We start from the raw sequence: 69,663 nt of genomic DNA, 5'->3' as shown, positions 1-69,663 counted from the left end.
TCACAGATGAACACATCTCATGAAGAATTAGATGCAATCTGCAAGTCCTTCAGTACTAATTCATTGTGGCAAGAGGTTGGTGTCTTCTACGACAGCCCAAGCTTTGAATCAAAGGCACGACTGGTTTTACTCTGTTAGTTTTGTATTTGAGAGTTGTATTTTTGGTCATCTAAGCACACTTGGACAGGAACATTCTCTCAAATCTCAGCATGCCAGAACTTCAGGTGAGACCAAAAAGAAACACCTTCACCAGGAGGATGGCAGTTCTTTATCAAGTAGCTAGCAGTTGAGGAAAAACCATCTTCACCAGCAGGACCAGCAATCCCTTATCAAGTAGATATCACTGTGCACCTGCCCCGTTGAGAACTGCTGTTCCTCACAAGATTTCCACCTGCAGAGCTGTGTTCGATGATCTCAAGCTCCAAACAATACCAGTTGCACACACCCCTTGTGATAACGCCGCAGGCATTAATTGCTCACCAATGTTGTTTCAACTCCTATGTTCACTTACATAACCTCATACCATATAATCAACACATTTCTTAGCACGAAGAGATCAATCATTCTGATCCCCATCACAGAAATATACCTCTGCTCTCTAACATGTCATGAAAACAACATCAAAAAATTAGAATTTCCAACCTCCGCACCTGCCAACGCCCAGCACAGCTTGATGTTCCTGGAGATGATGGCTCATTTAAAACCTCTGAATGACACATGACCACCACTGGCAGCCAGCAGCAGCCAAAATTCAGCCATGTCCTACTGTTCCAGCACAGAGCAAAAAATGAGGAAAAGGGGGATGTCTGAGGGAAGCAAGGAGGCAAGGAGGGAAGGGGGAAGGAAGGTAGGTGATGGAAATACAGCCCTTTGTACTGTTTCCTCACCCCACCCTGACCTCTCTCCCCAAACAGCCCCCTCACTGGGTGTTCTTTTCCTGGGAACAGAGGCTCACAGCCTCCTCCAGAGGCAGCATTAACAGCAGGCTGTGGGCACTGATCCCATATACCCACATTCACTTCCCTGTTTGCTTTGCTCTTGCTCCATCTCTGAAAGAAGGGCCATAAACAGGTACTGACTGCCTGCACCTTCAAAGCAAGGACAGAGGTACTTGTGGGAAGGTAGCAGGAGCTGAGAGACCTGCAGGAACCATTGCTGCAGCTCCACAGCTCTGCAGGGGCTGTGGCTTGTGGCAAAAAAACAGCCACGACATCACGCTGCTGTCTCAGGCCTGTGCTGACCCTGCTCTAAAAGCCACCTCCTGATGCTGCAATAAAAAGTGCTTGATCAGGGGCTCAGGAGCTTCTGAGGGCAGAGTGCTTTCAAGCAAGCACTTTAGTTTTGAGAAGTTTGGTTTCTAGGGGAGGATGTGGTTCTGTTAGCCACACATTCACTTCTCCATGGAGATGATCCCCTACAGAGAAGCAAAATCCCTCACCTACCTTTCCATCCAGAGAGCACTGTGGGGACAGAAGGTGCCTTTTTTTTTCCTAAGGGGGAAAAAAGAAGGGTCCCACTTTTGTCCCAGCACGGCTTGCTCCAAGCACTGTGAGGTGCTTGGCACATGCAAAAATACAGGGCAATAAAATCACTAGAATGAGAGACCTATCCCTGCCTATCCTTTGGGAGTTTTGGGCGAGCCTTCTCTTCCTTCCACCCCGCTATAAAGGCTCTCCCCATCTGCAAAACTGAAAAGTGAAGAAAAGAAGGCTGCTTCTCCAGCCAGTCTTTCCCAGCCCACCACAACCCCAGCCCCTCCAACCTTCTGACTCCACAATCACATAAGGAGCGCACTGCGTGCCTTTCAAAACACCCAGAAGCAGACAGGAATGTTGTTGAACCCCCAAGTGCTGCTGTGAGACCCCCTCCTCGTGTGACAGCTGCCAGCCTGGGCACACACACACCACAGCCCATTGGGACCCCATGGTTTCTCCTCTGGGAGGAGGAAGTACCACAAGCAGGTCACAGCTCAGCATCCTCAAGACTCTGGTACCCTCTGGTGGCCCCGAATGGTTCTTTCGCTACTGAAACCTCTCCTGGGGTTTTTGAGCCTGAAAGCAGACACAGCCATCAGCCTCTGCACTGCCTGCAGCAGCCTTGCTCACCCAACACTGCTGTCTTCAAGGCTCCCACTGGTGCTCCCACAGCCCAGTGGCCCCAAGCTGCCGAGGGCACGGACCTACCTGCACTGTACCTCTTTGTGAGAACATCTAAGAGGACCAGTACTACTTTGCTAGAAATAATGAAAACTTGCCCAGCAAATGCAGACGGGTGAGCAGCTGCACAAGGGCATCGTGGGGCAGTGTCCAGGAGTGGCTCCTGGTGTGGACAGTCATTGTGGCCATTGGCACAGATGAAGGAGGGGGCAGGGACTACGTGGATGACAACACAAAGCTCACTGGGATTATCCTGCATCCACATCCTCACTGGAGCAAGCAGGGAGTTCTGCCCATGCCCACAGCAAGGCTTTCACAGAGTCCTTTAACACTGCAGGATAAAGGGTATCCCTGCTGCAGCCCTGGGACAGGGCAAATTGGGATAAAGAGAGCAGTTCATTCTTTTACTGCCCCTGACAGAGGGGGGAAAAAGCAGACTGCACACAGGGACTGGGTAAAGTTCCCCCTGCACTGCTGAGCACAATGTGAGAGCCCATGCCAACAGGATTTATGCCTTAATAGATGAATCCTGAATGAGAGATGAGTTTCTGGTTCCAGGGCTGCTGGTACTGCCCCTGAGGCTGCAGCCTGACTGAGGGTGAGTACATAAYAGAGGGCTGGCAGGCGGGACACCTTTCCAAAATCCTGCACCACCTCCAAGGCAGGAAGGGGATCCATGCCCTCTGCCCCTCAGAGATCCCAAGCTACCAGTATCAGTTTTTATTTTAATACAAACTAAAAGCTTTTGGAGTTCAGAGAAACATGGACATGACACAGTGACAAAGCACACGTGGGAAACTGGCCACCTCCAGCCCTGGCTCAAGATGGAGACCTGGGGCTGTGTGGCTCCCCAAGGAAAGGCTTCTTTCAGGAGCAGGCTCCAATTCCTTGGGGCAGTCTGCCTGCACAGGGGCGGGTGTCAAGCAGCAGCAGTCCTCTCCTGCAGCCTGGACAGGGAGGTCACTTGATGCGGTAGAGGACTTTGCGCTGCATGCGGTGCTGGATCTCCCCCCTGCGCATCATCAGCTGCAGCACCTTGTAGATGGCATGTTCTGGGTATTTCTGCAAAAGGGAGAGCAGGGGAAGATGAGCCAGCACAGAACAGCTGACAGGAGCTCAGTAGGAAGCTGGAACCTCTGMTAAAGCCTGGCTATGCCTCTCCAGAGGGAGGGAGCCCAGTAGTCCAAGACGTTGATACTCCCTTCCCCTTTCACTATTTCAGGTCTGACTGCAGCCACTGTCACAAATCAAATGGTTCTGGTTTCAAGGGTAGGACCCCAAACCAGCCCCAGATCTCAGAGCTTTTGCAGAAACTCACCTCAGTCCCCTTCAACTCTGCAATCACATTGCACACCATTCCCTACTAACAACTTCAAAAGTGTGCCCAGTCAGCTCTTGAGGAAGGGGTTTCAGTCCCCAAGCATCAGCCTGGGGTCCCTGGTTTCACAGCCCAGCCCTCCCTGGGGTCCCTGACCCACCTGCCGCATGAAATCCTGGACGATGCTTTGCTCTGACACCTGGGAGCCGATGGCAAAGCGGGACTTGAGCTGCTTCTCAATGCGGGACAGCATCTCCTGGTCCTCCTGTGTCGTGAAGCCTTCTGCCCCTGCAGGGAGACACTGTGTGAGCTCTCTGTGCCACCCAGACGCTGCTCTCCAAGACAAAGTGCTCATCTCCTGTGTCTCCCACCACACCTGCACAGCTTAAAAGACTTTTGGAAGCCCAAGAACAACTCCATCATCAAAAGCTGTGGAGCTCCAACACACAGCTGAACGTGGACACAACTGCTAGAGCTTCCTTCAAACCCTGTGTTCCACGCTGCTGCCCAAGGAAACATTGTCTACCCCGCATAGGTGAAGGTGTTAGAGGATTAACAGACTGGGGAACTACCTCCAGCTCTAGACTCTGCCTTTGGCACTATGAGGGGCTAGACCAGYGCTCCCCTGACCATCACAGGAGACCCTCAGTGTCATTAGCTACTCTCCGTGAGGCACAGCCCCCAGCCATGATGGCCCCTTGCTGCCACAATCATTGCTTTGGCTTTGCTCAGCAAGGAGGTCCAGCCAGGCCCTAGGAGAGGTGCTCATCTCTCCTGCCCTGAGCAGCCAGGCCCAGCATCTCTCCTACCCCCTGCACAGCACATCTCCTCCTCACCTGACAGGCTGCCCGACATGGCTGCATCGAGCGTGGACACCTGGAAGAGCCGCAAGGCTTCCTCGACATCCGCCTCGGTGGCAAAGGGCTGAAGCCTCATCTTCGCCAAGGACTCGGCAATGCGCACGATGGCCTCCAGTTGCCTGCGGCCACAGAGACATTCCCTGCTTCCTACTGCAGCTCCCAGAGTGTCTTCTCTTTCCCCCTGACTCCTGCCCACCCACCCCACTCAGGCACCTCCCGCCTTCCCCCACAGTGCTTTAAGTGCTGTCCTGTTTGGGGGCATGCCACCACACTGCACCCCCTTCCTGGATCAGCCGAGTAATGCAGCCCCAGTTCCAGGTTTTGGGAAGGCACTGCTCACCGGACAGTGATGGGGATGCTGGAGCGGCGGTCGCTCTCCTGCTCGTGCTGCCGGGTGCCGCTGCGCATCAGGATGTAGCGGTTCTTGAGCTTCTCCGCCGCCCCCGCCGACAGCCGAGGGCCACACTTCCTGCAAGGCAGGACAGGAGCTGGAGGCAGCGCCACTAGGGAGGGTTCCCAAGCACCCCTCCCTCCCTTGGGCTGTGCTGAAGCACTGCTGCAAGCTCCTCTGGCATCTTTTTGTCAAGGCAGGAGTTAAGAGGTCACTGAGACAGAGCACTGGGTGCACTGCTGTCACTCACGTCCGACAGAAGGAGATGAGCTTCTTCAGCTTGTTCAGCTCGATCTCACCATCCACAGCCTGAGTCTGTGTCAAGGCACTCACGTGCAAGGCCATCACGTGCTTGGCCAGTGTCTAGGAAAGCAGAAGGCAGTCAGGCAGCAGGAACCCCCACCTCCTTCTCCTCCCCCCAAAAAAGGGGTACCATGAGTCCCAGCTGCACCTGCACAGCTCAACTCACCATGTCCCGCTCCTCGTTGTGCTCATCCTTAACGATGAAGATCATGTCGAATCGGGACAGGATGGTGGGCATGAAATCGATATTCTCCTCACCCTTGGTCTCATCCCAGCGCCCAAAGACAGAGTTGGCAGCTGCCAGCACGGAGCAGCGGGAGTTGAGTGTGGTTGTGATTCCTGCCTGTGGGGAMAGGCAAAGAAAGGGATAGTGTCAAGGCCACCTCCATGTCAAAGCAGGGCAAGAAGGCCATTACCTCAGTGAAAGGTCCAAAAGTTTTCAAGGACTCATCCTCAATCACTTCTATTTAAATGAAACCCCATAAGCAGCACCCAATTGGTCTGTAATGGTGGGGCTGGACCCACATGTTCTTCTGAAGGTGGGCTGGCTTCAGCTGAGACTTGAGCACTGAGTAATTTAATTCAAAATCTCCTTGTCAAAGGCAGAGACCCAGGACAGCTCAGCCCAAGCTTGAGATCTGAGACAGACACTGGGCAGTCAGCGCTGAGTCCTCCTGGGCAGCTCTGGCACAAAGCATCAGTTTGCAGGAGCAGCCTGACAGCAAGGACAAGCCATGAAGTTCAGGAAACCCAGGAAAAGACAGCCCAAAGCCTCCAGGCAGAGYTGATGGGTCTCTCAGATCAGAGAAACCAGCAACCATCAATAATCGCTGCCTGGACTCTAAAATGGGCAATTCTGGCCAAATATGTGTGACCACTGGTTGCTGGCTCTCAGGTTCCCAGCCCAGGGCAACATCCAGCAATCCACAGCTCACCTTGGCAATGGAGATGGTCTGCTGCTCCATTGCCTCATGGATGGCCACACGGTCATCCTCCCGCATCTTCTCATCCAAGGTGGGAGAAACCAGGCAAGAAGGAAGAAGTCACCATCAGTCACCTCTGCCACACTTCTACTGCAAACCCACTGAAATCACCCCCAAGATAAAGCTCTTTGAGGACCTCTGCCCAAGTGGGCAGGATGTAACTGAACTCCCTTTCAGCCCCATCCCCCTGACCTTCCCTGAAAGGAAGCAGGGCACTCTCAGAGTTGCCCTTGCTCCTGCAGCACTGGGCTCTCCTGGGACAGGCTGGCATGCCAAAGGCTCTCTTCCCCACTCCCACACAGGCAGACCCACAGGTACCTTGTCGAACTCATCGATGCACACCACTCCCCCATCTGCCAGCACCATGGCTCCTCCCTCCATGAAGAAATTCCTGGAGGAAGGGTCGCGGATCACCGAGGCTGTCAATCCGGCAGCACTGCTGCCTTTTCCCGAGGTGTACACCTAGTGGGACAAGGAAAGGGACAGCACATCAGCTGCTGCAGCACCCAGGAGCCCACTGCTCCAGCTGAGAGACAAAGCACCYCCGGCATTGCAAAATCTGGAGCTCCTGGGGGAAACCCCAGAACYTTCTGGAAAAGCCCTCAGTACATGTAAAAAGCAGATGTGCTATTGCCTCATCCCAAGCCAGACTATACAGCTGTGACACACCGGAGGGCATGCAGACCCACAAACACAGATATTAAGTACAAAATAGGGAGTGATTCATTGCTTGGTGGGCTGCTGCATTAGCTTTGTTTTCCCCCAGAGGGAACAATGCAGTCAGAGGCTGAGTTTAACAGAGAATACAAAAAACCACAGCTGAAAATATAATTCTATGCCTGGGCTCAGACTGGAGGACTCTGCCTGAGATGCAGTCAAACTTAATTTGTCCTGACTTGCCAGCCCCTCYGATGATAAATCTCAACAATAAACAGCAGCACTGGGCATGTCTCTGGACATCTGCAAACAGCCCAGCTCACAGCATAATGAAAGGCTTCTTCCCTCCCTCATCCCCCATCCCCTTCTATTTCCTAYTGGAAATGGCAGTTCACAGCTCTGCCAGCAGGTCTGTCTGTGGAAGAACAGGCAGACGCCTGCTGTGACCACTGTCTTGTCTCTGGTGCCAGACAAGGTGCAGAAYGGAAAAAAGGGGTGCACTACAATTGGGCACCTCAAGCCACATACCCCAACGGGTGAACACTTCTCAACAAACTTCAGCAGCTGGGATTTAGCTGTRCCAGGGTCCCCCAGCATCAGCAGGTTGATGTCCCCTCTGCGGGTCAGCCCATCTGGTAGCCTGGAGTAACAGGATGGGAAGGAGAGAGGGAGGAGAGACAGTGAGCCTTTATTTTGATAACACAGCACTGACTTTGATAACAAAGGCTGACTCCTCCCCACCTCTTGCGGGAGCCTCCAAACAAGAGGCAGGCGATGGCCTTCTTGATGTCAGTGCTGCCATAGATGGAGGGCGCGATGCTCTTGGCAATGGTCTCGTAGATGTTGGGCAGAGCAGCAAGGCGACGAAGCTCCTCCTCTTCTTGAGGGGTCACCGAGCCACTGATGCTGTGTCCTGTACAAGGGTGAGGAGAATGATACAACAATAAACAAATGGGTGCTTTAAAGTAAATCATACCACTCACCCTGCACCTGCTGCCACCAAAATCCCTTCCTGAAGATTATGCAAAGTGCCACCAGGTGGAAACAGTGGAAAGGGAAGGCATCTGCTAAAGCAGCAAKGCAGCCTGTGCCCTTAGAGGCTGGTAAGAAAAAGCAAGGATCTTGGGCAAAGCAGCTCTACAGGAACCAGTGGGAGAGCTACAGTCAGGACCACTCAGATCAGTWAGTGAAAATCACTTCAGTATCCTGGAGGACTCAGACTGAAACCTGCTCAGTATCACTGAGAAAAAGTCCTACAGGACAAATYAGAGACCAGGACAAGTCAGATTCCTGGAACGGCTTAAACCTTCTGTTATCTAAACAGCAGAGAAGGACCAAGGCTGGGATTTCATACAATCCTAGCTGAGGGATCACCTTGTTTGGGAACAGGGAGGAGTGTCTCCTAACACCAGGCTACCAACACAGACCAAATGCACACCCAAAGTAGCCCTCACCTGAGCCCTCCATGTCCACCTGGATGCCCACCACACGGATGTAAGCGCTCCGAATGCCCACCCCCACATTGTTACGGCTTTTGTTCTTGCTCTGTGCAGATTTCTTGATGGAATAGATTCCCATGATAGTGACTCTGTTCCCTGGGACAACTTTGTCACACAGGTACCTAAGAGKAGACAGGGAAAGCAGAGGATTGTAGTGGGAAAGGATGGCACCAGCAACAGCCAGCAGGGTCACGGTGGGAAGGCTGTGGCAGTACCTGTCACAGTACAGCTGCAAGTGCCGGGGCATCTCCCCGTGTGGCACGGCGTCTGGGGATTCCTGCAGCTTCAGGACCTGGAAATCCACACACTTACACTTATCTGGCACGATAAAATAGGGGTCCAGAGGGCACCTTGGGCGGCCAGCTTGTTCTCTGTACAGGGAGATCAATCAGAAAAGGCCGTTAGCAATCAGGAGCCGCCCCTTGGAGCGCACCTGTGGATGGGACAGTTGTGACAGCACAGAACAGCTGCCCCTTCCGAGCAGTGCCACATCAGCAGGTAAGGGCAGACACACAGTGCCAGACCAAAGGCCACCAAGCCCTGTCTTGTCTTCAACAGCTGCCAAATGTGTACGTGAGAACAAGCCAAAGGTGGGGTGACACTTGCCTGAGCACTCTCYCTGCCTCCCTCCCCTCCCCTGGTAGTTCTAAGCAGGGAGGAAGGTAATTCACTAATTACACAGAAAATAACAGTACAGGCAGGGTGTTCTTTTTCACAACCTCACGCACAAAGCAAAYGTTAAGTGGTTTCTGGTGAGAAAGCAATTGGCAATGTGACAGGGCTGACATCCACCTCCCAGTCTCTCAAGGCGTATCTGCCTTGCTAGATTACAAGCTCTCTGAGACAAAGAGCAGCTCCACGTCCTGCTGCCGGCTCAGAATGGCACGAATGGTGCCTGACTCCATGCAGGGCTTCAGGGGAGGGCAACACGAGWGTGCAGGTGCACTCATGAAGTCAGGGATCAGCAGCGAGGTGCTGTAGAGACCACAYGCAAAAACGATCCCTAGCCCAAACCCCTCTCAAGCTGCATTAGAGTTCAGGTGCAGAAAATAAATACTGGCAGGTATGAGCCCAAAGACACAGACCACAAGGACCTGCTGCCTTGAGAGCTGCAGCACAATGGCAGCCTAATGCTCACAGCTCTCACAGGCACCAAGAGATGAARAGCAGGATATAAAGGTCAGCAGAAAAGCATCCTTAAGGAAGGTAACATAAAATAGCCCCCTCAGGATGGCGGAATGTGGGAGTTTGTTTGAAAAAAAGCAGAGCAGCTTAACACTGCATTATGGGACAGCTGGAGGCAGGAATGAACCTTTAGATACAAYAGGCAAAACATTCTATGGATAAAAGGAACTCCCTGGACATGGTCACTCAACCCTGCATGCAGCACTGACCACACAGCGTCACAATCAGCATGACCACAGATGGACAGAGCTAGAACTTGCCAGCCACCGCTGCCCACTGGCACAGGGGCAGCACTAAAGGTGGAGGGAAAGCAGTGCAGATGCTGCTGCCTTGTGCAAGAGGCAGCAGCCCTTATCAGTCCTTACGTGTTGCACTTCCTGGGCAGAGCGTAGCCCTCCAGGCCCGGGCGCACCGCGATGTTGCTGATGGTGTTGCGGCAGCTGCGGCACTGGACGGTGATTCTGGTGGCTTTGGCCCTCACAGGGGTTGCTGCAATTACAATCCCAGGGATCTTCACAAGGTGGGACATCTGGTCAGACTGAAAGGGAAAAGGTGAAGGCGAAAAAACCATCAGTGGAGGACGGATGGGCAACTACAGAGCATGAGAGCAAAGGGCAGAGCACGTCACGCAGAACATCACTAACAGCAATGATGTCCCAGCAGCAGGAACCAGCAAAAACAGCACTTTGCAGTCAGATTTAAGCTGCAGAGTAGTGGGGCTCGTAAATTGGTGTGTGATCCATATCCTGAGCCATGTGAGCAGGTACCAGAAGCTCCCCTGCACTCACACCCCCAGGCGCTGCTCTGCCTGGCAGATGATTCACTTCACCTCACCTTCAGGCTGCGGATGTTGGCTGCATTGGCATCCGACCTCAGCATCACCTGGATGTCTTGGAGAGTCTCCTCCCCAGAGGGACGAGGACGAGTGACCTCATCTGCGACTTCTTTTGCCGCTTCTTCCAACTAGAGAGGGAACAACTGTGCTTTAATGAGTCTRTTACTGCAGACTGCAACAGTCAGGGCTGCTCTCATGATATGACAGTGCCTTAGGTTGCCAACCAAGTTGCCAACCTCCATCCTTACCAGCTGCAGGTGTTCTGCTGGTTGCTTGTACAAATAGTCTGCAATATCTTCATCAAAGCTGGCCAAGTCTTCCATCTCCACCTCCACCCAGTACTGCCCCAGGTTATAGTGCCGTTTGAGCTCATCCCTGGAAGGCAGCAAGAGGCAAAGGTTTGCAGGGCAGAAAGCACCAGTCACCCACAGTGGCCTTAGAACAAGCAGGGATCAAAAAAGGCAGGTTCTGCACAGAATCCTTGGTACGGAAAGCAAACCCTTTCCAAAAATTAGGTGAGTGCCAGGGGAAGTAGGGGGAAGCTCGGCAATCTCTCACCCAAGCCCACTTTGAAATGTGACATAAGACCAGAGACACCAGTGATTGCAGTGACCATGTAAACTAGAGTTACACTACCAGRTAGACCAGACAGACAGTGAGAAAACTTCCATGTAGGATAACAACTACTATATATGAGACACGATTTAAAACACAGGAAGTAACAGCAAAACAGACAACATTTTCCTTAAGAATGCAAGGAACCATGCAATTCAGAGGCAACAGGTGAAAGACTGTTGTAGCCCTTGATCATGACATATCTCCATGTTTTCTCACAGCTGCGTCTCCAAACTGCATAGGCAAAGGGATCGCCAGAGGAACTACATAGATCTGGAAGGCACACACGGAGAGGGCTGCACTGATTTAAATGGGTACAGACAACATTCCAGACCAGAAGACACTACAACTTAAAAGGCAGACCTTGAATTTCAGAACCAAGTGTAAGCCTGGCAATGTGGATCCCTCTATTGCTACCTTTGCCACTGGTTGGCTGCCTAAAAATTTGTGACAACACCAGACCTCCGCTTTTCTATCAGGTTAAATGTGAAAATCTCAATACTGAGTTTTTTATGGCCTACTAGAAGACACAAAGTGGCTACTGTGTATTTGGGGTGTGCACTGCAGGAGAGAGGTTAAGAGCAGACTGGATGTGCCAGTGGGGCTGGGAAAGGCTCAGAAAGAGAAAAGGGGCGACAGCAGCACCTGTATTTGAAAGTGAAGCCCGTCCGGTCCGTGCCCACTCGGTACTGCCGCAGGAACTCCTTGAACCTCTTCTGCAGCTGCGACTTCCGAACCTGTCCCTCGTCCACGGCCGCATCTCCCCCAAAACTGTCACTGTAGTAAATGCCAGGGTCATCGAAGCCGGACATCGCGGCTGCTGCTCCGCTGCGGGCGAGAGCGCTCGGTCAGCCCCCACCGCCTCCTTYCCCCGCCCCGCACCCAAGGGCCCGCGCCATAGCCCCACGCCGACTGCCCCACACCGCCCTCCACCCATGGCCGCGCTCTTTCCCCGCAATGCCCCAGGGACCCCCAGTCCCAATCCCGATCCTAATCCCGATCCTCTCCCGCCCCGCACGTCGCTCCCCACCGGAATCCGCCACCAACTTTTTCGCGGCAAAAGCGGCGCGCRGCGGAAACCAAGCCAGCCCAGAGCGCGCGCGCCGCCGCCGATTGGGCGAACCTTGTCTTCCGCTCCGCCCCCAGAGGGAGCGCGCGCCGCCGCCGCGGCTGCTGATTGGCTGCAGCGCTTCGCCCCCGCCCACCCCGAGCGGTTTGGCGCGAAATGTGGGAGCTACGGGCGGGGGAAGCGAAATGGCGGGCGGGCGGCACCATTGTGGCCGTGCGCGGAGGGGGGAGCGGGTGGTTCCATTGCGGGTGGGGGGAGCGGCCCCGGCGGTGCGAGAATAAAGTGAATTAAATACTTCTTTAGGCAGCTAGGGCCCGTCACTGCTGCAGGGCTTCAGGACCCATGTTCTCCCCGATGCCTTCTTCCGGGCTGGTAGCGAATTTGGGGGGAAGGCTGGCAGGTCGCTGGGTGTGCATTTTGGCCGTTCCAAAGCGCAGTGATGCGCGTACTAAATGAAGAGAAAGTTGGGAAGCRTGGTGTACGGAAAATGGACCACACTATGAAAAACCAGCGTGCATAAAGGAGACAGAGGAGTCCAGCAACTTTATCCCAATAAAGGTATAGAGTCCACTGGGGCACATGCCCACGGGGTTTTCTCCCGAGGTTTTTGGCGGGCGCAGCTACCTTTTATCCTGAACTCCCGGCCGAATGTTGCCCTCTTCCCTTCTCCATTGGCTCAAGTACTAGGAAGCTACAGCCTTTCAGAACGGCCTATCACATACCCCAACTTGAACTTGTCATTTTAGCCCAAAGTTCAGAAACTCAAGCTTGTGTGGACTCACTTGTCTGTTTCAGAAGTGAAAGTGTCTGGGCTCGGTAACAAATCTCCTGCTGGAAGTTGGTGGAGACACTGAGACCCATTTCAAAGACATTAACCCAAATACCTTCACCCATGACATTGTTGGTAATGACACTCACATCTTTGTAATTTGTAATTTGCACACATCTTCCCTTCCACACATCAAAGGCGAGGGAGGTTTCAGCTGCAGCCCGTGGGAAATGAAGACAGTGTCGCTGTAGCAGARAAACCAGATCTGTTCATAAAGATGAGCACAAGCAAAGCTTTAGTCTCCACCTCTGCAGACTTGAGGCTCAGTCTGCAGCCTTCAATGTGTCATAACAATGGCTGTGAGATACCCAGAGCACCATCTCTCTCCTGCCATGAGCAGGGAGGGTATGATGCCAGTCAAAACCCATATTTTCTGACTCTGAGGTTGCAGTCAGGCTCTCTGGGCAGTGGAGAGAGGCTGAGTCTGGGGCATGGTGATTCTGATCTCATGGGCATTTGTTTGGCTCTTTGGGATCTTAGTTACCTTAGCATGGTTGAATGAACATAATGATTTAGTTGGAGTGGTTTAGAGGGACTGATTCGGTACAACTTAATACAAATCTGAATGAACAAGTTCTTGTATTTGAATAGCTATCAAGCCTCATATCCCTGCTTTTCAAACATCTGACTACCTTTCTCAAGAATTAACTAATTTTTTTTTCTACCAGGGTTGGCAGGTGGATCCAAAGAGAGAATTATTAAAGGGGATTGGGGAAGGGATGTAGAGTAGATAAGAGCCTGAGAATGATGACAGTGCTGTTTTCCCACTGCTTGTTCTCAGCAGGACCTTCCTTTGGATTCCCATTCTTTGAGTAGGTTTAGTGCTGGTCATTAAAAGCGATCAGTAGGAACACGTGCCTTTGGGATTAAGGTCACAGCCAGAGCAGGCAGATCATGGAGACAGGCTGATCACAGAGGCTTTCTGGTAGAAAGAGAGGATCTGAGGTGATACACAGCAGTTTTGTCAGTACCTGCAATGCCATACCTGAACTGCAGCCTCTCCTGTGCTGGGAGAGCTTCCTGAGCAGGCAGGGCCTATGGCTGAACACAAAGCCAGCCCTCCAGACCTGCCTGAGCAAAAGGCAGGGAAAGCCAGCTGTGTGCGTGGCCTGCTCCAGCAGTGCTGTATGTTTGGAGAGCCTTTAGCAATGCCATGTGTGTGCCAAGTCCTGGGAGGGAGTGCGTTCCTCAGGTGAGGGTATGTGGTTGTGTGCTTTATGCCTCCCATTCAGCTGCCTCGACCAAGACCTAGGATACCTCTAATTTTTGGATGGTGAAAACGTACTTGCAATTCTGATTCACACTGAAGTTCCTGCAAAGGCAGCCTGGCAATGCAGCCCTTCTCTGGCACTTTGGGAAGAGTTGTCCTGATTTTGACCAGCTGAGGGTCCCATCACCCTTTGCTTGTCATACAAGAGCAAACAGCTCTCACGTACCACTTCTTCCAACCTTTAAAAATAGTGTGCATGCACACTGAATTTCATGCTGTTTTAGAAACAGAGAGCAGCGTGGAGGAGCTGAAGGAATCTGCCCCAGTTTATAACAGGTTATTGTTAGCACTGAGTAGGAGCAGAGTCTGGCTCTGATGATAGCTCCCACTTCTGTCTATTGTCAGGTCTGTGCAGACAGAAGCTCCAAAAGGCACAAAACCAGGAGGAAGAAAGACACCTCCTTTCTCCCTGGGTAGGGCTTTAATAATAGGAAACACCAGGCCTGAAAACTTTACATTGAAATTTATTATGTGTATAAATTACACAACTAGACAAGAATGACACTGTACCTTCAACAAATGTCCTTTGGTTATCAAAGACTAAAAATTATTGGAAAAAGAATTAACAAAGATCTACTAGTGTCATATAAAACCATCTGTAACCCATGGGAGCCATTTGGCTCTACAGAGAAAGCAATCACAGTATTATCTAGCAGTATAAAAAAACTGAGCCGAGCCCCGAGGAGCTCCATATTTCTGAGAAAAGACAGATGTCAAAGCTGTGTTTCTGATCCTGTAGAGCTTTTGTAGGCACTCTGTAAAGCAAAGACAATTCTTGGCCACTGTTTTCAGCCTTTTCTACCCTTGGTTTTGGGTAATAAAGTTAGTCTCTGAGAAGAGCTCACACCAAGCACAGGAGAGACTTTGCCTGAACCCCCTTACAGCACTCTGATTTCTGGGGAGAAAAGTCTCGTAGTATTAGTGACAGATCACAGTACCCAGTCAGGGGTAATTTCTCTCTCAAGGACTGGGAAAGGTGATTTTAGTTCAGGGAAGTCACAAGGAGAAGGTGAAGGTCCTGCTTTTTCACATGGCAAATAAGCCCACGGCAACTGTCATGGCGAGGAAGCTGAGCGCCACAATCCACCGCACCAGGGAAGTGGTGGGTGTTGTGTCTGTGTTTCTCATCTTTGTCCTCTCACTTTCTTTCCCAGCTGCTGGACCTAGATCAAAGAGGGATAAAAAAGAAAATAAAAACAAGTGAGAAGAGGTTGAGGAAAGAAGCTGCTAACGTGCCATGCTTGCTCTCCCCAGTGCCAGAGCAGATGCTGCTGGAGTTGTCCAGGGAAGGAGGAAAAAGCCCAGAGCCCAGCTGGGAGAAACAGTGGCAGCAGGTTCTGTTCTCCCAGTGAAGAAGAGAGCAGCAGACTTCACCCGGGAATCACAAATGCTCACAGCTTCTCTGCCTGCATGCATATATACCTGTGTGTATATATACCAGCCTCTTCCTTCATCTCCTTACAGGATACAAACCCCTGAAGTGTGCAAGACAAATACTTAAGCCAGAATTTTAAAAGGCATTTTGTTTCCCACTTATCATTGATTGAATTAGTTASGCATCTAATGACCTTGAACAGTCTTCAGCACTCCAAGCAATTTTCCCACTACAACTTCAGGCTGGAGTTCCTCATCCAATACAAAATTTTTCTGAAAATCTTACTTTTATGGGTGTATTGAGAAAGGAATGGCAAARTTTCACAGAGAACTGCCTTGAGCAGCTTTCACAGAAACTGCTTTAAGCTTCAGTGACTAGAGATGCTTAAGGCAAGGTTTGCTTTTTATTCTTTGCCATGCAAAAACTGTAGTTCAATGCAGTATGCACTGAAAAAAAAGATCCATTTTAGTTTAGAATGGGTAGGTCATAAAGGTTTTTTTTATTTGAATTACATGTCATCATGGAAACCACTTTTGTCTGTAAACATCTGAGCTTCTCACTCAGGTACAAGCCTGATTTACAAGCTGATTACATTCCACTGTCCAGAGCAGTGCTTACTATAAACTAGCACTCTCTGGAGTATTTTCAATAAATACTTCTGGAAGGCAGGAAAATTATCATAGGGAGACACAGTCCAAAATGACAGATGGCTGGACAGGACTGTGTGTCCAAAAGAACTTCCTCTCATATTACAGCACCACAGCTGATCTACAGTGCCCAAAATTGATGCCTTTGCTGCTTTGAAATCAGAGTCATTTTTCCCTGTAGTGAGTGAACCTTGCATTTGTTAAAGCCCTAGAGGTGGAGAGAGGAGTCTATTTTTGTAAAGCTTTCCCACTGACACTCTTTCTGAAGAGCCCACATGTGTTACCCTTGCTCTGTCATGTCTTGAAGAAGCTTTGCACTCAGCAGAGCTTCTCCTTGCACCACTTGCTGATGGCTGGAGAAGAGATGGGGCAAGCACCTCGTGCTCATTTCCCAATGGCTTTTACAAACAAGGACTGAGGAAGGGAGGAGGAGGAGGAAATGAAGGAGCAATGTGAAGCACCTGCCCTTAGAAGTGTCTTACCATGCTCGTTTGATTTGTTGGTGTTCCTTGTGCGAAGAGACTGTGCCTTTGGCTGCACGGGGTGACCATTTTCCCGGCCCTTGGACACCAGCTCCTGCAGTGCCTCAAACACCTGAGGAGAAGGAACACTGCCTTATTATGTGGCCTCCTCTTGTTCTTTCACTGTCCCCCTTGCCCCTTCCCCAGGCACTTTAGGAATTAGAGGAAGACTTTAGGTTTTGGTCTTAGTCTCTGGCACGTTTTGCACAGAACCAAAGTTTTCTGTGAGGTCAAGGGCATGTCTTTCACACTCTTTATTCACTTTACAGGTTCTCCCTGAAGCTTTCAGCTAAGGTAAAGGCTACTGCCCATCTTCTGGTGGAAAGGAAAGCGAACTACCTGTCACCCAGTCAGAGTCCACAGAGGACTGTGGAACTTGACCACAGAGGCAGGACAGAGAGTAGATGGTAATCCCCACTCCCAGTGTGGGCTGTCATTCATATTTCAATAGTAGCACATGGAAGAAAGTGGATTCAAACACTAAGGGAAAGGAGCTCTTCAGAGACTGCTGTTTTATTTGGCTCCCACACTGGATAAGCATGGCCATCCAGCTCTGACCATCTCACCCTAATCCACAACTTCTCATAAACTCCCCATGAGAAATACTGGCCTTGCTTTTCCCCGTGGCTATTTTGTTGTTTGAGAGTGTGGGCTGACAGGGCTGGCTAGTTGTTACTCACCCCTATATTTAACAGGAATGCTCTCTTGGCCTCCTCCATGACTCTTTTCTTAGTGGCAAGGTCCATCTCGAGAGCGTTCATGCGGGAGCGATAGAGCTGTTTGAACTTGGTGGCATTGGAGACCCCATCGAAGGTGAAGAAAGCCACCCCTTCCCCAGTGTTGGGCAGCTGCAGGGCCTTCTGGGCAATCTTCTTCAGCACCTGCCCCCCAGACAGGTCTCCCAAATAGCGAGTGTAGGCATGGGCCACCAGGAGCTCTGGCTCGTTCTGGCCCACGTAGTGGAGCCTCTCGACGTATTTCCGAGTAGCCTCGGGACATGGGATCTCTTCCCTCCAGTTTCTGCCATAGAAGTACTTGAGGTCTTCCTCCAGAGCAGCTTTGCGGTGCAGCTCCGCTGGGAAATACACGGGGGCATAAACAGGATTGTTCTTGTTGCGTTCGATCTCCTCCTCCAGAGCTGAGTAGATGAAGTACAGGGATGCTGTGACCAGCTGGAAGAGAAGAAAGTGGGTGAGCTACAGGCGCATCTCTTTTCTTGTTTCAAGACTGTGGGACAAATTGTACTAACAAAAAAGGTGCTTGTGGGCACACCCACTGTGAGTTGCAGATTTCCCATGTGGGAAACAGAGTGCAAGGTACAGGGAGACAGTGTTTAGCCTTTCCCCTTCCACTTGAGGCAGCAATCAGGTAAGCCCTTTCCAGCAGGTATTGGTCATACTTGCTCTTGAAGTCACTGCCTTGCCCTCAAGTTAAAGCCTTGCAGCTTGATGTGATGTAAATTGGAGCCCCGTTTAAGCATTCCTGGTCTATTCCCATTCCCTCAGTCAATAGAGAGGGTATTCCCAAAGGTATCCTTTCTGCTACATTGTTCAAATTTGAATGCTCCAAAATGTGGCTTCCCTCTGTGGGGCCTTGTGAGACGATGACACACCCTGGTTATTTTTCAACATATTTATCCTGTCAGCGTCCCASCATCCTGGGAACTGAGGCACCCCCACTCTGCTCACTCAGGCATGCAAGTGAGGTTGCCTCCTCGGTTGCCCCAGGGAGACAAGATAAAAGGGAGCTGGAAGCACAGCCTCCCTCTGAAAGATGCCTTTGTGAAGGAGTGCTGTGAGGCTGTGTTCTCCCCTCTATTTTGAAACCATTGTTGTTGTTTTTCCCAGCTTACGCCGATACTTTTTTCTATCTGCCAGCTTTTCCACGTGGTCTGAGACAATATAGCTGTGTTCTTTCCTTTCCCAGGCGTTCTGTTTTCAGTGGCTTTTACACCTCCACCACCCCTTCCTCACACTGGGCTCCCTTGTGAGCAGCAAAGTGTAAAAGGTGAAGGTATTGCAGTACAGGTGAGTCAGGTTTGGGTGAGGGGGGATTTTGCTGCTCGCAGGAGAGAAAGCAGTTTACTTTCTCACAAAGCAGTCAGTTCTGCAGTGAAAGAGTTGCCGTTTCAACCTTTCCCCACTGTGCCAGCAAGCAGGACTTTGATAAGCACACGAGCAGTGACTGGCTGTGGAAACAAACAGCCACCATCTGCAGAGTCACGTAGCAGGGCAGAAATATAGGTCTACCAAGAGAGTAAACAAAACCAGGGCTTTTTAAACAGTAACCTGTTACCCAGCTTACCAGAAAAGAAACAAAACATGGGAACATTGCCTTACAAATTGAGCAAAAATATAGCTCAACTTATTGTTTTCAGAGGTAGGTAGGGGTTTAATGAGAAACATGGCTTTTTTAAACTGTTGTTAATTTTTAAAATCCATGTCCCATTTCATTCCCCTAACAGCATGTGAAAGTCATCTAAGAAACAAAGCTGTATTCTTGGAGGTCTGACTTTCTGTACTCTTGCCCATCTCAAAGTTCACTGCCTAAGCGATGCCATATTTCTAACAGCAGGAAATCAGCACCTGAGATTGGATTTATGCTTGACTAAGTATTCTGAATGTCACCTGTCAGAAATAAGYAGTCTCTTTCCTACTTTTGTGGATTTATTTGCCAAGGAACAATTCAACAACAAAGTAATTAGGCCACAGGTTGAATTGGTAGCTGTTATTTGTGAGCCTATGTGTCACATCCTATAGCCTCTCTGGAATTTCTGGCCCAGGTGTTTGCTTTGGTTTTCCTCATTGCTTTGTTACGTGGCTCAGATCCCAGGAATTGTATCTAGTCAGGCTAGGGTAATATGTGGAAATGTTTCTCTTTTATCTTGAAAAATGCATCAAGTTCCTGCTTGTTAGCAGCAGACACTGATTGCTTAAACTCAGTCTGCTTTTGAGTTATTGTTCATGATCTCAGCTCTGGTATAACTCAAGTGACAATGCAAGGTTCAGTGCCAGCAATGATCCCACATCCTCACTTTCTCACCATCCCATCATTATTTCTAGCTGCAGCTGCCTAGAGTGTTGTAAATATAGTATTTCCCCTCTTTTGGGCATTTCAGCTGCTCAAGTATCTGACCACAGTTCTGTCTTCATTGACTATCACTGGCAATAATTAACATGCAGGCATTTATGAGGAAAGAGAAAAGCAATCACGTTAGTCCCATTAACCYTTTTGTCCATTTTCTCCTGTTTCAGCTTGGCTGCCCATCCTGATACGTGCAGTCATTCCCCACCTTCTGCAAGAGGAGCCAGTAAGACCTCGAGGTGCAGGAGTTTGATGAAAAGCGTAAGTTTTTCATAGGAGGGGCTGATACCAGCATCATGTCCCCATCCTCCTTACCTGTACTGGCCCCATCCTTCCCTCTTTAGTCCCCTTGCAGCCCATCTAATCTAACTGCTGAGGAAATCCCATCCCCAACCAAAGGCTGCTGTGAAGTACCTTAAACTCTTGGAGTGACACCTGCCCCTTCTGGAAATTCCTCATGAACGGCGTGTCCTCTGCCTGCTTGTGCACCTCCTTGGTGGCTTCCTTCAACAGTTCTGACAGGTCTGTGGACATCCTGGGGAAGAAYAGTCAAACAGCTGTTAATTCTGTCTCTCCTCTGGCAAAACAGATCTGAGCTCTCTAGGACTAAAGGGGGAATCTGGGATGGCAGAAAAAGGAGCAACGCATTCCCAAAAGCTATGGATGGGAACCAGAGAGCCCCAGCTTTCCAAACACTGTCCCGAGCAAGGAAGACTGTCAGACTCCATCCAGAGGTAAAAGCAGCAGCATGCCTCTCCCTGCAGAGCAGGAACAGCATGCCTGAAAGCAGGGGGAGAAACACAACATTCCTCTGGCAGAACGCTTTCCTCCCACTCCGTCCCACTCTCACCTTCCAGAGCTCTGTGACTGGGAAGTTTCCATGTTTCTCCAGGTCGTTTCACYCCTCTGCTTCCGTGCTGCTGTTGCTGGTGCTTTCCTCCTCCCCTTCTGCTCCCAGGACAGTGAAGCTCCGAGCTGGGCAGCCTGACTCCCACATCCAGCTTTATACTGCCAGGCCACGTGAGCAGCGAACCGCTGACCTCAGTGTGAGTACAAACTTCTTGCAACACAACAGCACTTCCCTTCCCAGCCTGGCTGTCACCCTCTCCTGGYCTGCAGCCCCAAGAAACCAGAAGGAAGTCACCTGATGCATCTTGATAACTAAGCACAAACAAGAGGATGTCCAGCAACTTCTCCTTCGGGGATGCCTGGTTCTGTAACCCTTTCAGTGCCTTGCCCGTGGCAGGCAGAGCCTGGGTACAGTGAGATGCCCGTTCATTGTCATGGGAACAGTGGGGTTGGATAAGGAGGGGGGATTTACAGGGTTGGTGCCTGGGGCAGGGAGGGCAGCCTCCTTGCCCTACACCCCAGTCTGTGTTCAGCACCCACCTTATTTATACCTGGCTCTAGCCCAGCTCAGTATAAATACTGGGCTTTAGCCCAGTATAAATATCTCATTTCACATGGCTGTGCACATCTTCAGGGAGTTTTTCAGGAACACAGTGCTTGTGGGCCATGGGATGAAGAGCTCAGCACTGCAGGTTGGTAGCACACAGCCCTCATGGCAGGGAGCACAGCAGGGATCCCAGGGATGTACCAGTCATGGGCACCTGGGCTAAGCTGGCTGCTGTGGCACATGCAGACACTGGCTCTGTCCTGCAGGTGCCAAAACTGCCCTTGTGCAGTTCCCTCTTGCCCCTGGCACTGGGCAGTGAACTCTGTCACAGGTGTGCCAGCACAGGTGTGCCAGCACTGATGCACAGTGAAATCCATTCTGTGCTCTCTTGCTCGTGGAAACAATGGCAGCTGATTTGTTTGACAGCTGGCTCCTGTTGTCAGCACAGCAGCATGCAGGGCAATTTAGGAAAATAGCACTCCATCTCCTAGATACCCAGAAGGCTGGGGTAGCTGAAAAGATATCATATAAGACTTGGGGGAAACTGAGGAAGYCTGCGGAGACTTTCAAAGGCAAGTAATTTCTCTGAATTGGGAAAAGCGTTGGACATGGTGCTTCTGCCAGTGGCTGTCGTTTTGCTGGGTTTTTCTTGATGAAGTGATTAGTGAAGCAGCCAACAGATGAAGCTGGGCTCTTCTTTCCTACCTGTAGCTATGCTGGAAGCTGGGCTAGCAGGGATGTGTGATTCATTGCTTTGGAAAAGCATACATTTGTGCTCAACCCACAAAAGCAGGGCACTTAGAGCCACCATTCCCCTGCTGCTGTGGGTGTGAGGAAGTCCCTGGTACAGCTGTGCAGGAGGTGATGGGGAGGCAGAGCCTGGGGTGGAAGGAGGACTGTGGCTTCTGCTGTCCCTCTGCAGCCTCTCCCCTCTGTGGATGCTGCCATCCAAGCACCTTGCCTGTCTCCCTGCCACTGCACCCACAGGGGCCCCAGCAGGGTTGGGGGCTGTAGGTTCTAGAAAAAAACCGCTTCCTTGCTTCTTTTTTTACTCCAGCAGACATCTGGCATGCAGCATTCAGGAAGGATTACTCAGCATTTCCATCCTGACTCAGCCAGACATTTCCTGTCTTGCTTTTGTCTTTTAAAGCAACAGTGCACTCTGGGAAAAGCTGACATGTTCCATTCTTGCCCCCGTGCCACTGCAGACAACTTGCTTGATTTTCTGTTAGGTAAAATAAATGTATCAGGATGTCTGAATCTAAGAAGCAAGTGTGACAAGGCCCCAAACATCGCCTGAGAGTGCAGAGCGAAGAGCGGCATGGCCAGTCCCTCCTGGAAACATTGATAGCAGTTTGCCACAGGGATGGCCCCAGAAATGAATGTTTCCCTCTGGCATAAGTCCCTAAAGCTCTTGTTTTCTGTCATTTTCAGTGAGTCCTCTTCTGACATGGGAAGCACAAATTGAGCCTGTAGTTCTAGTGAGGGAAGTAGGAAATACTTGAGAATTTTATGCAAATTAGAATYACATTATGAGAGCATATATTTAATTTTGTGAAATAATATCTTAAAAATCCAATCCTCCAGCCCTGCCCCTCCTTTCATGTATTGCTTTGGCAATGCACCCAGTTCTTCCTGAGGGCTTTCTGGGTGCTTTCAAGCCAATGATTTTGCACCCAGCCTGCCTGCCTACCTTCTTCCAAGAGGCTGCTTGCTTGGAGGCCTTATAAAGGATGTATCCAAAACTCATTTTTCCTTTCAYCCAGGATGTGGTAGGTGTGAATGAGACTGGGGGGAAGACAGAGAGGGTGTTGAGTCATGTCCCTACCATTTAATTTCTGTCTGGCTTGTAACCTCCCCAGGACACAGAGCAGTACCTTCTCTGGATCTTGGGGCTTTGCCTTCTCCTGGGCTGGTCACAAGAGATGAGGCACAAAATCCTCTGCCAGGAGATTTGCAAAGGTGCAGACAAGCATGCCATGCCCCGTAAGTGATTTGTGCTGTCTGATCTCTTGCTCTTTGAGTTTCTTGGGATGGAACAGTTGTGAGACTGAGTCTAGCTCTCTGGAAAGGCTCGAATGCCCTACAGCAAAATGGAAGCAGAACTGAAAGTGGGGTGTCATCATCTCTGCAGTTGCTGGCTTGGAGCATTTCTGGCCCCATGCAGTGTTCTGCAGCAAGGACTTGAATTGTTTCTGCTGTGCCCTTGCTTTATGGTGGGGGGAAGGTCAGTGACACCGAGTGGACTAATGTGCCAGCAGGGATTTGTGAGGAACCATCTRTTCCTCAAAGAGAACTTTGGAAGCTGACACTCGAGAGCGATGAACGGGGAGGGAGGTGTTTGCTTTCAATGGAAGGAGCAAACTGGCATGGTGGGCCGTGGGAAATCAGAGTGCAGCCTGTATCCAGATCGCTGGGAAATTCTGCTTGAATGTCCCTGAAGTGTCAGAGCTGTGGTCTCCACTATGCCTGCCAGAAGTCCTGTTTGTTTCTGCCCTTCCAGTGAGCTGTGGCATGGTGCTGTCAGAGCTGCTCACTGCGAGGGCACCAGCAAAACTGCCCAGGGCATTTCTAGCAAAGATGAACAAAGTAGCCTCAGACAAGATACTGTAAAAGTTCCTGATGGACTTAAAAGTGTCTGCACATCCCAGCCCTGAGAAAATGCTTAGTCATGAGATGGGAGATGAATGGTTGAAAACAACAGAAAGTGATTGTGGGGTCAGTGTTTCCATGTGGAATAGAGAAGTGGGGAATTTTCTCCTCTTCGTACATTAACAGTCTTTTTTTGCCAGCAGATTTATGGCCAGAAATGTCTAGTTCCACAGGCAGTCACAGGATGCAAAGTCAGCTCTCCTGGGTCCCTTGTGGGTAGCTCTGTTCCACACTGGGCTCTGGCAGGCAGCTCAGCTCAGCTCGGCTTGGCTTCCATGGGGAAAACCGGCCTTAGCCAGCTCAGAGAGTCTAATGGGCTCTCTCCAACCATGACACAGCAAAATGCAGCTGCCTGGTTCGCACTCAGAAAGCTGAGTCAGTAACCAGGATTTGCTGTGTAATGGTAGGGGAAAAAAGAGTTACGACAGCTGCTTAAAATGACTTGCTGGAGAAAGGAGTCAGTGCTGGAGTACACAAGGATATCCTGTGTATTAATTCATGTTTACCAAAGGGAGATTGCCTGTCCCAGCCCTGGCCTGGCAGAGCTGACTGTGCTCACTGCTCTCAGCTTCCAAAAGTCCCAGTCTAGATCAAAGATATAGGTGGAAAAAAAGGAGGTCAAGAATCCAATGCACTGGGAATGCCTACAGAGAGCTCAGGCACTGTGGCTGTCCATGGGGCTGGCACTGCTGGCACCTTTAGAGGGTTCTATAGATAGGCATGGCTGTGCCAGGCAAACCTCACACACAGGAACCCTGCAAACTGGGAGATACAGGAGCAAGCAGAGTTCTCAGGATAAATGAACCAGGATGGCAAAAATAAGAAATGCAGATTACAATACATATTTTTATAGATGTATAGGTATATGTGTGCTGCAGCACATTGGTGTCTCCAGCACATGGCTATGAGCAAGGAGAGAGCCTGGGCTGTCTGGAAAYAGAGCGGGGAGAGGGAGGGAAAACAGAGCAAGTGCCCTACAAGTCATTGCCTGACCAGGGTCAGGCAGTGACCTAAAGCACGCAGGAGGTCTCCAAGTTACGGGTACATTGGGCTGAATCCTTGGAGGAGGGTGCACAGAGCCCACCACGTTTCCTGGAGTCTTGGTGGTCATGGGAATCAGTCCTGTGTCCAGCTAGGAGCTGCTTTGGCAGCCAAAAGGAAGTGTGGACAGGAGCGAGGCAGTTAACAAGTAAAAATCCCACTTGTGTAAACGTTTCAGTCAGTGCTGCTGCCTTCTTTGTTTCAGTGCTACAACCGTGGAAAASTAAGTGTATCCTGAACTGTCATACAGAACAAACCGTGAAACTTTGGATTTGAAAAATCACACGTATGCAAGCAACAAGGAGGACCTTGTACCACACTGCTCACGCCCCTTTCTCAGGAGAGGGAGGAACAGGAGCTGAGAGCCAAGTTTTGCACAGCAAGTAAGACCCACACCTCCCCCACCCCTCCCGCAATGTTACCAAACCACCCCTGCGTGGTTCTCTGCTCCAGGGTCCGCAGGAAGCGGCTGTTTCTGGAGATTTCTCCRGTTCTCCGGAGCAGCGGGAGCGGAGCCAGGAGCAGCAGCTGCAATCTCAGCGCGGCACAGGGACCGCCCTGCCGTGAAGAGCCTCACGTGGAGCCCGCTCCGCCGTGACTCAGCAAAGAGACCCTCGCACAGCCTGTGCTCAGCAAGCGCCTGGCCCGGCCTGACCCTGACTCAGCAGGAACGCCCACGCTGGGAAAGGGTGACTCAGCACTGCGGGCATTGGGGCTCATGCGAGAGCGAGGTGCGCCGGTGGAGCGTGCGGCGTCTCTCGCAGCCACACAATGTTCCCCTTTCAGCTGCCCTTCCCGGAGCCGCACCGGGCAGGGCAGGAAGGGTCGGAAAAGCCGGTGTCCCAAGCTGGGAAAGCTGCCAACCTCCCTGAGTTGGGGACGTGGAGGATGCTGTGGCCATCTGCTCTGGGACTGGGAGAGTCCCTGCTCCGTACTGGGGGAATCAAGGCGTGGGAACACTGGGGTGTTGGATGGGCACCCAGCTTTCACCTGTGCGGGTGGAAAACAGCAAACCCAGGAGCAATGTGTGGGAATGAATCCATTTTAGAGACTGGCATTCAGGATAAGGCCACACAGGGTATCTGTGGCACTCATTGTCAAAGATCGCTCCAGGGCAGGCAGACAGGACAGTATTTACCCCACCGAGCTGCTGTCTGCTTTGAGAGGGTGACAGCTACATGCTGACGAGGAGAAATAAGCCAAAGAAGGSTTAGAAAGGTCAGATACTTCTTCAAAGTCCTTAGTTTAGGGCAGAGTGGGCTCAGCAGGAGAGCCCTGCACGATGGGATCTTTCAGACTACAGCCGCAACGGCAGAAGAGCCAGAACATCCCCCGTTTTAGGGGGATGCATCCCTTCATCCCAGGCACCGAGGAGTCAGGGATTTGGGCTCAGCCCTGCCCCTGAGCAGTGCTTGGCACAGCAGGACCTCGGGGCCATGGCGGCAGCTCTTGAGCTAAACAATCATTAACGAGGCGACGTGGGATTTGAATGGAGTGTTCAGCTGCTGGGTGTGGTGTGGTAGAGGCCGAGAGGGACCAAAGGTGCTGGGCAAGTGGTTCATGGTGTACATCCCAGCGCAAAATGTGTCCCTGCCCAGGGGCAGCGGGCACTGCTGGCAGATCACCTACATCCTGGCTTTTTATTTTCTTTTTTCCCCCACTTTTTGGGCAAAAGAGCTCAGAGAAATTGGAACTTCTCTTTCACTGAGACTGATCTGGTATCTTCACAGTAGCTTTTCTAAGTGCAGATTTTCCTGCCACTCAATGCTGAGGAAGGAGATGTTATAGACATATGTTATAGTGTTGGCTTTCACAAATATTAAGTTGAGTGCTATGCATATAATATTGCCTTTTTTTTTGCATAAGTAGCTTAGTTATGCAGACACAGTGGTAAAATCATCACTGATGGGTTTGCTTTTCTTTTGTAACTCAGATATAGTTATAGAATACTTGTGGTTAAACTGAAGTATTTTGACTTGTGACTTAAACATTTCCATAAAGGATATTTTTCATATTCTAGCMAAACTATAACAAAAGCTGCAAAGAAAGTGACCAAAAAAMCCCTGAATGAGAMCCTTCTTGTCCTTAAAGACAAGAAACAGCTCAGAGCTGGGGAAAAGGATGCAAACATTCACAAAGAGATCACGATGCTTAACACCTTCAGGGTGGGGAGGCCATCGCCCCAGGGCTATCAGCTGCCRGGTCAGCACAGACCCTGACAGYGAAAGGGTGGGGGTGGAAGGAACAGAGGTTTTGGGATGTGCAGTGAAAAGTCTCTGTCAGAGCTCGTGGAATGTTCATCCTCTGCTGTGCAGAGGAGCCTGGCTGGTGGGACCCCAACCTTTGGATGGGCTCATCTGCACRGACAGCCCAGGGGCCCCTGCAGTGGACACTTCCCCACCAACAACTGCCATCTACTGAAACCACTGAACAGGGGCTACACCGGAGGAGGTGCCAAGCTAAACAGCTCCTGGAAAAGTTTGAATATGCATAAATGCCTATGAATAGGCATTAAGCTGATGCAATACAAAATGTATTTAAAGATGTCTCCTGTCAATAGCAGGTGTGCCTCTGGCAGCTCGCCAAGCWCCCGATGTGGTATCCTTTTGCTTTTATGTATCCTATTGTCATTTATTAAAACCTTTTAAATTTTAACAGGAGAGTGAACCTCGTTTTTCACAGGAGATTCCCCTAAAGCTGCAGGAAAGCCATGTCCTTGCCTCACCTCGCTGTCAAATTTACTTCATGCCTGATCCACRCTTTTCTGCCGAGATGGGCCGGGAAAGCACAGTACCTAGATAAGGGCACATGTAGCTTTTCTGTGCTGTGAGGGAATTCCTGATCCCCCRGAGGAAATCCCTGCCACAGAGTCCCTCTCCCTGGGGGTGTCCTTGCCAGAGCTGAGCCCCCAGCCTCACTGTTGCATAGTAAAAAACACCTCTGCTCACCCTATTCAAGGACTCCTGGCCAGGACCAATGTCCAGCTCTGCAGGAAGCCTGCTGGAGACAGCCCTGCAGCAAACCTGTACTCATGGGGAGTGATCCTGTCAATGACCACCTCTATTCCCTTGCTTCTGAGGACTGGGCACCTATTTTCCTCTAATTTGTTTATACGTTTTCCTATCCTCCCTCCTATCTTATTTTTGTCTCTTTCATCTCTTTTTGTGCTTCCATTTGCTTGTGCTCCCTACACAAAAATAATAATAACTCATAAAATGGTTACCTACAGAAATGTTTTCCTTCTGCACAACCCACCTCTGCTGCCACTGGGTTCCCACCATACAGCCCTTCCCASCATCTTCATCCACCCTTAGCAGCACCTACAGTAACCTGAAGGAAAGGGGAAATGGCTTTGTTCTCATTTTGTGAAGAAAGGGGTATTGTGTTATCAAAATAAGCTTTGAGGAAGGTTTGACATGGTAAAGCAACATGAAAGTTCTGTGGAATGGATAACAGCCTTCCCAGTGTACTGGCTTGGAGCACTTCTGTGCTGACTTCTGAGACAGTGCTGTGGGAAATCAGGACACATTTTTGATACCACCCTTTAAAAAAAATCCTGTACTATTTGGAGGTTAGTGGTTGGTAAAAGAGAAACATGTAATTTTTTGCCTCTGTGATTGTGATGCTGGTATGCTAAATACCACACTACCTAAACATCATGGAAATTCTCATTAACTTTTAGCATATATTTAGCTTTTAGAGATGTGGAGCAACTCTGACCCAGTACAAGGAAGTTATTTCTTTCTTCATCTGGCATAGCAAYAGCTGTTCTGGGTCATGCAAAATTCTGTCCAGGCCAAGATCCTGTTCCCAGTGGGGTTATTAATGGATGCTTAGGCAGAGCACGAGCACCCCTTCCCATCCTCCTTGCAGTCACAACGTGTGAATGCGTGCTCTGGAGTGCTCGTTGTGCCAGTCGACACAGGGCTGATGGTTGCAGCATAATATAATAAGGAAAAACTTTGTTTTGTTTCTGTTCCCGGGGCGGCAGAGCCCGCTAAGCGCGTCGCTGCGAAGGGAGGGACTGTCCTCTGCCATCGGGAAGCCCGGCTGGGTGTGCGAGGGACCACAGCCATCTGGTGGTCAGAGCGAGCAGGCAGCGCTGCTCTTTTTACAACAACATTGGAAAACTTTTTTTAAAAGGAAAGGCATTTAAATTAATTCCTTACGCTGTTGTCATTTTATTTGTTTTGGAATCATGAAGCAGTTTTTGCCAATGCAAAAAGCCCTGCCTCTACTTAAAATTAACCCTTGCAGAGCTAGCAGGTGTTTTCCCCCCAAGTTCCTTCTCAAAAGAAACCTTGCACAATTATTCAAGCTATTACTGGTATACTCTACATCAAGTAAGACAATACTATTTTGGAATCTTTCCATGCCTTCATCCCCTTTCTGTATATTTTTAGTTACTTGAAAAAGAGATACATTGTCCCTGTTGGATATAACTCCGTGAAAAACATTGTGACCACAGCTGGCTGCATAGTGGGGAGGGGACAGGCTGACCCAGAGGGCCACAAGCAGCACTCTGAATTTTCACCTGTTGGCCATCGATCCAAAATGATCTCACTTGGCAGATACCAAAACCTCTTTCCACTTGTTTGCCCCTTGATGAAAATAGCAGCGACCCATTTCTCCTGCGTTCGCGTCTTCCTTGGGGACAGTTCCCTCTTGGCTTTGCCAAGTGCTGAGCTGGCTGTCCAGGGAGTTAAAAACGAGGGGAGGGTGAGGTCTTTATCCTGAGCTGGGCTCAGGGCATCCCGGAGGTAAGGAGGAGTTTTAACTTCCCATGCTCAGGATGTACATTCAGGGGTTTCTTGATTTCTCTTTTCAGGGAAGCTGTGGGCAGTGCTCTGAGGAAGCTGGAGATATTGAGAATTTCAAGTGCCAGCTGAGGCATGAACCAGTGTTAAAACAGGCTGGTACCATGCACAAACACTGACTGGGCACCAGCAGCCCTTCCTTCCCAGCTGAGCCAGGCAGCCCAAGGCGRGGCACAGGGCTTGTGCCTTGCTGCTCTGGAGACCCTTCTGGCCCCACAGTTACAGAACCCACCAGCCTGAGCTCCATCATACCCCTGCTCTTGCTTCCTCTCCTGCATGTGCTCCAGCAGGGGAAGCTCAGCCATTTGGCCCTTTTGCCTTTCTTCAGATGACATTTTCAAATCCMTTCAACCTCCTTTTAAGAGTCCTTCCCACAGCTCCCACTCAGCTGGACACTGGATTGTTGGTGTAGGGACAACTGAGGATGTCCTGTGGATACCAGAGGGCCCTTTAGTAGCAACTGGATTTCTTCCATGTCTTTATAAGTGACTTACGGGCTGCAAGGTGTGTTTTCAGATCTGGTCACAAGGCACAGAGGGAAAGGAGAGAAGGTAGCTTGTCCTCTTGCTATTTTGAGACAGGCTGTAGTCATCYCCCCATGAGACTGCAATAAAAAGCAGGGAGCACCTGCCTTGTCTCCCAGCTCCCTCAGCCCACATGCTGTTCTCCTCTCAGCACCAGCACCCTTGCCTTTTAATGGAGAGCAAACATGGCTGCGTGGTTTTATGCCTCTTCTCTCCACAGCGTTCTCCTGTCCCCATACCAGCACTGATAGGACATACCATATCTTCAAGGGAGGCTCAAGTCTTTGCTCCTTTAATGTGCAGTAAAAAAAAAGACAACTCTCCCACCCTCAACAAGAAATTCCACGAGCAGGAGCCCTGAGCTTGGCACCCTCCTCCCTGGCTTTCATGTACAACTGGGCAGACTGCGCGGATTGCTCTGAAAGGTTTTTCTCCCAGCATGCAGAGGAGCTCCTGGCTGCTGCAAGGCTGCTTTGCTGGCATGAGATGACTGATGTCTYGCTTCCCCTCTGTGCTCACCAGCTGAACAAGCTTCTGCAACAACAGCCATTCCCACTGGTGTAACAGTGCCAATGGAAGGGCCTCCTGCTTTTGAGGGATACAGGTCTGTGATCCTGGCACACACAGCCACCGTGAGGGAGTCTGCAGCATTGGCCTGGCTCGGACTCCCCACACCACGGCATGATGTGGTGGAAGGCATCAGTGGAAGTGAGTGAGGTAGGATCACATTGGGAGAAAAGTATGATAATGGAGAATTAAATTAACTGCAAATAGTTTGCTGAAGGCATATCCTACCCCATAGGAGACAGCCCCTTCAGCCTGGGGTACCACTTGCAGTGCCGTGTGCTGCCAAGGGCTTGGACGACTGACTGTCATGCAATGGAAACATCTGGGCTGTGGGTAGGATTCTGCATAAACTGATGAGGAAAGGGAGGCAAGGAAGAGGAAGAAAAGGGGTTGTGGGAAGGTGTTGCATAGCACAAGCACTTGTGCAAGAGATTAGAGCAACAGGGTCCCTCTACCACTAGTGTTCCTCCTTGGCCACCAGTAATGCTTCATATCCCTGTGCTTTCCAGGTTGACATCATTGGCAGGCAGAGGGCTGGAGACATATTCTAGTGGAGGGTGAGGAAAGAGGCAGGCAGGAATGATTTCAGCAGCAGACTGCAACCTCTCCTGTTTCTTGGGCAAGATTCTCTGACTATCTCACTGGAGACTAGGATGGGGGAGCTTCTTTGGGAGCTTCTCCTGCTTTGCCCACGCTGTACCAAAAAAAGAAAAGCCCATTGAACTCCCACATTCTCTAGCAGCTTTGAAACCCCCCTTCACAAGTCTATTGTATGATATCCCTAAATGCAACAAAGATTATCTGAAGTCTGAAAGCAGCTTAAAAATAAAAACAACTCAAAGGTAAAACAGGAAGAGAATGCAGGAAGGGGACAGAGTCCTTCCTCTGCTGGCCCGTGACTGGAGGCAAGCAATACAGCACACACAGCCTCTTGCTCCACAGCACACCAGTCCATAGCATTCACAAGGCAAACATAGCATCATCTTCCTTTGCTTGCTTCTGATGATGGCTGGCAGCAGGAGGGGCGACAGACATCCCTGCTGAGGAGCTGGACAAAGTGGGGAGGCTGTCTGCAACTTTCGCTCGTTCTTCTAGAAATTTGTCAAACTCTGAGGGCAAGAGAAGAGCAGAGCATTAGCAAAGTGGGAGGTTTGTGGAAGAGCCAAGGTTAAAGAAAAGGGTTGGCTGGCACATCTTACCTTCACTAGTGACACCTTTTGCATCCTCTGGTTCTCCCTAGAGAAGAAGGAGAAGGGTTAGAAGGAAGGTAGGTACAGGCATCTCACCGATGTGATTCTTTGCACATAGAGAGACAGGATAGTACTCCCCCCAGTTGCACAGTACAGACATGTTAGAGGGGCCCTGAGCCTCAGTTCATTAGCTATGCCTCCTGGAAGGCTAATTATACTGTTGTGGGATCCCAAAGTCTGTGTCCTTGGCTTTTCCTTCCCTGGTCCCTCCGAGCAGCCTGTGCCACACATTCAGCAATGCCAGCCCTGTTACACAGTGCCAGAAGTGCAGCCTTGCAGACAGCTCCAGCAGGATTGCTGGCACCAGGAAAGCAGCCCCTCACTTACCACATCAGTGGAGAGCCACTTTTCTATGTCTTCCATGAAATTGGCTTGAGGAACAGGTACCTGCGACAAAAAAAAGGGTGATGAGGCCAAGAAAATAGAGGATGTTCTAGTAAATCCACTATGCAAAAAGGAAGCCCAGCCCAGAAGGTCACCGTTTCATTCCACTATTCAGTCAGCTCAAGCCCATCCAAATCCAGCCAATGACACAACAAAGCTCTCCCAGCTACCAGTGCCATTGTTCACCTGCTTCCTCTGCCCCATCCATGCCCAGACACCCAGTTTCCAGGATACATGCCACTCAAAGCACCTGTGGTTTGGTGGCTGCCTTTGGGGTATTAAGACTGGACCAGACTTTGCTTTTTGGTGAGGACCCACTAGGTGGAAGATGGCTGCTTGTGTTAGGCAGCCAAAGAAGAAGAGATGTGCATTTCTCTACACCTCCTCCCTTCTACAAACCAGTGACAGTCTGATGTCGAAGTCTGCGATGCTGAAGATATCAGAAGTGCCACGTCTGGCATCACAATAAGATGGAAAGACACCCGCCAAGAAGTGATTCCCTGATAGGATATGGGAGCACAGCAGGATTTGACATCACACCAAACTACTGAAACTGACCCATCAATGAAAAAGTCATCTGCAATTAAAGTAAATTTTACTTCCAGTAGGAATGAGGCTAGCTCAGAACAAGTTACGTGACCTTGGTCAATTTAAACAGCAGAGAGACATATTCCAAGTGGACAGAGATAACCTTGAAACAAAGTCTGATTCAAAATCCCATATATTTTTTCCCAGTCATGAGTTCCTGAATAAAGCTGAGCGAGAAGCAGCCCTTGCTAGAGGCTCCCCAAGCAGAAGCGTGAGACAGTATTTGTGGGAAYTTATTTATTAGTATTCTAATATATATAGTTCCCTTGCCCTCAGGAAAACACCGAGACCAAGAAAAAGAGCAATACCCTCATACCAAAGATAGGCAGATTTCCCCAAACCAGGGAGCAAGTGTAGKTAGTTACCACAGATGGAGAAATGAGGATGGAAGAGGATGTGTGAGATTAGGGAAGTTTCGAAGCAAACTGGCTTTGCCTACCCAGAGAGGATCTCTTTGGGGTAGAAGTGCATTCAAGCCAACTGTACAGCATGTGGGGAAACTTCCTAGAGCAGATATCAGTCCAGGCACTGCCCATTACATGAAGACAGGCTAACAAGCTTCAGACCCAGAAGCTGTCAAAGCTCCTTCTCTCTGTGTGCCTGAGGGAATGTAATTGCAGGAATTCCTGCTGCCAAAAGACCAAATTCAGCTRCCTGAAAGCTTAATCACTAGCTACAGAAGGAGGCCTTCAACAGGGTGAAAGTCAGAATGTGTTTTCCTTCAAATGAGGCACCTCATGCTAAGGAGAGACTGCAAAGAGAATGAATGGCAGCAGCCACCCTTGTGATGCCACCAACTAGTGCCTCTGCCTCAGACACCCACCCCAAAACARGCCATCTTCTAGCTCAGAGTGGCAMGTGCTGTCTTGGCCTCAGAGCTCCTAGGATTTTTTTCTACCCAAATGCTTACTTGAGGAAGGACTGACATACTGCCTGCTTCCTTTCCAAACCTGGGCTCCACTACTGGCCCAGCCCAGGTTTGCTGTTTCAGTTAGCAGTATCTGCTGATGTCTGCTCTTCATCCTCATATGCTGTGCCACTGACACTTGTGTTTCAGCAGCCCCAGCCTCCTTCCTCCCTGTTGGTGCTCCACAACCTCAGATCTCACCATTCCTTGACGCATCATCCACTTTGTCAGCTGGGCTCCGTCATTAGAGGCACCAGACTCACCCTGGTGAGAGAGAATCTGTATTGCAGTGTGAGGGAGAGGGGAGGCAGTGGGTTTAGGGTGGGGGAAAGAATTCACAAATACTGGTGGCCTACTTCTCTGATTGCACAGAGAAGACAACTGGACTTGGTAATTTGCTGAAGAGGAATAAAARAACACATTTCCAGGTGGAAATTCCCCTGTACTTTTAGGGAGGACATTCTGTAACTGCCTGAGGCAGCCCCAGACTTTCCACAGCTCCTCACCTCAGGTGTTTAAAGAACAGGGTATATAGCTCAGGTAGGAAATGCAGGTTGATGGAGACTGGGAGTTATCATCACTTGACTTTTTCCAAAGTGACAGCACATTTACTGCCCTGGTGAGCCAGGATATTCCCATTCCTGGTGATGCACTAAACACTGTGGCCACTTACCGCTCCCGTGTTCTGCTGCCGGGCATCCAGGGCACCAGCGAGGCCTTTGGTGGCTTGGGGGTCTTCGTACTTTACCCTGGAAGCGTGGAGTGAGACAACACACAGGCTGATGAGACGCCTGAGAGTGAAGAGCAGGAACTCCTAAACATATAATTCAGTTCTTCTGACTGCACAGCTTTTCATTTCTTGTCATTCTGCTCCCAAGAGYTTTTAGAAAGGTATAAAAAGCCCATATTAAAGGTGTAGCCAACCACAGAGCAGACTAATCTACTCACTGCAACATCACTGTGGGATACAACAGGACAGCCCCAGCACAGTGACAGAAGGAGGACATGGACTGATGTGAAAACTAAGACACAGACTTAGAGAGCTAGGTGCATTAACCATGACACTTACCTTCCTTGGGGTGGAAAGAGAGAAAACTAACACAGACTAACTAAAATATTGCAGGTATTTTAGAAAGGATCTGAACAAAAAGCTCTGGCATACTTACCTGCCTTCACAGACAGAAACACAAACACAGCTCAAGACCATTTCTTTAACTGATACCACTCAAGAAGTGATGGTGGCAGAGACTCACTGGCCTATAGGTGAGACTGGATGATCAGAAGAACCTAGTGTTGCTTCCAGGTCTCCAAATGCACCATTACAGCAGCCTCTTTCCACACACAGACATGTCTCATCCATAATTTCTGTCATACCAATCCTGTGTCCCCTCTAGGCTGCCACCACACATGACAATGCCACACATCACCATTTGTTCCATGCTGAGCAGGGAAAATTGTCCATGCTAAGAGAATGAAGCCTTTCACAAAAACTCTGCACAAGTATCCTCTCCAGCTGCTCCCAGGCCCCATTCCACAGATCCAGCAGACCGTCAATTGGAGCTGTTTTTGTTGAGGGTCAGGGGCTTGGGCCACCGCTGCTCAAACTTCTCAAAGAAGTGCTCATCAGTGAAGGGGCCACTGTGGACAATAGCATCCAGGATGAAGTACAGCGCTGCTATCATGCCACAGATGAGGAAGAATGGCAGAAAAGGCTTGAAGTGCCTCAAGCACTGCCTCCCCGAGACGCACATGAAGAACAGGGGTCAGGAACAAACCCCAGAGGCTCTGCCAGCATGTCCTGTTCAGGAGCTGTAGGGCAGTGGGTCTGTTCAAGTGGAGAGAGATACTGAGAGCAGAGGCTAGTGAGTGAAATGTGAAGCCTGAGCCACTAGAGGTTACCTGGCAGGAGTGCAAGCGCAGGCAGATGAAGGGCAGTGAGGAATAAATAGAAGATRTCTTGCTATTTGTGCAGAGATCATAAGCCTCAGCCTGTTAAAGACTGTGCCACAGCAGAGAGGATACAATTCCACCTCTGTCCAGATCTCCCCCAGCCTCCAGAACTAAGCACATTCCAGTGGCTCAGGTTTCAGTCCCAGATGGGGTGCTGTTGGTACAACTGTTTTTGTGCTCGACAGCCTCTGTCCTCAGGCAGCACAACCCACAGTAAAAACTGTGGGGAAACCCAGGGACAGAACATATGAAGTCACATGTAGGCCACGGGTTTCCCCACCACGTTTACCAGAAACAGTCTGAGGCAGAGGAACGGAGGGAGACATCCTTAAGAGACCTTAACCTAAGAGACCTTAACTTGCCACTGCCCAGCTGCTGCCAGAACAAGGCACTCCAGTGGCTGCAGGAGTGCAGGAGCACAGGTCTTGGAGGGCTGGAGGCAGTGATATGYCTGTGGGCTCTACTGCTTGGTACCCAATGGAGAGCAGGGAATGGCTCTGATAGGCAAAGCAGCGTGAGATCAACCAGTCTGTCAAACCCAGGGTATCTGGTCAGCACAGCTCTTGTCACCTCCTCCAGAACAAGGATTCAGGAATCCAGTCTGCAGTGGAGAAGACCTCTTAGTTTAGTCAGTATTGTGGAGACCCAGCTTTTAGTGCTTTACACCAGGAGGTCTCAAACACACCATGGAGGGAGGAAGAAACATCAGTCCCACTTGCCAACAGGGAAACTGAGGCACAGAACAGTGCCYTCTTGCAAACTACAGCTGACTGAACTTTCTGCAGCTCAATACTCTGTTACGTGGAATCAGCACTCAGCAATTCCCAAATTTAACATCACCCCAGTCAGGGAACATGAGTTCAGAGACAGACAAGAAAACTGAGACAAGTCCTGCTTCCACAGCTCCATCCCCAGAACACACAGTACCACAATGCAGGGACCAATTCCTTCTCCCCATACCCAGGAAGACTCTTTGAAGAGATGACGACAGCAAGAAAGCAGCCTGGGAATACAGAGCTCATCCTACAAACACTGTGTATCTGAAGAGTGCATTTCTGTTGCATCCTACYGTCTCCCAGGAACTGCTGCTGGCTGGGGTCATGGCCCCATTTGCCCTGATCCTTCGTCCTTTGCAAGAAGCCAGGATAGGACAGAGTGGGCTGCTCCACTCACCCTCTGCGCTGCTCAGCCAGCGAGCTGCCACGGGTCAGAGCAAACATGTCAAAGTCCTCTTCCAGCTTGCCAGAAGTGTCAAGGGAGTGCAGCCCCGCACTTACACTGCTCGAGCCCAGGTCTGTGGGAGAGAGAGCAGGGTGAGCAGGCAGCACAGAACAGGACATGGAGGGCTGTGGGCTTGGAGAGTGCTGGATGGAAAATTATCATCAAAACAGGCTAAAGTGCTCTAGGCTTACTCRTCCATCCTGCTCCTCAGCTGCAGCACAATCAATATGTGTGTGCAGTGTCGTGGGTGAAGTAACAGAAGCAGTTTCTTTGCCTATGCAGTAGATATTTTTGGCTCTGTTTCAGACAGAAGCAGCAGCATCAATTTACTGATGCTGAAGGCTAGATGTTCCTGACCATCTTACAAAAATCTGGAGGGAACTGTTCCTTAACCTGTGGAAAAGAATAACCTGTGCTTCTGGGCAAGCACCTCTGAGACAAATGAGTAGATTTTCATGACTCAGGCATCATTTGAAAAAAACTGGACTTGAAAAACATCTCAACTGGTTTGTCTGTAGAAAGTCTTGCCAATTTTCTGCAACAGCATCCAGGCAGTGCTGTGTAGGCTCTTGGTATGTCTTGAAGAAACGCAGGATCCCTCAGGCTTTTTGAGTAAACAACCTGCCAAATCCTGGATCATGAGCCTGAGATGTCCATGGCTGCCTTTGTAGCATAGCTTCAGCTGCTCTGCTTCTCCCAGACCTCAGGGAGCAACTTTATCCTTGGTCCTGCTGGAAGGCCAGGTCCTTAGCCACAGACTAATGCTGAGGTCCTTCTTAAGCCATGGCCACCTCCTGCACAGTGCGAGGTGAGGTTGCCAAGACATATGCTTCAGTGTCTTGGGGCATACATGAGTTTCTTCATGAGTTTATTAGTTGAAAACACATGACATTTCTCCAGGTTTCTCTATGGATCTTACTAAATAATTCTGGGAGGTGATTCAAGGGCAGGAAAGGATTTTCAAAGCACAGAAGAAAGACTGAGGGGAAAACAACATGGCAACATACTCATTCCAGCCAGCTGAGAGGAAAGGTTGCTGGTGACTTCAGGCTGTTTCAATGCAGAAGGAGCACTGGGTCCCAGGTCAGTCAAGCTGTTCTCTGCCTCATTTGGTGCCTTTGGAGGAAGAAGAAAGAAGATGGTGGAGAGTTTCTGAAGCTTAGATACCCTGACCCTACAATCCTAGCTAATTGATACTATAGAGTAATGCCCTTTGGCACCCATTGAAAGATATCAGCTGTGGAGAGGGAGAAGAGGGACAGTGATCAGAAAACTGGCTGGAAATAGTGTCCCAGGGCAGGGTATGTCTGGGTAGCCAGCCTCCCAGCTCTGCTGGGTGTCAGTAAATGGGTACATGCTGGTTTAAGGACAGGGCAGTGCTCAGAGAAGGCTCATATGGGAATTGGTGCTCTCAGCATTCAATATGGGAAAATCATAACTGCTGCTGCTCTGCTCTTGTTCTTTGGGCAGGGTGGGAGAGGTTTCCAGTGGGAGCTGGAGTGTACCAGGTGTATGGTGCAGTTTGGCTGGCACAGCAAAGCCCACCATTTCTAAGTGGGGCTGACTGAACCTCTCTCCCAGTCAGCAGGGCACTGCTGAACCTGCAGGATGCAAACCAAGCCACACAGAGGGGCAATTGCTCCAAGTTACCTTAACAGGCTGTCCTGTCCGCAGTCGCTCAAACCTGCAAGAAAGATGACAGGATGCATTTCAGTAGTGTGGGCTTACTCACCCACAGCCCAAGAGATTTCTTATAAGACTTGGTACAGTCTGCACTTTCCTATCCATTAGTAAAGCGAAACCATGGCTCAGAGTCCAATTTGCCCTCAAGACACCATAACAAGCCCCACAGAGTTGATGACTCCTGAGAGGTGGTAACTCCACAGTTACTCCTAACCAAAATGGTTTAAACACAGCACTCCATACAGAGATGGGCCTTGAACTCCCCCAGACTTCATCCCAGCTAAGAGATGTGTTTGTTGAAATAGAAAGTAAAATAAAGGGGTGCTGATCCCACCAGGGCAATTTCTGTCCCCAGAAACCCCATCTGCCCCAGAGCGAGAAAACCAGCTCTTTCCATGCAGTTTTCTTCTTCTTCTGGGCTATGCCACAGGGACATCTTTATATCCCATCAGAAACTTTCATAGCAGTTTTGAAGGTTCAAGGATTAGACAGTAAAAAGTGAGAATAGGCTTTATTCTCATAGTTGGATGATACTGATAAGTCTTGAGTATTATACTCATGGGCAGAACAAAAGGGTGTGAGGGGCAGCCTTCAGGAGCAGTAAATTCTTGCTGCAGAACAGAGAAGAGAGGCACCTTTCATAGCGCAGAAACACATTATTGAGGTTGTCGTTGATGAGGAGCAGCTCCTCAGTGAGTTGCTCATGGAGGACACRGGGAATCAGCTCCAGGACACGCTGCTGCATGGCTCTGCATGTCCGATTCAGCTCCTGTTCAAAGCAGGGGAAGTTACCACAAAGGTCACTCTACAGCTGAGCACAAATTTGGAAGTCTGACTGGAACAGACAGACCCCAGAGGCTACTGGGATCTATCAGGAACTGTTGATGGGCAACAAATATTGGTGTGAGAAGTAAATTGAGTCTGAGCTTTACATGGAGTAATTATATGCTTTTTGTGTAACACATCACCCAGAAAGAAAGGCCGTTGGGGAATACAAGTTCCCGTGTTAGATGATTCCAGCATCACCAGGGCAATTTCCATCTGCCATTAAAACTCCATCTTCCCTGTGTCTTCCTGACTCCTTCAGTCCCTGATAAGGCCCACACTAAACTGCCCWGTTGTTCCCCACACCTGGCACATACCATGCCTCAATCTATGGAGYCATTGCTAAATTGTGCAGCATGTGCCAGCCCTCCACCCTGCCCAGCGCTTCTTACTTGCAGCAGCTCCAGGTCAGAAGGCTCAGCCTGAGCTGGCACCAGCTCTGTCAACATCTCCGACATAACTTTTGTGTTCCCATTCACCACTTCCAGCTCACTGCACAGCTTGCYGACCTGCAAAAGCAAAGTGAAGTGACAGCTCCACCAGGGAAGGCTGGGGACATGGCKGAAGTAGCTCTGAATGACAGGGAATGGCACCACGTGTGCATGCATGTTCACAGAGCTCGAGGGAACACCGGGGTGTTCATTTTTCACCACTCAGTTTAGCTCTCAGGAGCTCCCAGCAGGCAACCCCTCCATTACTTACCATCAAGTTCATTTGCTGGTAACAGATGCCAGGCACTCACCTGGGATCTTTGGCCACTAGCCTAGCCTTGATTTTTCATATCAGCTCAAGCTGCTGTTATGATTCAAATCTCCTCAACTAACAGCTCTCATGTGGTAGCCATTTAAATAGTTTCATTTCCAAAGTGGTCTAACAGGGGGGAACAATTAATTCCCATTCAACAGGAGAGTGACAGCTAAGAGTGCAGTTAGAGCTTTATTCCTCTGATGTACAAAGCTGCTAATGAGGCCTTTAGAATAGCTTCTACCCTTTGTTCTGCAAGGGAATGCAAAACACCGACARCTGGGGGTCTGGTGCTGAACACGGTGTAATATGAAGTCAGGGTGAGAAAAGAGAAAAGAGAATAAGAAAACAAGTGAGGAAGCTCTAGCCTTTGGAAACCACATAGCCAGGCAGGGTTGATAAAAAATAAGCAGTGCGGCAAGATAAAGATGATAAGGAGGCATCATGTCTCAGTTCCCCACTACCCTATAGCCAGAACAACTTCCCTCTACCTGCAAGCAGCCTTGTCTTTCTTAGGAAAACATAATTACTCCATGGTTGTGGTATCCCAGTTCATCACTGAGCACATTGGAGCTCTGGGGAGCTCTCAAAGGACTATGCTTTAGAGGAACAGCTCCTTGAAGAAAGAGGCTGGGGCAGGACCAGGAACAGTGTTTGTTAAATAGCCTCAAACATCGAGGCTGACAAAAAGTTAGCAACATCCTGGGATTTGCGTCCAACTCACCTGCTCTGGTGTGGGGGTGATGGGCCCATAGCTGGATGTACCTTTCCCAGTGGACAGAGTGACAGGGTGGAGGATGGACTCCATCTGCTGAGGGGAGTTGACTGCAGGTGAGTTCTGTCCAGATTGAGAGTTGGAGCTATACACAGTCTACAGACAGAAGTGGATAAAGTGACAGAGAGATGTTAGACACTCACACTTGACAGGGCAGTGCAACTAGAGGACAAATATTGATGGCAACTCCCCATCTGCTTTCAACAGCTCTTGGCTGTMCTGGAGCTTCTCACCCCCAAAAACTCTCTAAACGCAAGACAGAGTTCCTGAAATCCCCTCTTGCTCCAGAATGGCAGCTGCCCAACATTATTCTCTTCAGCAATACTCCCATACCCTCTGTGGTGTGTGGATGGGTGACAGCATGTCCAGATCAGTCATGGGGAACTCCAGGCCCTTCCGTCTCAGGTCTTCATAGACAGCAACAACGCCAGTCAAGTCCGGAGAGCTGCGGAAGGCATCTGCCCAGGACTAGGGAGAAGGAGACAGTACAGCCCATCACCTTGTACAACAGCCTTCAGCACAACACCTCAAGACACACACTCTCTGGACTGGTGCAGATGCTCACACTTCTTGGCTCACCTGGATGAGGGTCAGCACCTTGTCATGCACTATGGCAGGTGGATTGTTCTTTGGCAGGATTGTTCTCACCAGGACACCTTCTACAAAGTCCTGGCTGGACACAAGGACGTGGAAGCGATGGCCGCAGTTCTTGACGCAGGTCTCCAGGACCTTCAAAGGCAATGAAGCATTAGCTGTAGYCTTCTCTGCCCACATGTGTTAGCCTTGTTGGCTTTAGGTGCRTGTGTCTGTTCAGCATGAGTGCCAAAACTTGTGTTCAGCACCAGCTTTACAGCAGGGTATCACAGAACAGAGAGAGGGCCCTGACCACTCACCGTCAAAGCCAGCATAACTTCATGGAAGTTCTTATTCCCTACAATTCTCTTCTTAATGGCTCGGAAGGCATCTTTTGGCCTGAAGGAGAAATAAGATCAAGAAAGATCATCAGAAGGTTGAGGCAAGGCAAAACAGACACTGGTTCTGGATGCCTCATACTCCATGGGTGTCCCTCCTCACCATGTTTTCAGGATGGCTTGAAGCAGTGACTGGTAAAGCAGCTTCTACCTGCGGTTCTGCAAGAGAAGTGGGGTTGGCTAATCATAATTTAGGTTGGAAAAAATCCTTTAAGGTCATCGAGTCCAACCATAAACCTAACAACACTGTGAAGTCCATCACTAAATCATGTCCCTGAGTGCTGTTACTGAAGTTGGAGGCCTTTGTGCTGACATCTGCAACAGCTCAAGGTGTTCAGGACACAACAGAGTAAAAACTATGCTAGAAACACACCACTTGGGGTAGAGCAAAATCCCTTGGCAGAGAGACTGAAGAGGAAGAGATCACAGAAAAGCTTGGCATGGGTTGGAGACAGGAAGGAGAGAGCGAGCTGTGGCAGCTCCTGTGTTGCTCARAGAGGAGCTGTTTAACATTTTGCTGGAGAGAAGGAGGCTCAAAAGCTGCAGGAGAGTTTCAGTAGCAAAATCTTGCCTATATTGCAGGTGGCTAAGGGAGCAACAGCATAGCAGGGCCTCATTAACCATTCTCAGAGGGGAGAAACACCATGAGGTCAGACCATTGTGGTCTTAAGAGGGCATAAATAGATCAACTTGTTCTAGCAGAGCACAGGAAGCTGAGCTGGAAGAGCAGCAATGCTGGARGAGAAAAGTGAGGTGGAGACACTGAGGCAATGAGGAGTGTATTGGCCTGTGGGGCAGCATGGTGTCAATGGATGGGCATTAGCAGGACAATGGGAGAGCCTGTCCAACTATGTTATCAGGTGCCCAGACCTGAAACAAATGGCCGCAGTTCAGGACTGAGAACTGCAGACAGAGACAGATGTGTTTGCACTGTGGGGCTAGCAGAAAAGGAGGGGTGACAGATCTTTAGGTAGAGATGTGTGACTTTGTTTCCATACACCTATGAAGCTGAAAACTGGGTTTGCTAATCCTCTGTTAGCATCACTGTAGGGTAGGACAGCAGGAGTGAAACCTGCATGTTTCATTCCATGTAGCACCTCCTTTTTTACATGCTGCTCTTGACATCTCCACTGTGAGAAGGAGCATTCTCCCTTGAATTCACTGGCAAATCCCCAGATCCAGAGTTAACAAGTCTGGCAGATTTATGAATATCTCTCTGCAGGGAGAGGGAGACAAGTGCTCCCCCACCCACTTTGTGTGTGTTTGAGTGATTGTACATGAAAATACCTGAGAASCAAACCCACGAAAGACTGGCACAGTGAAAAGACTGAGCAGCGGCCTGAGATTTTCCCCTCTCCTCAGCCACCAGCCTTTAGATTTTTTACATTCCCGGAGGAGAGAAAGAGAAGGGTAGGAACGGGGAATAAATCAAAGTAGAAGAAATGCAAATATGCCTTTTGGAGATGGGAAGCAGCCTGGCTTGAACAGAGGGTTGTCTGGGGACCCTGAAGGCCTGTTTGAATGGCTCCTAGTGCTCACCAAGATAATAGAAAAGCACCTAATAAATGCTCTGACAGCTTTGCTATTTCTCCAGGTCTCCTAGCAGAGTCTTGTCTCAGGGATTGCTGGGAAGCCTAGCTCATTACCTCAGCCAATGCATGCTAGCACTGCAGCCTAGGGATGAAGTGTTATAGGAGTACAGGGACCTGCCACAGAACATGGACCCTTGCCAGCTCCCTTACCCTTCTTCAGTCTCATTAATGATGTCACAGATCTCCATGTTGAGAGCCCAGTCCTCACTCCGCAGAGATCCATCAGTAGCTCTCTCTGGAAAAAAGAAACCAAGACAGGGTTAAGAGAAGCCCTGGCACTCTCATGGGTTGATGTTTGCTCTTACAAGACCCCAGCTCCCAGGCTGTTCATCCCTGGCTGCCAGTACAACATGCAAGGAGGCAAATCCATCTGCCAATTCCGGGTCACCAAGTGCTCCCCACTAGGTGTCACCACAGCAGAGCACATGGCTGGGATGGTGGGTACCCAACTTCGCCCATGTCCCAGACACACAAATACACTCTGTGTGATCTCTGGTGTGTCGCACACAAAGGGAAGGGCCTCACCATGACTTCAGCTCCACAGCTGGGGAAAAGGGGGCTTATTTGCTTTGTTACTGCAAGGCCAGAAGCTGTGAGTTTGGGCCACTCCCCCTGACATGGATCTAATGCCAACAGCACCAATTCTTGGTTTGTACCACATAAGGAAACAAAATAATCATCCCCTCCCCTTTTTTTTTTTTTTTTTTTTTTTTTTTTTTTTTTTTTTTTTTTTTTTTTTTTTTTTTGTATACCAGATTTATAAAAACAAACAAGCAAACATAGACAACCAAAGAAGGGCTTTCTCTTGTTTAACATTTACACCTCTCTCCTGAACTTCTGGCCTCTAGGGAGTGTGGGCATAAGCAAACTGCAGGCTGAAGTCAAAGCAATATTGTTTAAGCTTTGATTGTGTCTGCTTTAATTAGGAATTCCTCAGTCAGCCTTGATGTTATTTATTCAAGGCTGAGATTTGGGAAATAAGCAGCTATTACTGAGAGCACCAATGTCTCCACCCTGTAATCATCCCTGTCTCAGTCCTAGCCACACCACTGACTGATGCCTTCAGGGACACCACCAGTAGCTGGGGGAAACAGAACTGCCAGCGGGCCAGCAGGACCCAGGCATTCTCAAGACCACAGAGAAGCAGAGATGCAGCAAATGGCAAGCAGAGGACAAGAACCATCCTTTCCAGCTCTCTCATCGAAACACTTGATTTAGCACTAGGGCAAGAGAATTAAAACTGGCCAGACCAGTTTAGCACTKACCAATGCTATTTGGGAGAGCTCAGTACCAGCAAAGTACTTACAGAAGTGCCTGCCTTTTCAAAACTGCTGTCACTGCAAAATCTGGGGCTGTCCCTTGCTGCTGTGGGTTCTCTACCCCTTTTGAGAGGTCTTTCCTCGGCAGAGCTGCCTTTTTCTACTTTTGACCCAGCAGCTAATGATCCCTGTGTGGGAATGAAATTAAATGCCCATTCACACAGTAATGGGATAAGGCCATCCCACAGGAAGACTTTTTAACTCCTGCCTGGGTAAGCACATCCATCATATCCTGTTAAGGGTCAATCATAGAGCTATTCACACCACTGTACATTGCGGCCTCTTATACACGTGTCCCTCCCACAGACTGCACACCTCAGTGTGAAGCTATCTGCATCTTATCACAATCCAGCCACCACCTTTTCTGTTGGCTACACAATGTATTGATTACACAGTGATTATGCTGATGACATTGTGGCCACAGCCAGATGGAAGAGGGCAGACAAAGGAAAGAGAGTGGCAGAATGTTCTTGATGCTATTCCACCTTTCTGAAGGTCTGGCTACTACYGAAATAACCTTAAGGCTCCTTGATTCAGGTAAACTTTTGTCACTTTGTATATTAACTTTACASAGGAATCCTGATCTCTGGCAGATCCAAGCTTCCTCAGCGAGGCATAGGAGAAGGCATTGCACTGGGTGTTGTGGTGGAGAATACATCCAGGGCAATGGGCATGTCTGGTGCATCAGGGCATGTACCWGTCAGTGGGGGAAAATGCTTTCCATTGGGGCTCCTTTGGGATCTCAGTACAATATCAGAGTAACAGGTTTCTTACTGCCCTGGGACACCAGCATTGCCAGCAGGCTGGAGCTTAGGTCAGTCTGATGGATTTGGCTTACATGGTCACAAAGCCACCCCTCACTTGCACTCTCCTCTGGGATCCTCTGCTCATGACACATCATAGTTTGAACAAGCCAGAAGTTTCCCTGCACTGTTTGCTGCCACTGGCAATGAATCACACAAATCCATTACACAGGGATTGTTGCTCTGCTGAAAGGGAAGTCTACATCCACTTTTCTCACTGCACATGGAAGGAAAAAAMCACAACTCAGGAACAGGGCTGAGCCTGCTTGGAAGCCCTGAGCTACAGAAGAAACCAAGGACAAAATAAAACCTGCGTTTAACCATCAATACTTGCTGTTCTAATCTCCCCAACCTTCCTTTGCATTGCACACAAACACGAATTGAATCTGCARACACCTCTCCCTTGCTTCCCAATGTTTGGTGGCACTCTGTAACCTGCTCCCCACCACTCCTTTCCCTCCAAATGCACCAATCCTGCCAAGGTCAAGCAGGAGGTTTGCTTTTCAGAGAGGAATGCAAATAAACCATGCGTGCTCTTTCACCAGGCCGGCCACTTAGGGGAAAACTGGGCTTCCTCAGGAGTGACACACCCTGCCTTGCTGTTACCCCACAACACGGTGGTCATCCTGCTACTGTCACCCCAGTTCACACACTCATCAAGGAAGAGCTGCAGGAGAGCAGCATAAACTGACATAAACTCAACAGGCTCGTAAAATGCAAARCTGGAAGAGCAGTATTAAGCATATGGAAAACAGGAATGTGACCCTGAGGCCATTCCAAGGACAAAGTACTTGAATTTACCCAGTACAAATTAGGGCCTGGCATTGGGAGAGCTGGAGCTAATGCCCTTCTAATCCTCCTTGCTCTCTTCCARGCTATAAGGGACTGTCCAAGCCTAGTAAGATATGGAGTTTTTTTCCAAAATACCAAACTTTACCCTTTTGTAAAGCCTGCAGAAGGGAAGGAAACAAAGTCTAATTCATTAGTCACATGAAGGATCAGGGTGCCTGGCCCCATTTCATGAGCTGTAATTAGCACATGAGCTGTCTGCTCCGCATGAAATCTGAGCCCAGGATGGCTGGGGACAGCGACAAGTCCCTAAAAAGAGTGAGCAGAGGAGGCAGGACATTGCCACACGCCCAGCATTGTGCCTGGTGGGACTCATCATATTCATCTACTTCTGCATGTCAAAGCTGAGCCTGACCTGCAGCAGAGAATTCCCCTGGCAGAGGTTATCGTGAGCCTGCAAATGCTATCCCACTCCAAGCCCCAAACCAACTGGCTGCTGAATGTACAGGAGGCCCTTCATGGGGTTGCTCCAAAGCCACATCATTTTGGCAGCCAGTCCGGCTCCCCGGCTGTCACAGCATGGGGGTTTGTCTGATTCCAGTCTGCTGCCTCACAAATTGCTCAGAAGGACCCAGAACCACTGAGRACTGTGGTACAGGTTGAGCCAGAGCATTGGCTCTTTTCCTGCATAGCTTTTGATGCACTCCTCATGACTGCAAGTAGGTGATAAAAGTTATTTGGAGCCATGAGATAATGAAGAACTCCGAGCTTGGCATAACTGGCACAAAGGAACTGTATGTTGCTTTGTGCTATGAGCACATTTCACAACTTTGCTTCTTTTCAGGTTTATTGTCTCTGCCCTGGTGGCAGGGGAGACCTCAGTGTGGGGCTGGGGATCTCACTCAGCTATCCCTGCAGCAGCACATCAGCACTGCAGTCAGTAGTGCAACAGGAAAGTACAGGAACCAAGGACAGAAGACACTGTGCAGGCTCCTGCTCATAACCAGCCAGACATTGTTCAGAAACCCTTTGCCCATGCTCTGCCCCTCCTTCAAGTGAAGCCCTCAAACAGTGCTCCCTGCAGTGCTTCTTGCTGGCTCTAAGTTCCTCAGCAAAGCATCAAGCACCTTCTCAACATTTCAACAGGAGTTTCAGGGCACCAGCATTTCATTGCATGAGACAACTCAGGTTCAGCAGAAAGCAGTGCAAGAGTCCTTTCTCCCAACCTCCTTCAGTTTGCAAACTCCCAGGCCCAAATCAGCAACCTGTACAAACCTCATGCTTTTACTACCCTTGAGGGAACTTCAGCAACAGCTCTGTCAGGACTTCACCATTTAGCTGTATCCATCCCCCAAAGCCTGTGAGGACAATATACTTTCTAGAGAGACCAGAGATACGGCTCCAAACCTAATTCCAGGATGGTGATGGACACAGACTGTGCTGACATAGTGCTGTGGGTATTAGTGTCTCTGAATTCCTGCTCCTTCCCTGTGAATTAGCTCAAATTCTCAGAGATCAAGTGACTCTTCAACTGCTACCTTTGCCGCTTTTCCTCCAGACAGAGCAGGCACAGAAGACAAAGCAATGCCTTTTCAAGAAGCACAATCTTGCAGGGAYCCACAGAGCCAAGAGAGAGGTTCAGGAGTACCTGCAAGGTGGGATCTAACAGGTTGTGGGGATTTTTCTKGCATGTTGTCTTGTATCTGCCCCTCTTCCACACCAAGGAGCCTTTCTTACTTGCTCCCTCTTTACAGTCTCAACTCTTCCTGGTCCTCATGCTTAAAATAACCCTCAACCATAAAAAATCTGTGTCATCTCTGTGCGACACTGTTGCTTCTCTCCCTTGCCTGCTCTCACTCACTGAAATAACCTGCCTCTATCCCTTCTGGTATTGCTATAATTACTAGTTATTTTAGACTTCAGGRTGAAGAGAAAACATTGGTGGTTTTGTCTCCATTCTCTCACTCAGAGAATTCAGTTCCTTGAAATTAGATTTTCCATTTTGAAAATGGGAAAAAGCTCCTCTTAGCTCCTAGATGGAGGTTGCAGTGGATTTCCCTTTTGAGACGGAATCTGAACCTCAGTGCTTTATAACTCATTGGAATTTTTCCCACCAGTGTTCAAAAACCCCATCACACAACAAATACCAAAAAACCCAAACAAGTCTGTATTCCTCTTACTTGGGAAGAGACATCACAGTGCAAAACCAGAACAGAGGCATCTTTTGTGACTAAATCTCAGAACTCTGATTAAGAAACTAGAAAACCGACTCCTCTGCAACTGACTCATTCTGTGACAGATCAGAGATTATCTCAGCATTGCATTCCTAGTCAGCAAAACAAACGGGTCTTACTAGATTAACATTAATGAAGGAATTTGAGAACGCTGCTGCAGTGTGCCACGGAGGATTTTTTTTTTACTTAGCCTTCATCTAAAGCTATTTTAGTCTTCATAAGCTATATCAAGCATACATGACTTTGCCCAAATAATTTACAAGGACACAGCATTATCTTTCTGCAGACATCCCAGAGCAGCAGCACTGTGCAGGCTGGGTGATCAGGCTCATGGGCTGGACACACAGCTGCCACGGACCTACCAAACAAGTTTGGGGAAATCGTGTCYGCGTCCCAAATTAAGCAGGGAAGATAGCATTTATCCATGTCCCCAGGATGTTGATAGACAATGTTCAAAAGGAGAAAATATTAATATTTTCAGTCTCCAGCCCTTTCAAATTCCTCCACACTGAGTTCCTTTCTCATACGCTGTAATTCCTCCACACCTTTGGGCTCCCATAACCCAAATCAACCCCAGCCACTAAAACCTCCCTATCACATCTTTGCTACTAAAGCATTTCAATTCTTCTCTGAGAACACCTTTGAAATACCTTTTCTTCCCCTCTTCTTTGTTGTTGGTTTGTTGTTTGGGAATCCCTTATTTAAYTGAAGCAAAGCCTAGAGGGAACCCACTTACAATCTGGTTACTATACTGACCAGAAGTACTGTGAGGCAAACTTCAGATTGCCTCTACCCAAACACAAGGACCTATCTGATACCCTCACTAAGAGAACAAAGAGCATTCATTTGGGAAAGGAACATGTGATTAAACATGTGATGTTCTTCTGGGGGTATGTTGAAGATTATCTGAAGGATTTTGATAACAGAAAATTAATCATTTTCTGATGATCCTTTCCCCACCTGGCTGTAATGTGTCTCACCTATCTGTCCCAATACCAGAGTGGCATACTGTAGTGCCCTGACACACTTTGGGACAGTGTTAGGGTAGCTTTCAAAATGATTATAATAAAAGCATTACTTAAAGCAGCTGCTTGCTCCCTTTCCACCCCAGACACAGCCACTTATTCACCCATGCAAGAACATMAAAAAAACTGAATGTGGAACCTTGATGTTCATAGAAAAGATGTGACAAGTGGCAAACAGCAAGAGTGAAAAAGTGCATAAACTTACACGTGGACAGTTTAAATGGGCATAAACTTTCAAGTACAACTTGAAGGCCTTTAGGCAATACAACATAGCAACAGTCTTCATTGTAAGCATTTTAAGAACTGCATCCCTGTTTTGACACCAGGGTGGCTGTTGGCAGTCTTGTTCTCTCTCACTGCAGCATCTCTGCTCCACTTTCTCAGACTACAKCCTTCTCCCATGTTGCCCAAGCTGCCCTAAGCACAGGGACTGTAGGACACCACGGGCCCGTGGGGCTGCCAGCTCACAGGGTGCTGTGCATTGCTGGAGCCGGTGCTCAGCGCTGTAGGCGAATTTGTGCTGCAGAAGCCAGGGCAAGGCCCTGCCAGGTGCCACTTGTCCCACAGCTCAGTGCGAGGAGGCTCAGGGTGCGCAACCATCCCCAGCTGCCCAGGATGYGAGTCCTTCGGGTGGGGTACATCGGTCGGACTGGGCAAGCTGTGTGCCCCAGGGCCAGCCCAGCCTGAAGGTGCTGTCCCCACAGCCCCGGTGTCCCGMTGTCCCTGCAGCCTTCACTGTTCCACGGCCACCCCTCGTGTCACTGCAGGTCACGAGCACCGYTCCCACCTGCACGCGACAGGATGCCCTGGCTGGAGCCCAGCCAATCAGCAGCTCCCGCGGAGCCCCCCGCGCGGAAGAGGCGCGGGCGGGAATGGCCCCGAGCCAATCACGGAGCTCGGCTGTGCCGGGGGGCGTGGCGCAGACCACCGACCTGCGGCCCCTTTAAGTGAGCAAACTTCACCTCGCCCCCTCGAGACCCCCTCGCGCCCCGATTGGCTGGCGGGTCCCCGACGRAGCCGCCTCGGGTTGCGTGTTCGCTATTGGCCAGCAGCACCCGTCAGTCAGAGCGGAACTATTTTCTGATTGGTCAGCGCGCTGTTGGTCCCGCCGCGGAGGCGGGGGCCACCGCTTTCCCGAGGAAGGGTCCGGCGGGCGCCCCCAGGGGCGCGGGGCCGTGAGGGGGAGCGGGGCGCGGGGAGAGTCGGGGGGCGCGGGCGCGGCTCTCACCGATGCGCTGTCCCACGGGGGAGCTGAAGGGGTTCCCCAGCAGAAAGTCCATCGCCGCCGCCGCCGCGCCGAGATCAGCTGACGCCGCCGCCGCTCACGTGATCCGCGCGCCGGCCGGGGCGGACCCCGCCGGGCCCCGCTGTGACGCCACCGGCCGCCGCCCGGACCGGCCCCGCCTGCCACCGGCTGAGCGAGGCGCGGAGCGGCGGCGGTTGCCGGGGGAGGGCGGTGTGGCAGCCGGCTGGCCCCTGGTCCTGCTGACCCTTAGTCCCCGCCCGCRGGAGCCGAGAAGCTCCCGCCGCCGACAGCCTCCGCCGCTTGCTGCAACCACTCTGAACTCGTGCAGAACACCCGCGAGCCTGAACGGTGCCCAAATCGTGGAAAGCCTGTGGCGATAGGTTTTTAGTTTTCCGTAGCCCGGTGTGGAAGTGTATTCGTAGGTATTAGGAAGAAATTGTTTACTGTGAAGGAGGAGAGGCACCGGGTCTGTACTGTTGCCGAGAGTTGTGGATGCCCCATCCTTGGAAGTGTTCCAGATCAGGTTGGATGGGGTCTTTGAGCAAACTTCTTTTTGTGGAAGGTGTTCCTGTCTGTGGCAGGAGTATTGGATCTAAATGATATTTAAGGTCCCTTCCAATCCAAACTATCCTGAATCTGCACAGGGTAGTTGGTAAAGGCACCACATTCTGTGACATGCTCTCGGCTTGCCCTGCCCAAGCCGAGGCTGCAATCAACCAACACCCATACCCGGAAAATGGGGACATGCTAATAACCAGCACAAATCCCGCTCCAACACTGCCACGCCTGACATCCTGCAGAACACGTTTGAGTTCTGTATATTGGTATCACCTGAACGCCACAAACCTGAACTGAAGTGAGGCAGCAGGGAAGACAAATGCCCTGGATGTTATCTGCAGTGCTTCATGGTACATCTCCCTTCTGGGAGGTCTCACACGCTCCGGAGCCTGAGCGATTTAGGTGACCTGTGCTGATGGAAACAGTACAGCATGCCTGCCAACTGAGSGAGTTTAGCAAGGCTTGGATTGGATGTGTTTTGCTGAGAACACTAAATACAAGTAACAACAACAGCTGCMGAAAACAGCACATGCCAGAAATGAACGACAATACTCAGAAGTTAAAAAAAAAATTATATTGTAAGTACAGTACAAAAAAGTCTGTGTATAATTGTAATGTAATCTGGACCAAACAGCAAAGAAATAACAAAAATATAAAAACTTCTAAGTCTTGACAAAGTTTTCCCTATAGTACCAAATACCACAAGATACAGATTATACAAAGTGTACAAATTTTAATAAAAATACAACAGGGTTGTGTGTGTTTTTCACTCTTCAAGAGTTTTCTAATGTACAGAGGACAAAGCTAAAGCTGATCCCCCTCTGTTTCTTCAAAAGCAGATCTATCCCTTCACCACAATGTTCTCAGTTTTGAAGGGCTGGAAAGAGCCAGTTATTTTGTGCCTCTCACAACAGCAGATGCTTTAGTATAGGCCAGGATCTGAAGCAGGATTGGACTTCCTTTTTCCTGGGCCCTTCCTAATTCCAGGTTTATTAGGATTTGTCATAGGTTGTTAAAGCATGTGTTCTGGTCTGGTGGTCTGCGAACCTTCTGTGCCTCCTGCACTGAGAAAACCCCTCACTGCTCTTAGAAAAGATCCGTCAGAGACAGACTACCTTGTACAGGTATATCTGGGTAATAAATACCAGAGGCATGGCGAGGAAAATCCTCCTCCACATGCCAGGGTTTAATTTACTTCTGATTTAGGGCTCAGCCACAATGAGGGACAGCTCATTCTCAACTGTCCTGAAAAACAGAAGCTAGACTTACTTGTAAGTAAAAAAATGCCTCTTCTGTTATTTTAAAACTTTCCTGTTACAGAGCTGGTAAATCCTGAGTCAAATGCTATTTCAGTTGTTCTAACAACCTTTAAAAGATAGCCTGTTTCTACAAACATTTAGAATCCTGGTATTTCCTTACACAATGCCAATGCTTACTACTATATACAGAGTTGATTCCTGCAGGAAGTGAGGTGAGGCAAACTTGATTCACGTTTTCCACACACTATTGGCTGAGGGAGGAGTTTTTGCTTTTAAATTATGTATATATATATAAATATATACACACACACAGAGAAATATACAGGATAAATAAAAATCTGTTACAGATACTGGTAAAAGTTAAATACATRTGATATGAACACCACATACACATACATACACACAGACAAAAGCCTAAACAGGAATCAAGTCTTCTCCTGTAGCTCCTCTTCCAGAGGAGCAGAAAACCAAACTCCAAGTATGTGGCTGGAAGGAAGGGAAACCAATCRAATCAACCCACATGTGCCTTATTTGGCCGTAACTGCTTCAAATTGGCCACTGGTTACTGCCTTGCAGCAGCACCATTACAGCTCCTGCAATACTGCTGGTGAAAGGGAGGGGGAATGAGCCATTTCACCAAACAGGTGCAAGATGGGCAGAAGCAATCCAAGTTTCTCCCATCTGCTTCTGTATTCCTCTCCATGAAAGCAGGCTGACCAAGCTGTGGAAATATCAGCAGGAGGTTCATTCTCTCAAGCCAATGCAATGGGTTGATACATTGTGCTAATGATGATTTGAGTATGAGTCCACAAAGAAAAATTAAACTTGTTTTTGTCTTCACTTCAAAGGCCAGCTACCAGACCAGCCAGCTGACCGTGACAACTTTTATTGACTGAAGAGAGGTTGGAAAAAGTGACCAAGAGGCAAAAAGCTATTAAGCTTTCCCCTCAAGCAGTGTATTTTAAACAGAAAAAGAGTTACAAATAGGGCTGGTGAAGAATTCAGTTCTAYTCCTTGGTCCAAAATATATTATCATCTCTACCTGCCCATGAAATATCAGAACACTTTAGTTTGGCAGGGGTATTAGGAGGCTGTCTGATCCATTTCCCTGCTTAAAGAAAGTCCAACTAGAGCAGGCTGGTCATTCAGTTTTCAAGGAAGGAGAGTCAAAACCTCTCTGGGCTACCTGTTTCAATGACCACTATCATGGTGACAGCTTTCTTCTTTATATTGAGAAGTCCATTCTCTGTCTGCTTCCCCCATTAAATCTGAATTTAAGGCAAATATCTCAAAAGCTTTCTGAATTCTTCATACAGAATACTTGCAGATTGGAGGACATTTCACCCACCAACACAAAAGGGTTTTCTCAGCTTAACTTCAATACTTTCCATAAAATAGAAGTCAAATAGTTACAATCCTATGTATATACTATATATATAAAACTTTAAAAGYCTCCACGTGGAGCCCTTCGAGAGCGCTGGCGTAGTGCATGTACACAAGTCAGTTACACAGAGGTTGAGTACATCCCAGGATCTTTTCCCATCAAAGTCCAGGCATGATGTAGGCAATGTTGTCTAGTGTGTTTGACTGGGAAAAGAAATTTGGTATTTTTTAGTGTCAGGTAATAACTCAAAATGCTTTAAAAAGGACACAGGTGAGGGTACTAAGCATACTCACTTGTGTTACAAGTTATCATAAGATGAGACAACCAAATCTGCCTATTGATCACTAGGCTGACTTTCACACTTTTGAAAATGTAGGCTAACAACATAAAGGCAGCTCAATAGCATGAGTRTTTGTAAGTACCTGGAAACACTGAAAATGCTTGAGGCTTTCGCCAGGTGACCTCCTCCTTATGAGCTCATATTGTATCTCTTCAAGCCAGAGACCATATCATGTCAACCACAGAAAAGATCAGTGATGAAGGTGATCAAAGTTGTAGTATGTAAAAAAACCCTGACACCCACAAGTTCTTTATGAAATTCTAAAAGTAAAGAGAAAAACTCTTAAACACCCCCCCTAAAAGGGTGTCGGGGGGAAAAAGAAGTGCCCTTCAGTTTTTCTTTGAAAACATAACAGAATTCTGAGAGTAAAAGTCCTTCTCATGCACATCAGACAAAAAGACCCAGCTATATGTTGTTCAGATGCAGTGTTTTAGTAAGCTCATGCCTGCGGCTGGAGAGCTGAAGGAGGCCTTAGGAAGAGCACCTTTAACTGGGGGACGGAGGAGCTGGATCTGCACCAGCTGTGATTCTAGAATTTAGCAATGCCATCTACTGTCTGAAAGATAAATTGCAACACMACCGCTGGGGTTTATCCATGTCTTAGAACACCACCGTAGTTATGTATCTGACAGTGAAAATCAGATTTATTATCAACTCCTTAACACTGATTTCCAGAAGCGAAGGGTAGCTGCCATAATTCATGTAAAGCTCCATTGCTCCGTATAACARTAAGTTGATCGAGTTTCCAATAAACGCGCCATTAGTCATGAGGCGTCACTGCTCTGAATAAACTTGGCAAGCCAGAAGGAAAACAAGCATAGGAGTTTTTCCATGGCTTAAGATGGGAACACCCCACTGACTCAACTTTTGTGCACAGAGCCAGTCTATGGGGCTTCATAGACTAAATTTTCATTTTTGTTCCTGTTGTTGATAATCAGTTCTCTTAATGAATAAACATTTGGGCTATCCTATTATGGCATGACGATTCATAACCCATTTTTGTTGGCCTCTCTGCCAGGTTTATTTTTAATCTCTTAACTTTTGCAGACTGTATGTTTTTTATTTTTGCTCCTCCCCTTTGCTGCTTCCTTCATGTCTCCTGTATMAAGTATGACTGCTATCTTAATCTTATGTCCACATCAGGCTCCACAGATGCCACAAGCTCTTGCTAAATCAGGGCTCTTAAATTACTACTTTAAAAGTAGTTTAAAGTGGGAAAGAAACTGTAGTTATGCAGCTCCTTAGGACTGTTTTTCTTTCCTCAGAGAAGGTTTCAGCCACTTGTAAAAGATCCTACACCATCACATTAGGAATCCTGAGATCACAAACTGGTTTTTACGCTCCTGAAGAAAAAATAGCTTATGTGATAGAGAACAGCCAGAAGGTAGGTTTTATTTTTATGGAAAATTAGAACTTTCAAGAGTACTGGTATACTTTTATTTGATTCAGATTGATTAACTCCATCACTAAAACAGGACCTACCTACACTGCAATCAATGCTACAAATATGAGGTCAGTTGCCAGTGGGAGAAAAAATAAAGTTGTACAATATTGTACAACGGTAGTATCTGTAAGAATTTCAAGAAATATTCCTCTATAAAAGTGCATGACCAAGACAAATTTTCTTATTGCACTGGAATTATAATTACACTACACTGATTAATAAAAAAAMCTCAATTTGGACTCTACTGAAATTAGGTGCTAGAAGGAGAATAACCATAAAGAACTCACCAAAACATGCTTCGGGCAGCCATTCAACTCAGGTAGTTGTGTGGTCAGACATGCCAATGGGCCCAAAGCACAGATGATTGAATCTAGGAGTACTGACAAACTTCCTGAAACAGCCACCATTCCCTAATAGGGAGGAAAGAAAAAAAATGGACAGGGATTAGWAGTGGAAAATTGTGCTTCTTTTTCAAATGTATCCATTCTCATGCAGATACAGTATCTTCAGCTCCTCCAGTCCACTTTCATTATTTACACAGTAACAAAGCTGTGCCTTGTGCTTCACACAGAGACTGCTGGATCAAAAAATTAGAAGACTTCAGTAGGCAACAAACTGATGCAACATAAGGGCAGGAATCAACAGAAAACATCAGAAAGTTGTCAGTTGTACAAAACACTGAATTCCAGAAATTTTTGTGAAATATTTCTTGTGCCATTTTGCACCATCTCTTTTGTTAACTACATGAGTCCTAATGTCAATAGTTGTTTTATTTTTGAAGTTAAAGAAATGTGAAGCTTTAGTCATTGATATACTTTCATGAAATGGAATTTGTCTGTATGCTTTTCTGTACTCTGGTTGTTCCTCTGAAACCAAAACCAAAATGCAAGAACATTTATTTCACTCCTGATAAAATGAGCAAGTACAGTGGGACGAGATAATCATACTACTTATAAACTTGAATGATATTATTTGAGAAAAATATATTTTTCTACTTAGAGGCCGGGCTGAGTTCTGAAAGTATGTACGTGTGCATGTACATTCATAGAGTTACTATCATTAAACCGTAGGAAACCATCAAAATGTGAGATTATGTTACCAGGTCAGTTGAAACAATAGTAGCTCCTSTCCAAAGCACTGGCAATATGATACTGGCAGAAAACTAGAGGACATGCAAAAAAACTTCTTGGTAAAGAATACAGCTTTCTAAGAAGTAGAACAAGAACAAAAACTTACTAGAAACTGACAAAATAGCAAGGAAGTACCAGATCCAAGGTGAACATACAGTAAGAAAAGACTGAAGAGTTTGCTGAACTAGGAATTACTTTCAAGGACCTAGAGCTGCAAAGCACCTGTCTTTCTTTGATGCCTACTGTTTAGTRAGGCTTATTATTTCACTGAAAATAAAGAGCAATGCTTCAAAGAAACAGGGCATGTCATCTCTAGTTTCTCCTCCTAACAGAAAAGCACTGGTTAATCTTTTAAGAAAATAAAATCATCACCCCTCTTAATGCATTGTGTAGATTACAGGACATCACTGTGACTTTGCTGGTTACACTCACCTCTGTTTCCTGCAGTCTGTGTCCAATGAGGCTCAGAGATTCACCCAGCAACTGTAAATGTGCAGCTACATCAATAGGATCTGTCTCAGGGACTTTGGCTGGTGAGGAAGGCACCACCACGGTGCYGCTGGGGGATTTCTTATGAGGGGAAATCACTCCTGTTGGAGAAGCTAGAAACACAAATTARAATTCCATATTCCTTTTTTTCATGCTTTTAGTTACAAGCCTATACACTTAGCAAAGTTCAAACCTTATAGGCATGAGATGCTTAAATAGTTCTGTTGCCCCAGTCCCACAGTCTTTGGAGTCAAAACTTTTTTTCACAGGTACAAAGCATCTGCTGTGGCTGAATGCAACTGGGGGAGATTTGGTATCACAGATGCTAAACCAAGAACAACCCATCTTCCTCTAGTAGCAACTAATTCCACTAGAACCTCCTTTCTGCCTCTTCTTATTTTACATKTCAATCCCATAATAACTGCTAAAACTAATACCATTCCATGAATCAGACAAGGAAATATTTATGAAAAATACGGACATCATTCATGCTCTCATAGGAAAGTTGATTTGATTAATGATTTAAATGTCATGCTTTGTGAGAAAGCAGGTAGGGAGATGAAGTGGGTTAAGGACCTTTGTCTCTTATTCCACAGGCAACATTACCTTCTCTGTCCAAGGACAGTGACAAGAGCAAATAAAGTGCAACAATTACCTTTCATTTTTGGTGCACCATCTGAAGATGATGCYTTTCTCTTCACAGTGGTGGCCTCTGCTTTATTCTGCTTGTGTTGGAGATATTGAGCTTTCTGTTTCCAGATCTGTAGTTACCATGGTAGGAAGAGAAAGATTCATAAGATTAGGTAATTCTGTTACCTGATGCCAGGACCTGGAGGCAGAATGATGTTACATAGCTAACAGGTGAAGCAATCCCATAAGACCAAACGGAATGCTTTTATCTTTGCAAGGGCAAAGTTTCCATAATTTCCACCATTACACGCTTTGGGGATATAGGTAACATACTTCAAGGCAGAGTGGCAATGCTGCCACCACATTCTGATCTAAGCACTTAGCTCACAGAAATAATTTTACAGAAACATCTTATACAAACACTCACCAGTTTATCCTTCTCAGGTAGCTGCTTCCACACTTCAGCCAGTTTTTTACTTAGCTCTCCAAAATCTAGCAAAAAGAAAGAAAGAAAAAGTTTAAGACAAATTTGATCATAAAATCATGGAGAGAGCCTTGGAAATTTACCAGCCCATCAACAAACATTTAGGAACCAAGCTATTCCACAACTGAAACTCTCCACACTGTCCTGAAAACGTGCATTCCTGCTACTGTATAAAATGAAAAAAAAAACCAAGCAGATACCAGGAATATGAAGTCCCAGGGTATTTACAGGAAAGTGACACAATGAAGGTAACCCTTTGGGTAAAGAAAGCGCTAGCAAYTTCTTTATCCAGACTCACAGCTTGGTTAAAATAAAATGCAATCACAAAATCCACTCCTGTCCCCTTTGCCACTCTTATTCTAAGTAACACTGGCAGATTCAGAATTAAGAGGTTGGTCTGAAACAGGGACAATATGTTCTGCTAATTAATCTGACTGGTGTATAATCAAGAGAAGGCTGGATTATTCTCTTACCTATTCCAGGGTGCTCAGACACAATAGTTGTACGATATTCCTTACAGAATACTTGATAAGCAGACATGTTTTTCTTCTTTGGCTAGTCAGAAGAAGAAAGGAAACAAAGATTTATAATTATGATGAGACCTTCTCCAATTTAGTAAGAATTTGGCATTTATTAAAGACTTAAAGAAAGACATGGTACTTAGACAGGGAACTATACAAAGCAGTCCTTTATGACTTCTGCCTGGTTTACCAACTCAGTCAGAACTGGTCTTAGTACAAGGCTTATCTGGCAAAACTCAACAAGCTGCTACTCTAAATTTGGGATCAACATCCAATTTTGTTAATTTATCTCAGTTTTTTAAAACTTAAAAGAATAAAACACAGTTATCTGTTATACTATTCACAGTACCTATTATAGACTGGTCAAAACAATTCAGTCCTCATGATAATGTTTTGTTCCATTCCTTGCATTCTTACAAAGTACTTCAAATTGGCAGGAAAAGACACAGTGAAGTACATTGACAGCAAAGGTATTGTAGTTGCTGAGCTATGATCAGGGAAAAGTTCCCAAATAGAATAGGATAATGGCTGAACAGATTTGGGCTCTGTCTGCCCATTTCCTCATACAGAGCATTATTTCTCTATCTGAACATGCACAAACTGCTTTCCCCCCTTTACTTATGCAGCTACAGTTATATCATTTGTAAACTCATTCATATGCTAGCTACCATTTCTGCTACTCAGATCTTGATGCAGTAACCATGGAAACCTGATTATAAAAGTATAGGACAAAACTGAGAAYATGGTAGTCTATAAGAATTAAAATTTCATTTGAATACAGGAGTAAATGGGCAAATATCTTCAATTTTCAGGTTAAGAGCTTGATTCTTTTTTCCAGGAACTTTGATCACTAGTCTAGAAGTCTGCCTGGGAATAGCTAGAGCCAGTCACATTGGAAAAAGATGCGGATGTGCTTGGTATATGACCTGATCAGCTGAAGACTGTCTGTGCCACAAAGCCAGAAAGACATAAATTCCTTTTGCAACAAATAAAAATCACAGTGGCTGACACATTTTCCCAAACATGCTTCAGTTACACCACTGATAATTGGTATCAGTTATCCTTCATTTCAATTTAACATGCCTTTGTAATGGAGTGCCTAATTCACCATCATCCACCTCCCAATTTCTATTTTCCCTCTATTTTTCCTTACTTTGTCTCTTTCTCTTTCTTTTTCTCTTTCCTTTTCTTTTTCTCTTTCCTTTTCCTTCTCTCTTTCCTTCTCTTTCTCTCTTTCCTTTTCTTTTTCTCGTTCCTTTTCCTTTTCTCTTTCCTTTTCCTTTTCTCTTTCCTTTTCTCTTTCCTTTTCCTTTTCCCAAGGCTTGTCCTTCTCCTTGTCTTCCTTTTTCCTCCTCTTTTCACCTTGACCATCTGAGTGAAAAACAGCAGGAGGAGGTGGAGAAACAACATAGGGGGGTGGTGGTGACACTCTTACTTCTGCTACTGCCACAGGAGAGTGCCCAGAACTCTTTTTAGACTTGGAGTGCTTCTTCTCTCTGTGTTTCTCCTTGTCCTTTTTTTTCTTATTTTTTTTTGACTTTTTCTTTTTCTTGATTTCCCGGTAGGAGTCATCTATCACTAGCTCTCCAACCTCCAACTCTCCACCAGAAGAAGAACCAGATTCTGGTGGTGCCTCCAGACCTGAGATCTCATACTCGCTTCCATGGCCCTCTGAATGAAGGGAGGTGTCAGCACCAAAACTCTCAGAAGGTGGATGGGAGTCTGGAGGTGATTTGTGCTTTTTCCGGGATGACTTCAGGAAGCTCTGCAGATCGTGGCCCAGCAGGAATGAGCCTTGCTCATCTCGAACTGATTTCTTTGAAGATTTCTTTGCAGCTGCTGGTGCTGAAGAGTAGGATAAAGATTCATCATCTGGTGCACTACTTTTCTCTTTTGGTGAAAGGATGAGCTTCATCTTCAAGCCATCAGGTTCACGAAGAGTAAGTGTCTCTGTGTTCACGTAAAGAGGTTTCATTTTTTTAGATTTGTGGGAACTGCTATCATCCACTGAGTGCTCCCCACTGCTCCCACTCAGCTTCTTCTTGGGATGCTCCTTTCTGCTTTCAGAATGGCCAGAGGAAGAATGAGATGATTTTTCAGAGATCCTCTTTGAAGACTTTGAGCTTGTGGCCAAAGGTGAGGTGATAGTCTTGAGTAAATCCATGGATGTATCAGCTGAGGATGGGCTAGAAGCTGCTTTTTTTTTCTTCTTTGACGGTAGATCCAAAGGCAAGACACCTGAAAAAGATCAAGAGAAATGTACATTGAGATGATTCCCTTAAAGACAGCAAAGGGATGTAAAAATCCTGTGAGCCTTATGATTACAAGTGACAGATTTACATCCTGACTTAAAAAGAACCACAGTCAGCACAGCCTTACTGATAAATTCGGAGGCTGTGATACCTGACTTGGTCAAATAATTTAAAGAAGGCAGACAGCAGGAAATTTCTTGACATTTTGTCAAACTCCATTCTGTTGTGAAAGAACATATTTTGATGAAAATACATGTTACTGAAATTATGTCTCAAGTACAAAGTTTTCGTGACATTTTTAGTCAAAGTGAAACCAATGAGTTGAAAATATGAGCTTTTTCATTCTGTGGACAGATTTAGATGGAAGATTAAATTTCAGTTTGTTTTCCTCCTTCTATTGGACCAAAAAAAATCCTAAATGTGTTAAGCTTTTATGAACCAAATTGTCATTTTTGGCCAACTTATTGTGAGAATAACTTAACAGAAAAACATTTATTTTTCAGCCTCAGACATTCAGTTTTTCTAAGTTCAGAGCATACTACCTGTAAGTATAATTAGTTTGTAATGCAATAGGAAAGAAAGAAACGCAAATGTCAAATGGGAATGCAGGGGTTAGAAAACTATGACTTGTCAATGAAAAGGGGATGGAAGATCTCTACCCGCAAGAATGGCAATTTATAGACTATGAAAATATAATTCCCTAATCTTCTGCTGGCTTGCGCTGATCAGTTTTAGGTTTCTGATTACTTGTTCAAAGGCATCTTGATGTACTCTCCTCCTATAAAATGCTAAACACAAAGTTTGATGACACTGGTTTAAGAGCGTCCTTTCCCGAAACTCATGGTTTGTTAGCCCCTTCCCCTGCTTGATTACTACCTTACCTCTGTAGCAGAACTCATCGGAGGAGTGCTTTCTCTTCTTTTTGTGAGATTCTGACCCTGGAAAAAACTCACTGTCCTGGAATAAGAAGAAAAAAAGTTGCTGACAAAAAGGAGGGACTTATTATGATAGTCATATGGACTATTAACATAGAAAAAAATTTTTAGGAAGTATCGAGACTTATTTGTACTAATGTACCACCAAGGATCCCTAGGTATGAACCAGGATCATCATTCTGGGTACTAAAAGGAAACCTACTCTGTCCCCAAGGGCACACAGTGTAGGTTTAAAGGAAGACAAAACATATGCTACAGATAGGTGGGAGAATACAAAAAATGGTATTAGTCAGGATTGGTTTCAGCATAACAGTCACCTAATTGGCAGCAAGCTTTCTGTAGGCACTGCAGCMTAACAGGGCTCCAAGGAAACTGAAAAATTAATCTCTATAGGGAGGCCCCCCAAGTGAGAGGAGCAATAAAAAAGAAAATTTGAAAAAACACATTTAGAAAGTGTTGAGACATGGGCAACGAAAGCCAGCACTTGGAGATCAGATGATGAGTTGATAAAAGACAGACATCTGCCTCTTAATAGAACTAAAATAACTGAGCATGCACAGATAGCTAAGCCTTGAAAACAAAGGCGAGCAGTTCACGTTTACTAGGCTGAAAAAGAAGTGACAGGAGGTACAAAGAGGTGACAACTAGAATGATGGGTCAAAAACATGTCCTTAACATGCCATGTCATCTAATTATTATCCACATCTTGATCAATTTACAAATCTGAAACTGAAGCTCCTCTACAGAAATCTATCTGCATGGTAGAAGATTTTCATTTTAAACTAGAAYTTGCTTTCCAGATGGAAAAAAAAATCACTAGACAGCCATCTTTCAGCTAACAGCAGAAATAAATTTTAGCTCAAAGAGGAAAGTTTTGAAGAAACTTATGTTGCCATTACATAATTTTAACGGTTAAGGCCCCAAAGAGGTGGATAGGACAAGTTCATTCCTCTCAAGAGCTATCGTTTCAGGCTGTCTGCAGAATCAGGAAGACAACAGAGCATCAGTTAACATTCTACCCATCTTTGTGGGCTATTTATACAAACATAAATGCKGTTGTTTTTTTAATGTATATAAGAGTCTTATGACTTGCAAGGTTCTACATCAACACTAGAACATCAGTCCTACTGCCTTATTTTCTGAGGCCAGAAAAATCAGAATCAGGGATTGATCTCCTCCTTGTCCCCAGGAAAGTTACTGAACAATACAGGACAYGACTAGCTGCTCTTGCTGTCTTCTACATGCATTTCTAAATTAAAAAAAAAATAAAAAGGACAAGAAACTCATTCCATCCCATTCCATTCCATCACTACCTTTATACATCTTGAACCTTTTCTCTGAGGGCTCTTACCTGAGTTGTCTTCTCATCTTCCTCTTGCAGAAGATCCTTGTATGAGCGTTTTTTCTCTCGCTGTATCCTGCCAGGTGCCAGCCCGTCATCAACACTTCGGTGACTCTCTAGGTACTCTGTGATTTAGTGAAATGGGGAAAAAGGAAGAAATTAAATATCACATTAAGGAATGAGAGACAAAAGGACCATGCACAAAATAACCTAACAGAGGAGATTGGCACAGAGTGAAGCACAAAACCCAACAAGCATAGAGGCCTGAAAGGTAACAGTTTGTACTATGTGACCAAAGGGATGTGGCTTGGTGCTTTATCACTATCGTTCCAGATTTAATTTCTAATGCTGGGATATTCCTTCTTAAAGACAAGTAGACCTAGAATGTTACCATCGCTAAACGTCCCCTGTCCCATTGACCTGGAAGGGAGAAGAAAGGCTGCAGTGACAGAGCTCCCTATCAAGGTATCTACATTAGGAAATACCACCCATTTCTCTCAAGTTTTAGTCCCAGTATTCTACACCTTGAAGCAAAGGGCTTGGGATCCTCAGTAATTTGGCCAGGTTAAAGTTAGGGGCTCCACAGCACACCAGCTTCCTTTCCCACTCTGACTACATTGCCCTACAAGGGCTGCAACAGACACACTTCTTGTTTGTGGTTTTTTTTTGGTTTTGTTTGTTTTTTTTTTTGTTTGTTTGTTTGGTTGGTTTTTTTCCGCAAATCCCTCTGAGATTATGAAGCAGTCATACCTTCTTTCTTCTTGGTGCCATCATAAGCCATGGTGGTCCTGCAGGAGCCTGTGAATGAGTTGCCACGTCCGGGCTCCTTCCCCCGTTCCCATCTATAGGAAAAGGTCTGAGAAACAGAGAATGAAAATAACCCTCCCTCACTGTGTACATTGGGAAACTTTCTCTGAAACAAATAAGGATTCTCTGGAAGACAGTGGGAAAGAAAAGGTTCTTCAGGTGGGCTGTGGTCACTCTTCAGTCTTGACACATTTGCAGTTTTTTAAATCAAAATGGATGTTTTATTACTTTAAAGACAAAAAAAGACCACCTTTTTCTTATAAAATATCTAAATTACTGAAATAATTTATTTACAAAAACAGAAAGAGGATGAGAAGAAAACTGAGTTTAATTTTCATGACACACAAAACTCTACCAAAACTGTGTTGGGGCCACTTTTTGTCAGAAGCCATTGTAGCAAAGAGTGGGATGTTTAAAGTGATTTCAAACCCTTGAATCTCAGATGAAGTGAAGGACAAGAAGGGACCAGGGAGAAATAATTTAATTACAAAAGAATTATAATTATTTTTTTTAACTAGAGAATGACACATTTTGTTTTAAAGGTGTGCATCCTTCTGATGTGTTTCCCAACGCTACCAACTGCAGCCATTCTGAATGCCAGCCTGGGAGAGGGGATGGAAAAGAGCACTCCTTTCAGCTAGGCCTGCAGCAACCCATCCTCTGCTCCCCAGGTTTCAGGCCTCCTCTAACTGAGGCAGTGTTCCAGCTTTGGGCATACAGCAGGACAGTGCTGCTATGAAACAGCCACACTCTGGTTGTCTCCGAACAAACAGTTTTTATTCCTCAGTCAGTGACCAGCTTAGCAAGAAAAGATCAACCTTTTGCTCCTATGGGATTAAACCAATCACCCCATCTGCCTTGTGTGTGCGTGTATGTGCACATGAGTAAATATCCARTCACAAAGACCATGCAGTTTGCTTATCCCACCTGTCATAGTAATCTTGCCATTCTAAAGTTACCTCAGAATACCTTGGGAGCAGCGAACTTGAGCTTGTACATCTCCCCTGCACCTCGATTTTATAAACAACTGGCTGATGCTGACAATGTACAACACATTCAGCCTGCAGTGGTTACTYAAGTGATACAACAAAGTCACAACTAAATCAAGCTTGCAGGTATACAGGARATGTTTCTGTTCAAATTCATAGAAATACATGTTATTTTTCAGGTTTTGGGAAAACATCCACTGCAGAATACCAAGTCAGGATTCTGACAATTATACATTGCCGGTAACAAACACAACAATTCTACCTACACACAAGAGCACTGCATACATATATGCAGAGAGCATTGCACCTGGCAATAAWAGAGCATCTTGCCACTTGTGGGCTTGTGATCTTGAACCAGACATTATCAACATTTCGTGATGTTTGTTTGTCATACAGACTTCAGTGGGGACATACACAATACCAAAGCATTGTGCTCAATATGGTAAGAGCCTAATACAGGTACTGCTGAGCAAAACAAAGCTGAAGTAATTTATGAGTGGATGACTTGGAGAGTCTAAGATTTCTTTGTACATACATGCATACCTTATATCTCTTTTTAAATCATATCTGCTTGGCAGGTACTAAGGTTGGTAGATACTGCCCAAAGGAGCTCACATCCCAGACCTCCAATCCGCCAAATACAAAACATACCCTTAACTACTCTCATCCTGTAAACCTCATTTAGGCTCCCCTGCTTCAAATTCCTGGTTTTCAGCGATGGCACAGGCTCAGTRAGGAAGCACATGCCTGCAGTTCAAGGTCCAGCCTTGCTCTCCGACAGCCCCGGGGTTCCGCACGGATCCCCGCTCCTCAGTCCCGCTGCCGACAGGCCGCGGCTCCCTCGCCCCACTTCCCGCCGGCGTTCCCAGCCGGAGCCGCGAGGGCAGACGGGACCGTCGGGAATTCCGCGCGCAGCCGAGGGCGCGAACCCCGGCACCGGCCGCTCTGCGGGCACGGACCCGCGGCCGACCCGCCCTGCGCATGCGCCCCGACACCCCCCGGAGCCCGGGCCCCGCCGCCGCCTCCGTTCAAAGCGGGCTCGCCCGCCCCGCTCCCGCCGGAACGTCCCCTCACCCGAGTGGGCTCCAGCCTCACGCCAAGCCGCGGCTCCGCCCCTGCAGCAGGCCCGGGCGTGCCCCGACTGCGGGGCCGCCCAGCGGCGACAAGGCACGCCGCCACCGAGTCGCGGCCGCAGGATGGGGACAGGCCACGGCCGCCTCACTCGACCCCGCCGCTTCCCGCCGCGCCGCCGCCCGCGGCCGCCATCTTGGACAGGGAGACAAGGGACCCGCGCCAGCGCTGGCGAGCCGAGCGCCGAGCGCCTCCAACGCGGCAGCCGCGAGGCGGGGGAGAGGGCGGGGTGCGTGCTTGCCGAGCGCATCGATAGCCCGGCGCGTTTCCCGCGGAGCCGCGTGTCCCCTCGGGGCCCAGGGACACATGGGGGGTACCTGTGCCCGATCTGGGCTCTGACCCCGACCACCACCACTGGAGGGGTGCCCACCTTGCCCCTGGCTTGGCACAACCTGCTCTTCGTGTGTGCGGGTCTGGCGCGGTCCTGGCACAGCTTCCCTCTCTTTCATCGTCCCAGTCTGCAAGAGACGGCTGGGCCTGCAGCCTGGGTTAGTTGGCTGTTTGTTCCTGCGGCGGGGAGTCAATGGGAAAGGATGAAATMCTATTATTAAATAGTTACAGAGCCAGCACTTTCATGAGATTAGTCACACGCACATGAATGGGCACATCTCCCTCAAGACTATCTGATTCCCAAGGAACTGAGAGAATGCACTGCACAGGTGGAGATTCAGGGCCAGCTGGGGCAAGAGAGAAGTAGGTTTGAGCAGCACACTSGGGGCTGCTGCCCATTGTTATAAACACATAGTGTTGGCTTTCGCAAATATTAGGATGAGTGTTATGTGTGCGATAAACACATATTGYAGTGTTGGTTGTTGCAGAGATTAAAGGTAAATGCTATGTGTTGTGCATCATGATCTAATGTTCTTACTTGTAGAAGTTTAGTTATGTAAACATGATTGTGAAATAATTACTGTTCTTATTTTTTTTGTAATTCAGATGTAGTTATAGAACACTTTTGATTATCTTGCAATAACTGAAATATTGTAGATTGTGATCTAAACTTTTCCATGTAGGATTTTTTTTTGCACATTGTAGCAAAACTATACAAGAAGCTACAAGGAGACTCATTGAGATTATGAATGGTGCTCTGGCTGCAATTACACTGATCAAAGGTAAGGAGAAAGGAATGCATGAGAAAAGGATCACCTTCCCCAAGGCTATCAGCACAGACCATATCAAKAAGGGGAATGCAAGATGCTTTAGTATGCGTATTAGAAAAAGTCTCTGGTCAGAGAAGCCTGTAAAATATCCATCGTTTGCAGCAAAAGGAGTCTGGCTGGTGAGACCCCAACCTTTGGATGGGCTTATCTGCATGGAAAGTCAGGGGTGTTGTAACCCCTGTTATAAATACTTCTCTATCGGCCAGGACCATCTGCTGAAATTATGGAATAGGGGTCACACAAACATGACYCCAGAAGCATAAAACAACCAGACTGTAAAAGGCGGATCCACGTTTAACAGTTACTAGACAAGCTTAAATATGCATAAATGTCTATGAATAGGCATTAGACTGATGTAACACAGAATGTATTTAAAGAGGTTAAAGAGGTTTCTGTCAATACCACGCGTGCCTCTGGCAGAGTGCCAAGCACCCAATGTCGTATCCTTTTGCTTTTATGTACCTTATTGTCATTTATTAAAATCCTTTAAATTTTAACAGGAAATTGAATTTCGTTTTCCACACYATCATGCAACACTTGCACCCTTTCTGATCGATTGTCTAAAGATGGCAGGCAGGAGAAAGGCAAATTGCCCCCAGTGCTTTCTGAAGGGCTCGTTCATTATTGCAAACGCTACAAGACATAGGTTAAAAAAAGCTTAGGAAACAGCCGGGTCAGAAAAGAAGCCTTTTTCCCACTAGGTTAGCTCTTCTTCACAATGACCTGTTGGGGGGTTCAACAAACCTCACTTCACTGTTACCTTAAATCCCATAATCTCCACTGATGCAAGAGCTGACTTTTTATTTAGATGCAGGCAGATCCCCCCCGTGACTCTTTGGCAGAGGCTGCTCACAGTCACATGCTGTCTGCAGACTGTGGTTCCCAGCCATGTCTGAGGTTAAACCTGACCCATCACGGGCTGTTCCCCAGATCCATACAGATCTGCCTTCTGGTCCTGCTGATGCTTTTGTGTCCTAACAAGTACAGAATGATCACAGTAATTATTTGCAGTSCAGTAGGGCCTAGAGGAATTTGAAGAGAATGGAGGCCTATGCCTATTATGTTGTGTGGAAGTGTAGTTTGATCCAAAGCAAGGGGTACAGCCTGTACACACAGATAAGTGTCTGCAAGTGCGGCAGCTGTAACACATCGGGGTAAAAGCTCACCAGCCCTTACGCTGAGCACAAAGCCTGTGCAGATGTTCTCATGCATGTACACTTGTGCCTGCTAAACTAAACTCACTCCTTGCCCTCCAGACCATAACCCAGGGAAGAGTCACCAAGGTGGACAAGTGCCTCTGCAAATTTATGACCAGAATCTTGCCAGAATTGAACTCAACATGACCTGCTCYTTTACATCTGTTTATTGGTGATGTTTCTCAGAGTCTCAGTGATGGATCCATGTTCTGTTCGACAATGCACAGCACAACAAAACCACAGTTCCCGTGTTTTTATAGTCTTCAGCTTTCTTGCTCATATTACAGGCTGTACAAAAATATCTATAGACAGAAACATTAGCTAACTCCTGAGAGCACCTGGCCTGTGKGTCAGGTGGAGGCAGAATGGAAACAAGACAGAAGAAGCCATGAATGTGGGAGAGGCTACATGCAGCCCAAAGGAACAGGGGATTCAGATAGCTTTGAAAATTGAGAGCTTAAATTAGCCTGGTATTTGATGATAGCAAGCATTTGGTAACAATAGCTAGTAAATAGGTAGGGATGGTGTGTCTAATATTCTGCACCCTAAAAGAGAAAGCATTTGAGCTCCCCTGCAGTTTAATGTTTTTAGTGCTGGATGGTTCATAGGTATTAGACTGTGTCAGGGACTTTGTGTGGATAAGAGAGAATGAATTTGCAGATGAATTTGCAAAAATGAGCATATAGCAGGATACTTGCACATAAAGCCACTG

At 47.8% G+C, this 69,663-nt stretch overlaps 4 protein-coding genes across 9 annotated transcripts; all 4 read right to left on the bottom strand.

Annotated features, from left to right (window-relative positions):
- Positions 1-2,839: 2,839 nt before the first annotated feature.
- MCM5 (minichromosome maintenance complex component 5) lies at positions 2,840-11,926 on the bottom strand. 2 transcript variants are annotated; one of them, XM_057387276.1, is made up of 17 exons: positions 11,850-11,926; positions 11,448-11,630; positions 10,436-10,562; positions 10,187-10,315; positions 9,718-9,890; positions 8,383-8,538; positions 8,123-8,289; positions 7,410-7,581; positions 7,197-7,308; positions 6,330-6,473; positions 5,964-6,029; positions 5,195-5,371; positions 4,976-5,088; positions 4,675-4,803; positions 4,311-4,453; positions 3,635-3,762; positions 2,840-3,218 (listed from the first exon to the last, which is right to left on the bottom strand). In XM_057387276.1, the coding sequence occupies exons 2-17, from the start codon at positions 11,612-11,614 to the stop codon at positions 3,117-3,119; spliced, it is 2,205 nt and encodes a 734-aa protein (XP_057243259.1). In that variant the 5' UTR covers positions 11,615-11,630; positions 11,850-11,926; the 3' UTR covers positions 2,840-3,116. The 2 variants fall into 2 exon arrangements, with proteins under 2 accessions (XP_057243259.1, XP_057243251.1); XM_057387268.1 differs by having other exon boundaries at positions 11,833-11,913.
- A 2,492-nt stretch (positions 11,927-14,418) lies between these two features.
- HMOX1 (heme oxygenase 1) lies at positions 14,419-20,592 on the bottom strand. The gene is made up of 5 exons (XM_057387255.1): positions 20,448-20,592; positions 20,012-20,132; positions 17,194-17,685; positions 16,475-16,586; positions 14,419-15,133 (listed from the first exon to the last, which is right to left on the bottom strand). The coding sequence occupies exons 1-5, from the start codon at positions 20,477-20,479 to the stop codon at positions 14,997-14,999; spliced, it is 894 nt and encodes a 297-aa protein (XP_057243238.1). The 5' UTR covers positions 20,480-20,592; the 3' UTR covers positions 14,419-14,996.
- Positions 20,593-30,303: 9,711 nt separating this feature from the next.
- TOM1 (target of myb1 membrane trafficking protein) lies at positions 30,304-51,011 on the bottom strand. 3 transcript variants are annotated; one of them, XM_057387228.1, is made up of 16 exons: positions 50,883-51,011; positions 43,635-43,719; positions 41,815-41,893; positions 41,501-41,650; positions 41,255-41,389; positions 40,871-41,017; positions 39,795-39,911; positions 39,213-39,346; positions 38,545-38,578; positions 37,902-38,010; positions 36,847-36,967; positions 34,397-34,472; positions 33,925-34,002; positions 32,172-32,231; positions 31,794-31,830; positions 30,304-31,703 (listed from the first exon to the last, which is right to left on the bottom strand). In XM_057387228.1, the coding sequence occupies exons 1-16, from the start codon at positions 50,932-50,934 to the stop codon at positions 31,555-31,557; spliced, it is 1,563 nt and encodes a 520-aa protein (XP_057243211.1). In that variant the 5' UTR covers positions 50,935-51,011; the 3' UTR covers positions 30,304-31,554. The 3 variants fall into 3 exon arrangements, with proteins under 3 accessions (XP_057243211.1, XP_057243218.1, XP_057243225.1); XM_057387235.1 differs by having other exon boundaries at positions 33,925-33,987; positions 50,883-51,010; XM_057387242.1 differs by lacking the exon at positions 33,925-34,002 and having other exon boundaries at positions 50,883-51,010.
- Positions 51,012-52,282: 1,271 nt separating this feature from the next.
- Positions 52,283-67,123, bottom strand: HMGXB4 (HMG-box containing 4). 3 transcript variants are annotated; one of them, XM_057387201.1, is made up of 11 exons: positions 66,988-67,123; positions 64,419-64,524; positions 63,678-63,793; positions 62,273-62,348; positions 60,293-61,377; positions 59,092-59,173; positions 58,562-58,626; positions 58,160-58,265; positions 57,448-57,617; positions 56,173-56,295; positions 52,283-54,304 (listed from the first exon to the last, which is right to left on the bottom strand). In XM_057387201.1, exons 1-11 carry the CDS (start codon positions 67,042-67,044, stop codon positions 54,260-54,262), a joined length of 2,031 nt encoding a protein of 676 aa, XP_057243184.1. In that variant the 5' UTR covers positions 67,045-67,123; the 3' UTR covers positions 52,283-54,259. The 3 variants fall into 3 exon arrangements, with proteins under 3 accessions (XP_057243184.1, XP_057243200.1, XP_057243192.1); XM_057387217.1 differs by having other exon boundaries at positions 66,966-67,055; XM_057387209.1 differs by lacking the exon at positions 66,988-67,123 and adding an exon at positions 66,539-66,755.
- Positions 67,124-69,663: the final 2,540 nt, after the last annotated feature.

The sequence above is a fragment of the Malurus melanocephalus genome, unplaced genomic scaffold, assembly GCF_030028575.1.
Source record: "Malurus melanocephalus ecotype Western Australia unplaced genomic scaffold, MMel_1.1 scaffold_17, whole genome shotgun sequence".
NCBI classification, from domain to species: Eukaryota; Metazoa; Chordata; class Aves; order Passeriformes; family Maluridae; genus Malurus; species Malurus melanocephalus.
Note: the sequence above shows the minus strand (reverse complement) of the source record. Positions and strands in the feature narration are given on the sequence as shown.

Bases quoted from the DNA above. Each gene is read 5' to 3' on its own strand.
- HMOX1 (XM_057387255.1), bottom strand. From the start codon at position 20,479: ATGGAAACTTCCCAGTCACAGAGCTCTGGAAG. The intron at 17,686-20,011 runs GTACTTCACAGC...CTTCTCTTCCAG, and splicing joins TGTCACTCCAAGAGTTTAAG to CTGGTCACAGCATCCCTGTA. The intron at 16,587-17,193 runs GTGAGTAACAAC...CCTTCTCCTCAG, and splicing joins CATTCCTGTTAAATATAGGG to GTGTTTGAGGCACTGCAGGA.